Source organism: Xenopus laevis, chromosome 4L (genome assembly GCF_017654675.1).
Source record: "Xenopus laevis strain J_2021 chromosome 4L, Xenopus_laevis_v10.1, whole genome shotgun sequence".
Classification (NCBI taxonomy): Eukaryota; Metazoa; Chordata; class Amphibia; order Anura; family Pipidae; genus Xenopus; species Xenopus laevis.
In genome coordinates this window covers 123,342,397-123,414,485 of record NC_054377.1, presented here as the reverse complement: position 1 = coordinate 123,414,485, position 72,089 = coordinate 123,342,397, and the positions used below count along the sequence as shown (strand labels likewise).

General features: G+C 38.9%; 3 protein-coding genes and 1 gene segment (V, D, J or C); 1 reads left to right on the top strand and 3 right to left on the bottom strand.

Moving 5' to 3' along the window:
- Nucleotides 1-29,381: 29,381 nt before the first annotated feature.
- LOC108713678 lies at nt 29,382-35,634 on the top strand. Of its 2 annotated transcripts, none has more exons than XM_041589583.1 (5): nt 29,382-29,461; nt 30,167-30,283; nt 31,538-31,903; nt 33,481-33,591; nt 35,201-35,634. In XM_041589583.1, the coding sequence occupies exons 2-5, from the start codon at nt 30,241-30,243 to the stop codon at nt 35,314-35,316; spliced, it is 636 nt and encodes a 211-aa protein (XP_041445517.1). In that variant the 5' UTR covers nt 29,382-29,461; nt 30,167-30,240; the 3' UTR covers nt 35,317-35,634. The 2 variants fall into 2 exon arrangements, with proteins under 2 accessions (XP_041445517.1, XP_041445518.1); XM_041589584.1 differs by having other exon boundaries at nt 35,197-35,631.
- A 6,009-nt stretch (nt 35,635-41,643) lies between these two features.
- Nucleotides 41,644-47,986, bottom strand: LOC108713677 (natural cytotoxicity triggering receptor 3). Its single transcript, XM_018257192.2, has 3 exons — nt 47,626-47,986; nt 42,991-43,097; nt 41,644-41,775 (listed from the first exon to the last, which is right to left on the bottom strand). Exons 1-3 carry the CDS (start codon nt 47,984-47,986, stop codon nt 41,650-41,652), a joined length of 594 nt encoding a protein of 197 aa, XP_018112681.1. The 3' UTR covers nt 41,644-41,649.
- Nucleotides 47,987-49,095: 1,109 nt separating this feature from the next.
- LOC121402857 lies at nt 49,096-49,857 on the bottom strand. The segment is given in 2 exon segments: nt 49,096-49,488; nt 49,732-49,857. Coding segments are annotated over 2 exon segments (468 nt in total).
- Nucleotides 49,858-58,009: 8,152 nt separating this feature from the next.
- Nucleotides 58,010-67,482, bottom strand: LOC121403161. Its single transcript, XM_041591062.1, has 5 exons — nt 67,401-67,482; nt 66,632-66,979; nt 63,797-64,144; nt 59,892-59,998; nt 58,010-58,449 (listed from the first exon to the last, which is right to left on the bottom strand). Exons 1-5 carry the CDS (start codon nt 67,480-67,482, stop codon nt 58,324-58,326), a joined length of 1,011 nt encoding a protein of 336 aa, XP_041446996.1. The 3' UTR covers nt 58,010-58,323.
- Between the last annotated feature and the right edge of the window lie 4,607 nt (nt 67,483-72,089).

The following is a 72,089-nucleotide window of genomic DNA, read 5'->3' as shown; positions in this document are numbered from 1 at the left end:
ATTTGAATTTAAAAACATGTTTAATCATTCCAAAGGATCGTTATCACATTTTCAGTAGCAGTATGCACAAAATGTCTCTGTATATGGACTCTTGTATTTGTCTATATGTATTTTGTGGTCACAGCCTCATTGCATCCCCGCCTAATGGTTTTAAAAATTAGTGGCGAGCACAACTTTCCCTTGTTTGTTTTATATATAGAGAGAGAGAGAGAGAGAGAGAGAGAGAGAGAGAGAGAGAGAGAGAGAGAGAGAGAGAGAGAGAGATTAGGTGAACACCATAGACAGTTCCACCTGGGTGCTCGAGCTAAGAAACAGCACAAGCAATGCAGAAGAACAGCACTCACAGGACTTACTAAATCAATCTTTAAAAGGTTTATTTTGCTCAACGTTTGGGTCCGCCACAGGGACCTTTGTCAGGAGTCAAACAGTGCAACCTGTTTGTTGCACAGCACAGGGCACAGCAGGTAGGAGACCTGGCTATGCGAGGAACTCCCAGAGGAGCTGGGAGTGCCGCCTGCTACTGCACAAAGCAGAGGGAGACCGTGACAAGGTTGACACTCTGACAGAGTACTGCTAAGAGAGTGAGGAAGCCAGGAGGCTGAAAATTATCTGGGAGCAAGTCCTGTGAGGACAGGGTCTCACAATGTTGCTTTGTTTGCTGGTAGTCCACAAGGGGCCCAGTCTAGTAAGAGAACTCTTGAGCCCTGTGAAGTAGTGCCCAGTGGGCAAGGTTTTTATTTTGTGATTTATGTTTGTTTACTACAATGGTCACCCCTGTTTCTGTGTAAGAGATTGTTTATGTTTAAAAGTGGGAAAATAAACTGCTGTGTTTTCCTTGAAGAACAGGGTGTCACTGTCTTATTGCTCCTTTGACCTATGCTGCCTGCCTACCATTGACTAATTCACCCAAAAGTTACATGTGCTAGCTGACAGTTTGTCACTAAAATTGCTTTCATTGTAAATTTTCGTTTGCTGTTTTTGCATGCACATTTGACCTTCTTGTACATAAACGTTTCAGCTGACCCAGCTATCTTGACTGCCTTAAATGAGGGTGTTAAGCACTAGTGCTAAAGGTTTGGCATTTTTTGTGTAGCACATGTGTGGGGTTGTCATCCAGCCAGTAAAATTAATGTTAACATTATGTTATGAGTAGGAAAGAAATGTAAAATTATAGGCCTGTATTTTTTTCCAGAAAAGGGTTTCCTCCCATACTCCAAAAACATACATGAAGGTTAATTGGCTCCTGATAAAAACTGACTGACCCTTTTTTGATATGTTGAGACCTTAGATCGTAAGCTCCACTGGGCAAAGACTGATGTGATTGATATATAATCTCTGAAAAGTGCTACAGAAATGTCCTGGCACTATATAAATATCAATAAATAAATAAAGTAAACATGTTAATATGCAAATTAAGGATTCCGATTTGTTTCTGTATTTTGATTTAATTTGACCAAAAATTAGGGATTTGGTGCATCCCTATACATAAATATGTATGTCATTATCAGATGGACAAACCTGTGCCTAAAATTTTTTTAGAATGTGCACATGGGGTTAATTAATTACATTTTATAACGATGTTAGCTGAAATGCAGAAAAAGGGGAATACATTAAAGATATGTGGAAAAATGGATCTGTAATGGAACACAGGGGGATTGCAAGCATTTTACCACTATTGGTTTGTAGCTTGGCAGGCAGCAAAATGCTTGGAATAGTCTCTGCACTGAGCAGGAAGGGAAGCCCCAGAGCTGTAAGATATATATATATATAAGGGGCTGCATGACAAGGAATCCAAATGATCAGCAGCCAAATGATACTGGTCTAGGTTAGAGATGGGCAGAATCACATTTAGCTGTGTTTAGGTGAAAAGGAATGAAATGCAGGAGATGGCCGGGCCCAGGGGTGGAGTCCAAGAGGGATTTGATGTCAGGAGAAGAAACAGTTCAATTCCTTATTGTCTGAGTAGGTAGAAACGTCACACTGACCCTCCCCCATTTTGCATATTTCGCAAAATATCAGGAGTTCTTCTTTATCTTTTCCTATTATATATTAATAACAGAAAATGGAAGCTTTTCCGGAATTTGCTGTTACTTTGTGGTTTCTGTATCTTTATACAGTTTAATCGTGAGAGTCTGGATTGTATTAATTTATGTTAAATGAATGATGTCAAATGCTTGATCCAGGGAATATTTCCAATCGCCATTGAAGCATAATTGGCACTGGCATTGGGCTGGGTTTTTTGCCTTCCTCTGGATCAAATCAGTGCACATTTTATACTATATTTTAAGTTGTATTGCTCACAGCAGCGGTGGAACCTTACCAGAGTACTGCACAGGTAAGTTTAGAAGAGGGAGAAAGGAGGTTCTCTCCTGTGACTGCACAGTGTATTGATTGATACAGACGCTACTACTGCTTGTGCTAGGGGGCAGCCTGCTTGGATTTCCTATCATCAAGACACTGCAGATGCAGGTCCGGCAGCAGGGCTGCTGAACTTCTCTCATGTTGGCAGCAGAGCATAGGAGCGATCTCTTGTTAAATTCTGGCTTTAGAATATTGCCTCGGGTTATGCTGGCAAGGTCCTATTTATTTGATAAAATGTGAATTAATGCTCTGGCCATTTTACACCCATCTCTGTCTCCTGGTTTCATTAAGGTAAATAACAATGGGGTTTAGTGGGATAGCTTAAGGTGAAGGATCAAATTGAGGAAACCCATTGTCATGATAATCACTGCTATCCTGCCAGTGCACTTGCAGATCAAATTATAGCTCTGAATCATGGAAGTGGTCATGGGCGGTACAACACTTGCAATCACCCCTGTGCCAAAGTTCTTACTATATAAACCCTTAAACCCTAAACTATTCCATAAATTTATATCATTATAAAGGCAAGCAGGCAAGATCTCCATCAGGCCTTTATACTCCTGATCTCGTCAATGCTCATGCATGGTATCTATTGTGTTATGTAGCGATGGGCAAATTTCTACTGTTTCGCTTAGTCGAAAAATTCACGAATTTCCCACAAAATCCGCAAAACAGTGAACAGATGCCTGTTCCAGCTCTGTATGAGCCCCTGGGTGAGTCTGCCTGTGGGAGGGTAGAGAAAAGGACCGGGTCCATCATATTTCCTGTTGTGAGGCAGGCTTTGTGTGTGCCTGCCACGTGGGAGCAAATACCTTGTCCATCGGGAAAGGTATTTGGGCAGGTAGCGCTACCTGGGAACAATGGAGCTCTTGGGAGAAAAAGTGGCTGAGACTCTTTTGTCCACCAGGAGTGGGGACTTTATTTTGCAAGGAGGTGCCAGGAAGGAACTGCAGCTATTATACATTTGGATGTAAATGCATATTTACTTTGCCTTTAATCTTGCATAACGTTATATTGTTATACAGCACTGTGTGTGTTTTACTGTTTCCCTAATGGGGCCACCGCAGGAGTATTCCTGGATCCCATTAGGTGGAGGCACTGCAAAGAGAGGAACCTTCCAGTATCCTTTAACCGTGCAAAGGCAACTCAGTACCTGAATTGGTAAGACGGTACAACCTTGGCACCAGGGGGGTGGCCAAGAGGGTGTTACACGTATTTTAGCTACAGTTTCTGTACAGTCTGTCCATGGTACTCCTGACACTCCATGTACATGTGTAAATTCACTTACTGTAGATCCACTTACTGTAGATCCATGCCTGGTGAATAAATTCGCCCATCACTTATGACAAATACTGAATACCGTGTTGAAAAAGATACATTTTAACATTGTATTTCAGTTTACCAACAAGGATTCCGCTGACTGTTGTTCAGTGGAACCTAAAGAACCAGCTGGGGAGAAAATCGTATACAGCAATGTTATTTATTGTTAAAGGGCCCTTACACATGGCTGTGTTTTTTGTTTTTTTGGTGCGGTTAAAGTGCACCTGAGTGCAGGAGTTAATTGATTGAAGTGCAGGAGTTAATTGAATAATTGTGACTTGTGCTCTGATAAGTCACTCTGTACTGCTACACTGCAAGTTGGAGTGATATCACCCCTCCCCCCTCAACAGCAACAGCCTATCAACAGAACAATGGGCAGCTAACCAGATAGCAGCTACCTGAGACCTCTGCTGAAGGATTTGTTTGTATTGCTAAAACCCTGCTTGGGTGCTATTCTCATGTCTATCAATAGATGGGGCTAGGGAGCACAACTTAGGTAGTATTGAAGTACAATGAGAAAAGAAGAAACAATAGCTGTATCAATTCAGTTCCATCCTGACGTGCTGGTTCCATCTGAAAGCTCAGAATCAGTCACAATGCACTGAGATGTCATAGTTGCCTCCACACCAAGATAAAATACATTTGCTGGTTCAAAATAAACATTTTAAATGGTAGAGTGAATTATTTCCCTTATAAACAGTGTAATTTAGAAATAAAAAGTAAACCCTAAGAATCATGACAGAATCACTTTAAGTGAATAAGATGCATCCTGATCTACATAGGGATTCCCCATAGTGGCACATGCAGTTTTGAAGTATGTAAAAAAAAAAATGTATTATTATATTTTATATAACTATTAGGTGCACTCAGAATACCTGTAGTAAGCCTGGGTGCCGGGACATGAAAACACGATTATAAACAACAAAAAAAGTCCGCACTCTTGTGAAACAACAAAAAGTAGTTTTATTCAACGTTTCGGCTCCTAAACGCGAGCCGTCATCATCGCATTTAGGAGCTGAAACGTTGAATAAATGTACTTTGAATAAATGTTTCACAAGACCTTTGAGTGCGGACTTTTTTTGTTGTATATGTATATATATATATATATATATATATATAATACACAAAAGCCATGAATATCTTGTAAATTATATCCTTATAAACGTTGAGTTCTGATGTCATCAGTTATAAACGGTGAGTTCTGATGTAATTTCTGTCACATGACTCCCTAAAACATGTGTATTATAATAAATAAAGTACCCCCAGTTGCAAAATATGAGGATATTAGAAGTTACCTCGGAGTTCCATGACCTGTATAAAAACACTCGGCCTTCGGCCTCGTGTTTTTATATGGTCATGAAACTCCTCGGTAACTTATAATATCCTTAGATTTTACAAGAGGGGGTACTTTATTCACTATATATATATACAGTGATCATTGTAAACTAAAAGACTCATGTTGGCCAAAAGTAATTTATTCTAGTTAACAGATTGTCTGCAGACCTGCAGACTGAATTTTGGATTAAAAAAGATAATTTTTGAATAACAACTGCTATGAACACAGAGCATTAAAATGTGATATTGAGAATCTATTTTGTCTTTAGCACATTCACCTCCTAAATAGTCTGTTCTAGCGTAATGTCCAAAAATAATATATTCTGGCAACTGCTTTTGAAGCGGTTTAAATGCATTCATGAATTTTTTTGAAGAACCCTTTATTGTATCATCGTAACTGCTAAATATAGACTGTCTGAAGATATTTGATTTCCTATGGTGATATGTAATAAAGGTAATTAGAGAAAAGCCTATGTTTAGAAAGGGATATATGGTAACTTGTTGCCAAGTGCCAACATGCCAAACATTACAGTGTCAGACCAGGATGCCAGAAAACCTTAGCTCATTCTCCAAGCTATTTTTCTTTCACTCCTCGCTCAACCTCTTCATTTTTTCTTTATGTGATATACTCTACTCTTTGATCCCATACAGAGATATTGAATGAACATGTAATAGGCCAAATAATTAGAAGCAGAAGGGCCTACTGTCACCTGTGCCCACAGGTAGGAGTTTTCCTGTTATCCCCATGGGCCAGTCTGACACTGAAACAGTGTGTTGAAATACCAGAGTGCAGCCAGACATCAGGTGCAATTGCTTTAAGAATGAGGGCAGCAACTTCTAACATCAAAAAATAACTTTGTTTTTTTGGTTTTAAGTTCAATGTCCAAGAAATGTAAAAAGTGCTAAACGTTAGCGTGTCATCATTTATCTCACATATAAAATGCCTTGCCATCAGCTGACTTCCTCAGGAAACTGAGACCTGTTGAAGTAAATGTGCTGTATGTTCAAATTCATTTGGTCACAAGAAGAATGAGAGGTCTGGCACTGCTCTTACTGCTGGGAGCCCTGAAAGGTGAGAGTTGGGGTGAAGCTGTCATTAGGTGCCCAAATGGGTATGAGGGCATGATCAATTTAATTACATACAAGGTGAAATATTTCTCGTAGGGCTCTTACTGACGAGCGGTTGAAGCTGCGTTCCGTTTTTCTGCGTTCAGCCGCAGGGGAGCGCAGCAATAGACGCATTTAGCTTTTTTCAATGGGGCTGTACTCAGACAGGCGCGTGTAGGCGCCGAACGAAGGAAAAATGCAGCATGTTGCGTCTCAACCTGCGTTTGGCGCCTACATGCGCCTGTGTGAGTACAGCCCCATTGAAAAAAGCTAAATACGTCTATTCCTGCGAATAGACGTAGCTTCAACCGCTCTTCAGTAAGAGCCCTTAGGGTGAAGACACAGAGCTACTAGTAGCAGTTACTTGTCACAGGCTACAAAGTAAGTCTAGGGGGCAGATGGGGCTTTGCCACAGTACAACGCTGGCTTCTACTAGTAGTTCTGTATCTTCACCCTTATTGTTAAACCTTAGCTTGGAGCAGAGCATAGAGTATTAAAGGGGTTGGTCACCTTTAAATTAACTTTTAGTATGATGTAGAGAGTGATATTCTGAGACAATTTGCAATTGTTTTTCTTTTTGTTATTATTTGAGGGTTTTGAGCTATTGAGCTTTTTATTTAGAAGCTCGCAGGTTTTGCAATTTCAGCAATCTGGTTCCTAAGGTCCAAATTACCCTAGCATCCATGCATTGATACAGATAAGAGACTGGTATTTTTAATAGGAGATGGACTGGATAGAAAAATAAGTAATAAAAAGTAGCCATAGTAATAAATGTGTAGCCTTACAGAACATTTGTTTCTATTAGATGGCGTCAGTGACCCCCCATTTAAAAACTGAAAAGAGTCAGAAGAAGGAAAATTATAGCCAATTGAAAAGTTGCTTGGAATTGGTCATTTCTATAACAAATTAAATGTTAACCTAAAGGTGAATCACCCCTTTAAGTCTTTCATTAGCCTAATGTTTCTGTTGTTTTTTGTTTTTTTTTAATGATTTATTCTTTATTCTCTATGTGCTTCAGGGTGTCTGGTGCAGAATATGCAGGTGTCCCAGATCCCAGCAGTGAACAGCACAGAGGGCAGCACAGTCACCTTACACTGTCACTATACATTCAGCAGCACTGAGCATATGACCATCGGCTGGTACAAGTGGTACAGACATGTGTTGGGTGGGGCTGAGGTCTCTAATGATAATGGTAATTTCTCCAGAGCATCTCAGAGTGAATTTGTGGACAACAGATCAGCCAACATCCGGCTGCACAGAGTGCAAATCGCAGACACCGGATTGTACATCTGTGAAGTTACATTGGGGCTAAGTAAAAATCTACAAGGACATGGGAATGGGACGTTCCTTAATGTGACAGGTGAGAGTCTCACTGATTTCACTTATTCATTACAAAGTTTATATGAAAGATTCACATTACAAAACTGATGTTCTCTTATACAACTGAAAGCTTTTATTTTCTTGTGAATATTTCATTGGAATAAATGTACATTTAGAGCCAGAGTAATAGAAAAGTGGGGCCTCGGTATACACCTATAGGCTTGAAGCCCATGGGGGAAAATCAGGGATGTCCTTCTGATGAAGGGTGCCGCAGTATAACAGTTGCAATGTTGCAGGGTGGATATCTCTTATATAAATACTACAATTACGCAGTGCAATATGTCCTTTGTTCTTTTATCTGCATTCTCACCAATGGACCTTGCATATGAAGGGACCAAGGACAGCATTTCCTTTCTGCTTTACTGCTTTGCTGAGGTGGAGACAGTTTATGGAATCACCACTAAATAACAAGGGAATGCCATGGCCATCATAGAGTAAGAGGACACAGGTGTTTTGAAAACCCCAAAGTGACTTATAGCAACTTAGTAAGCAGTGCATTATATACACTATAAACATGCCTCCCGCCCCCTTTTGAATCATTTTTGGTTCAACAGAGGCTGCACTTGCTTCAAAGCCGAGTCCACATGTATTTATGAGCCAAAATGCAGTTTTTTTGCAGTTTACCCACTGTGTGGAATATATATATATATTTTATATATATATATATATTTATATATATATATATATATATATATATATATATATATATATATATATATATATATATATATATATATATATTCCATGGGGCTACCAGCACACAAAGTTAGTAAGCATGCCTGGGTGCAGAAACAACAACATTTCCACAATACTTCCAAAAGAATCCGCACTCTCAGGACTTATAGATGAATAAAATTGGTCTTTATTTACAGAACTTCAGTCTGAAGTTTTTTATAATAAAAGTTTTTACAATAAAAGCAATTAAATTCAATATACTGTAACTACAATGTGGACTGCACCCAGGCGCCAGTGGAAGCATTTTTGAGTGTGCTGGGACTCTCAGTATCATATATCTAGAGAGAGGGAGAGGGAGAGAGAGAGGGAGAGGGAGAGGGAGAGAGAGGGAGAGGGAGAGAGAGGGAGAGAGAGGGAGAGAGAGGGAGAGAGAGGGAGAGAGAGAGAGAGAGAGAGAGAGAGAGAGAGAGAGAGAGAGAGAGAGAGAGAGGAACACTCCCTAAACATATGCAGTAACTCATTGGGTGAAGCTCAAGCAAGTGAACTCCCAACAGGATCATGAAAACACAACTGTGTTCTTCCTCATGGAAAAAAAAAACATGCAGTGACCCAAGAATACTGTTATGTTTTGGGTAGCCGAGGATGAGTACAGTGCTTTATTAGCAGAGTTTTGCAGGCATTACACAACAGTAACTTTCACTTTTTTCTTTTTTTTGTAACTTATATTTTATTAGTTTTCAGCATGAGCATACAGAAAGGTGTGAAGACATAGGATCAATAAGTAGGTAATAAAAAAAAAACATAACAGAGAAAATCATACAGTAATAACGGTTCAGGTCTCTTTCCAGCAAGGGTATTCATCATAGACAATAGGTTCTACAGCAATAGTCTCTATGAATGGTAGTAACTTTCACTTTTAAGCTACCAGGAAGTATGCACAGTATAAGTATGAGCACAGTGACATCTACAGGCCATTTGCATGAACACCACATATTCCCCATATAGTAGGAAAGAATTTGGGCAAATGTAATAAACAACAACAATGCATCTTAAAGCAATAATATACATTATTCACATGACTTAGTCCTGGGTCCATGCAGGAAGTTTTCTGATTCTCTCAGTACGCCTTATAGGTTCACTTTCTTTAGGCCTATTGCAGTTGACATCAGGAGTAGGAAAATGTCCTTCATCAATTGGAGCTTCTCCAAAGTCATATCTAACAGGAGCAAGACGACTTGCATTCCATATGCGTCCATCAGACAGTTCATATGTGTATGGTCGTCACTGGCGTCTCACTTCAAGTGGTATACTAAATTTAGATTGTCCTTGTTTTAGTATTCCTGGTTTCTTAATTCTGACTAAAGATCCAAGCTGATTTGCATTTCTCTTGCACCACGTTTTCTGTCAGTATAAGCCTTGCATTTGGCTTGTTGATGTTTCACAATGTCAGCAGTAGATGATTTTGTAGGCACAGGATTTTGTGGAAGTTTGATGCCTGCGACATGTAACTTAGTGTGCATCTGTCTGCCATGTAATAATTCAGCTAGAGATGATTGGGTTGTTGCATGGCACGTTGCTCTGTAGTTATGTAGGATTTCTGTTGTAAATACTTTCCCAGTAAGATTTGCTGTCTGTAGTTCTTCTTTCAGACTTCTGTTGAATCGATCGATTTCTCCATTTGCTTGTGGGTAATACACTGAAGATTTCCTATGCAAAATAATCCTCTCTCTCAGAAAGGATTCAAACTCATATGAGACAAACTGCGGTCCGTTGTCTGATATTAACTCTTTTGGATTACCTTCTCTGCTCAAGACTATAGACAGAAATGTTATTACTGTAGCTGACGTTATATGAGAAACAAATGCAATTCCAGGCCATTTACTGTAATAGTCTATCAAGGTTATAGCAAATCTACAGTCTATAGGAGCATCTGTAAAAGGACTGACAATATCAATAGCAAGTTTTTCCCATGCTGAATCAGGGAATGGTACTGGTTTTACATCTGGTCTCAACTTAACTTTGTGTACAAATTTCTTTGCACAACCCAGTGAAGTGTTGCTTTGTGGTGAAATTTTAGACACTGGCTGTGTGGCAGGCACTGCGCTGTAGTAATGAGACCATCAACTAATTGTAGGTTTAATGCAACAAAGAGATCCCTTCCAAGTATAGCAGTACCCTTATTCACAATGTAAAAGTCACATTTTACAGTATTTGATTCAAATAGTACAGTCATTGGCAAGCAACCAAGCACAGGGATTGGATCCTTTAAGTAACTGACCAGTTTCAGGGCAGGTGCAGCAAGCAGATCTTTTGCAAAGTATTTCAAGAAAATATCCTTTGGTTGTATAGAAACAGCTGAACCTGTATCAAGCATTAGGTTAATGGAGTGTCCCTTATTAGCAGAAGCAGTTCTGACACTGACAGTGCATATAAACTTGTCTGGAATAAATGTAACAGCTTTATCCACACTTAATAATGTGACATTTGTAGTAGTGACTTCATGAACATCTTTGGCAGAACTACGGCAGATCTTAGCAAAATGTCTCTAGGAGCAGTCTCTCTTTAATGCGAGATGAGTTTGTTTTTTTCCACTATTTGGTCTCTTAGCATTTCATCTGTTAGATTCCCAAAACTCACAGGTAACAACCAGCTCTCTCAAAGCTGCTACAAATTGTTCTGTGGATTCGCCATTACGTTGTCCACGTTGGCGGAATTTATATCTTTCAGCAACCACATTTACTCTTGGCACAAAAAAGTTCTTTATAGCAGTAAGTGCAGTTTCATAAGTATCATCAGGTAATGGTAATGTATAGAATATACGCTGTCCCTCTGCTCCCAGGCAGTGAATAAGTAAAGCACACTTTCTAGCAGTAGAAATCTCCCCTTGGTCAGCAGCAATAATGTAATTTTCAAACATACGAATCCAAGCAGTATGCTAGGCTCACCAGGGTTTGGAAGAAAAGGTGCAGGCTGCTGCAGAGGTAGAAGAGCTATCCCTGTCGCCATTTGTTATATTTTGGGTAGCCGAGGATGAGTAGAGTATAACAGTGCTTTATTAGCAGAGTCGTGCAGGCATTACACAACAGTAACTTTCACTTTTAAGCTACCAGGAAGTATGCACAGTATAAGTATGAGCACAGTGACATCTACAGGCCATTTGCATGAACAACACAAATACCCTTAAAGAACATGTAAGTCCCTACAAAAAATGGAACACCCCTTCCCCAAGAATTGACTTTGGCTGTTGGCTACTGGGCATGCTCAGTTCAACCCAGATTACTAAACACGCCCTCCAGTCCAACAGCCAGTGAAGAGATGGTATTGTTGGTTTCCACAGAAATTCTGCTCTAGCTGTCAGTTCCTATTTTCTCTCCTAACCTCCTCTCTTGGGCTCAGCTTAACCATTACAGTGCTCAATACAAGCAGGACTCTTTATCATAGTAATTGCACCTGTGTGAGCCTGCATTCTGGATTGCATGAACTTTACAGGGCTCATGTGCTGTTTGCAGATGCAAATGTCACTGATGATGTGTCAGAGGGAAAATCACCACCGGGTGAAAGCTGCTGTTTGTTTTGGGAAACTAAGATGGTGCTGGCAAACCGAGGGGGTATATGCAGTACAAATGATGCCATCTGGGTGCGGAGATGTGCCCAATTTTTTATAAGTGGTAGAAAAATGTAGGGTTTATATTCTTTACAAACTGCATCATCAAAATCATGACAGTATCTCTTTAAAGGTGTACGCAGCTACTTCCATGTCCATCACCTTGTTGGAGCAATCATCCTTGGTACACTGATCTCATTTGCAGTTTATCTGAGCTGCAGAACATAAGGTAAGACTTTGTGATTACTTTGTGCATATAATGAAAAGTCAAATAGTGCAGCCCAACAATGCTATGGTCCCAGCTTCAATTCCAGCAAGTGCACTATCTGGAAGTTTGTACATTTTTCCTGTACTACTGTGTGTTTCCTTTGCGGTTTTATACCTCTTAACAATTTTTATGGTAACAACGAGACACATAAGGCTACAACCTTGATCTTCCCTGGACACACCCAGTTATGTTCATCCATGAAATGCCACTACTTTTGTGTAGGCACTTTTGGCTCTATGCTTCTTCAATGTCCCTCCAGAATAGGAAATGGCAGTAAGTTACAAGTAATTCATTTGTTTTTTAATATTCCATTGACTTGGGCCCATTTCTTTACTTTGGGCAAATTTGAATAGTTCAGACAGCTGTAGAAAGTACAAAGAAAGCAAACATTTTAAGGGTTGATATGTGTTAATGCTATAAAGGTGCCTATTGTTAGTAAATAAGCACACATGCTTGGCATGGTACACTATATCACAGTGCCAAGCATTGCAGAAAATAGACCCCACACTTATTCTTGCTGCCATTGGAAATGACCATTTCAAAATAGTTAGATATTGTAGTTAGACAAATGTGCGTCATCTGTTAAAGGAGAAGGAATGTCATTTTATACTTGGGTGTGCCAAAAGTTAGGCATCCAGAAGTGATTGTATTTACTTACCTGACACTCTGCGCTGGTGCTCCTATCAGCAGAAAATTGCACCAGGTCAGGGTTCTTCAGCGAGTACCACGGAGTGATCTTCTTACTGCTTCTTCGCTCATCAAATTTCCCAGGGCAGATGCATGCATAGAAGAACGTCTTTTTCCGTTATAGTTCAGCTTTTCACTTTACTGCATATGAGCAGCCGCAAGCTGAAAGAAGAAGCAGGTGGTACTAACTGGAAGAATCCCAGGTCAGTGCAGTTTTCTGCTGATAGGAGCACCGGCCCGGAGTGTCAGGTAAGTAAATACATTCACTTTGGGGTGCCTAACTTTTGGCACCCTCAAGTATAAAATGACTTTCCTTCTCCTTTAAGCAGATATCAGGCTAATGATCAGAACAGATCCTATGTGCAACACTGAAAGGGACAAGATACTCCCTTGTTTAACATGAGTGAAATGAGTAGGACTTGTGTTGAACATATGTCTTGTCTATTGTTTTAATTACACAAAAAAATCTATGTTTCTTGTTATTTATTGAGCTAAACAGGGCACACACAGAGATTCAAGTTACTCCATTTAAAAAAAAAAGATTACCATAGGGCAGATAGCTCCCCTGCATAATGGACTCCTGCTAATAAAGCACATAGGGAGTATGTGAGGGTTATATACTGGCAATCAAATGATCTACCAAACATGGAGTAGCTTCAATTCTCTCTGTTCATCCTGTTTAGATCAAGAAATAACAAAAACCATAGATGTATTTGTCATTTAAATAACAGTCAATGGATCAGTGCAATTTAGCAGTTTGTAGCTATGTTAAATTGTGCAACTATACAGCTAGTCAGCTATGTGAATAAGATGCATTTTAAAGATACCAATACCCCAAATATTACTGCTAGTGATGGGCGAATTTGGGGCGTTTCGCTTTGACGCAAAATTTGAGAAACGGCAAAAAATTTGCGAAATGGCGCCGGCATCTAGTGGGGTCTATGCCAGGTGAAAAGGAAAAACAATGGCACTGAAATATGGGTCAGTAATCATTTATTCTACAATTCTACAATAATTATATGTTCACCCATTAATATTTTCATTAAGCAATTATTTGGGTGATGTAAAATATACTGGCCTTGTACTACATTAATTGTTTTATTTACAACATACAGTTTTGTTTCTCTGTAAATTATATATTCATAAGCAAACTAAAAATGAAAATTACAGTGTCTGAATTTTTCTTTCTTTATTTCAAGCAAGAATCAAAGATGAACAGAAGAGAAACACGCACAGTGCGGCTGCATAGGAGAACTATACACGGAACAAACTGGACAATAAGAGCAAATGGTCAATGGTCACATGATTCTGCCTACTGACTATTACATTCCAGAATCATCTTGTCACAACTTCTACACTCAACAGGCAGGGAAGGGCACATAATAGGGGCACATAATAGTCTATTAAATAAATAATATTTGTAAAGGAAATAAATACTGAACAAAATATTACAAGTCAGTTGTAATGTCTTGTTTCATTCTGCTAATGCTGCATTAATGCTGGCAAAGCCAATTGTAACTGGAAATATTTCTATAGCAGGTGCAGGAAGTAACATTTTATCCCTTTTTGTAATTACTCCTAGCTAAACAATATAGTTACTGTAATCTATTTCCCATTTATTCCCTTTAAAACGTCAAGGTGTGAACACTTTTTCATAAAGCTGTCATTATTAATATTATTATGTCTTCGTTTCTTTCTAATATCTCTTAACATTATCTTGTGCTTTGTTACCCAATTGTTTTATATTAATACAGAATCTTATATGAATGATTCTTCTTTAAATGGGTTGTTCACCTTTGAGATAGTGGGGGATCATTTTTTTCCTAAAGAAAAGTTCAATGCCAAGTGGCTACCCTTGATAGGATCTACAGGTCTACAGAAAAGGCCCCAATCTTGATTGTCTTTCCTCATAGTTTAATTATTCCATTCTTTTTACTAGTCTAGTTGTATTCCTTAAGTTAATGACATTTTTTATGCAAGACAGCATAAGGCACGTGTACTGCCTAGAGTTAAATAACTTGTTATCCACAGATCCTTCTCAATGAATGATACTAGCATTAAGTGTATAACTAAAATTTATGTTACAATACAATACAAGTGCATAAACTTCCATTTATCCACACTGAACTTAATTTACTGGTTTGCTGTCCAGTTCTCAAATTCTCTTAAAATTGGGAATATGATCGCTCCTTCACATAAATATGGGGCTGATTCACTAACTTAGAGTGAAGGATTCGAAGTAAAAAAACTTCGAATTTCGAAGGTTTTTTTGGGCTACTTCGACCATCGAATGGGCTACTTCGACCTTCGATTACGACTACGAATCGAAGGATTCGAACCAAAAATCGTTCGACTATTCGACCATTCGATAGTCGAAGTACTGTCTCTTTAAAAAAAACTTCGACCCCCTAGTTCGGCAGATAAAAGCTACCGAAGTCAATGTTAGCCTATGGGGAAGGTCCCCATAGGCTTGCCTAAGTTTTTTTGATCAAAGGATATTCCTTCGATCGTTGGATTAAAATCCTTCGAATAGTTCGATTCGAAGGATTTAATCGTTCGATCGAAGGAATAATTCTTTGATCGTTCGATCGAATTTTCTGCGCTAAATCCTTGACTTCGATATTCGAAGTTGAAGGATTTCAATTCCTAGTCGAATATCGAGGGTTAATTAACCCTCGATATTCGACCCATAGTGAATCAGCCCCTTAATGTCTCAACATAAACCAATATTTCTGGCTAATATTGACTCCCCCCCCCCCAGAACACAGGACTTTCCACTGAGGGGGAACAATATAAATTACATACAATGTATTCTCTATAGTAACGGGCGAATTTCTCCCGTTTCGTTTTGCTGCAAAATTCGCAAATTTCCCGCAGAAAATCCCGAAAAATTTGTGTATAACAGGAAAGTTCACGGAAAAAACGTGAAATTCGAACGTTTTCACAAAAATGTTCAAGAAGAATTCAAGAAATTCGATATTTTCACTAAAAAAACAAGCAATTCGAACGTTTTCACGAAAAAATCTAGCTATTCGAACGTTTTCACTAAAATCAAGCAATTCGAATGTTTTCAATAAAAAATCGAGCAATTCAAGCGTTTTCACAAAAAATTCCAGCAATTCAAATGTTTTCACGAAAAAATCGAACATTTCCAACGATTTTACAAAAAAATCGAGCAATTCCAATGTTTTCACAAAAAAATCATGAAAATCGGAAATTGCAGCCGGAGATTCACAAATTTATTCGCCGGCAGCGAAACACATAAATTCGCCTTCAATTTAGTCGCCGATCACTAATTCTCTATTCTATATCTGATATTCTACTCACCTGGCAACAATTACAATAGATATATATATTCTACAACAGGAACTATTTAGATTTCAGGAAATAAGACATTATATATTTTCAAATTGGCAAGATAAAAACATTTCCTAAACGAAATCTGTTTACATTCATTTGCCTTCGGGTATTGCCCCAAAAAGGAGTCATATCAGCGATATATAACCATTTAGTTCATATATGTTGGGAAGTTTTCGGGTACTAAAACCACGAAAAGTTCCTAAATTCTTGTTTGGTTTCTTCATTCAAATACCTCAGCTTCCTGCCTATTGGGTTTTTTTTTTTACCCTGAGCGGGTTTTATAAAAAAAAAAAAAGAAAGCTCAGCACCTAAATCCTGCCAAGTATTCTTACATTGGCCCCTAACGCTCATGTTTTGAAGAAGATTTATTGATAGACATTATCAAAGACTCGGCAAGCTGCTCCAATAATGTATCAATGAAAGAAACCTCACAAAACGTTCTCCATCAATACTCTCTGGCCCAAGTAAAATTGGCAAAATGGTTTCCTTCCTCTTCATTCTTATGTTATAAGAACTGTGGTCAGCAAGGATCCTTTCTACATATATGGTGGGAGTGCCCTGAGGCAGTTTGATTCTGGATATATACCTTAAAGGACCAGTGACATAAAAAAAATTTTTTTAAAAATTAGTTTCTACTTAACGAAAAAAAACACCAAGACACTTTTAAATTTATTATGAAATAACTTACCGATTCTCCGCTTGCTCTCCTCAAAAATGGCGACAGGGTGACGATCCAACGTGCACCACTCGATTTCTCCTCCCTGCCTTCTACAGGAGATAGCCAGGGAGGAGAAATTGAGCGCCGCACAATGGATTGTCGCCCTGACGCCGTTTCTGAAGAGGAGCGCAAGCGGAAATTCGGTAAGTTATTTCTTAATAAAGGCTTTGCAAATTTAAAGTTAAAAGTGTCTTGGTGTTTTTTTTCAAATCGAATTTGGACTTCAGCCTGCATTAATTCCTCAACACAGCAGGCCGGCCTGCGGCTGCTTTATATCGAGTTGATAAGAGATACTTCTGGTTAATTTATCTTTTTGTTCCTAAAGCTGACCTTCACTCCACATGCTTTCCCTGACACTACAGAATTCAGAGGAGAGGAGATTGTTTTGAACTAAAGCAGCCACAAGCCGGCCCCCCGTGTTGAGGAATATTATAATGCAGGCTGAAGTCCAAATTCGATTTGAAGTTTTTCCCCAAAAAAACTTTGATTTTTCAAAATCCACCAAATGACACTGAATAGGTTCTAGGAGGTACATGATAACTTTTGATATTCGAATTTTTGAATTTTCTTCAAATTCAAATTGAAATTTGGACTATTCCCTAGTCAAAGTACACAAAAAAATAGATCGAAATTCGAATTTTTTTCATTCGAAAATTCACCTCAACCTTTGATAAATCTGCCCCTAAAATAAACTCAAAATTTGAATTTAAAAAATTCAAATTTTCAATTCGACCCTTGATAAATCTGCCCTATTAATGTATATGAAATACATTTCTCCATGTTGTTTTACAGCCAGTACTTCACAAAGATACTTCATTATCATTGTGTTGGAGCAGGGTTTACTCATGTCATTTGCACTTTATTTGAACTGGAAAGAACACAATCAGGTCAGTAATTATAACTGTCTGTCTGTGTAAAGAAACATCTCAACTCAGCTGCATTTGATTTGCCAGCTCATAGAATAAAATGATACATTCTAACATTGTATTTTAGTTTTCAGTTTTACTTCATACATATCTGTAGGGATCCATAGGGTTAAGTTCCTCTGTGGTGTTAAAAACCTACATGGTTGGAAATACCCTACTGTGGCCAGCTAAAGGTTGGACCTAAACTGAATAAGGGAGGGAGAGTGAGTCTACTTTTGCTGAGTGCATTTTGGCTATCAATGCATGGTCACATTACACAAATCCTAAACTCACTTTAAACATTGGAAAAACAAGTATTGAGGAGAAAAAGCAGAGCTCACCCACTCAGCGTCCTGGAAGCCCGTCTCCCCTCCAGCAGCATCCTGCGAGAACTCCACAGGCGCAAGCCATCCCAACTCCACACAGGACACGATGAGTTCAAACAGTGCGGGCGCTCAGCCGGATAAAGTAGGAGGCGTATATTGCTTCATCAATTATGGCTTTATTCCAGCAAACAATGTGACATACAGTGGCAATCAATAGGGCAGTTCAGCCTCCGCATTTCGTGCCCAGAGTTACCGGCACTTCATCAGAGCTAGATTCGTAACACGTGAACACCCCTTTAAATACTGTGATAAATACACCCACTACACAACTGTGTTCACTTAATGGAATATTGTTAAAATAGAATAAAATAAAATAAATAACGTCTTCTACTTTATCCGGCTGAGCACCCGCACTGTTTGAACTCATCGTGTCCTGTGTGGAGTTGGGATCACTTTAAACATGCCCATCTTAATCTGGCAAATAAAGGTTCATTAACAGTTGTTATTAAAATTTAACAGGTTTTTAATGGAGAAGAAATACTCTAGATACATTATTTGGAAAACCCAAGGTCCTGAGCATTCTGGATAACAGGTCCCATACCTGAAGTAAGAGAAAAGTCTATGTTTAGAAAGGGCTACATGGTAACCTGTCACCAGGAGCCAACATGGCCGTGTCTGATTGGAATGCCAGAAAACCTTAGCCCATTCTCCAAGATATTTTTCTTCCATTCCTCGCTCAACCTCGCTATTTTCTTAGCATTTTTTATTTACATGATATACTATACTCTTTGATTCTGTAACAAGTGGATGGGTCAGGGTCTTTCTAAACCTTCCCTTGGGTTGCTATCGATTGGTTTCGGTACCCGGGCAAGGGGTCCAACTCCCAGCAACTCCCGATAGGCACAATATAATTAGACTGTTTATCCTCAGGTGGGGCCCTCTCTTATGGTATGGAGGATGGGATTACCACACTGGTATAAGCACACACAGCATTCACTCTTGATCAAATAAACTTTCTGTTCTTTAAAACAGCAGAACATTTATTGAACTGGTGGTACACTTCATGAAGCAAGTAGTGGCAGCAGGTCATTTACACAAATGTATTACTCACAGATACTGTCTGATACTTTGTTAGTCAGCTTTGTGAATTGAGCCGCCTTTCATGCCTTTGGTGCACATTCCCCATTGAAGGTGACCTCACAGCTGGTTTTCCACTCCAAGGATCTCTCTATCCCTGAGCTTAACCACTTGAGTCCCTAACCTGGTGGCAATGTCACCGCAGGTGCTAACCCTTCACTAACTCCTCGTTGGAGCCTTAGCTGCTCACTAACTTTCCTGAAACTATCTGTCACTGTGACCTATTATAGTTTCTGACACTCAATAACTCCTATACTGAGGCCTAGTTCCACCTCAGGCCTAGCAGCACACCCTACTTCCAATGGGTGCACTGGACAGAGACAGAACCCATGGGAACATCCCTTTTTATAACCTCTGGGAAACTACTCCCCCTCCCCTATGGGAAAAAGGACCCAGCCTAGCTGGCTAACACTTTCACTGGGGTATGAAAATCCTTTACCCTTTTCTATAGTGACATCTACTGGCCAGTCACTGAACTGCCAACAGAATACTTTCACATAGGAAAAATGAAACCAAAGCACATAAAGGTTAGCAAAACCTTTACCCTCCTACATTTCCATACAGAAATATTGAATAAACATGGAATAGTCTGACACTGAAACAGTTTGCTAAAATATCAGCCAGACATGAGGCACAAGTGCTTTAAGAATGAACAATGTGGAGTTGATTTATCAATATTCTGATTTTATTTTTCACGGTGATTCATTTTTTTGCAATATGTGTTATTTATGAAGTGCAAAAAAGTCAAACTTTGGCATCTAAAAGTGTGCAGGGTCATGTAAAAGTTCATGGGTGCTGTCCTAGGGAGAATATATGCAGTTTATTTAATTAACGTTTTTTGATTGTTTAAAAATTTGTAAACCCATTGAAAATTTGAATTCTGATAAATGAGGTCCTAACAGACTTTTGCTTTTTAGGCATGTCCATCAAGTTCAAGCTATATATTATTTGTCTAACTGCTAGTCCAGAGGAAGGCAAAAAAAACCCATTTGAAGCCTCTCCAATTTGCCTCAGAGGGGGAAAAATTAATTTCTGACTCCAAGATGGCATTTGGGCCAGTCCCTGGATCAACTTGTACTATGAGCTATCTCTCATAACTCTGTATTGCCTCACTTGCTAAAAAGCTATCCAACCCCTTCTTAAAGCTATCTAATGTATCAGCCTGTACAACTGATTCAGGAAGAGAATTCCACATCTTCACAGCTCTCACTATAAAAAACCCCTTCTGAATATTTACCCGGTGTTGTGTATTTGCATAATCTGTGTTAAATTTTATAAAGTCAATTACCTTTGAAGGATGTTGCAGCCTGGGGAATAGTGGGACGAGACTGGGAAGCTAGTCTCTGTGTGTGTGTGAAATAAAGATGGTGAATAGGGATGGGCGAATTTTTTCACCTTGTTTTGCCGAAAAAATGAAGCCCATAGACTTGTATGGCGTTGTGCGTCAAAATAAAAAGCTGGTGTCAAAAAACATTTTGCAGCATTTTTTTGACGCCCATAGACTTTAATGGGTGTCGACAACATTTCGCTGGTGGTGAATTTTCAGCGAAACGAAACGGGTCAAATTTGCCCATCCTTAATGGTGAACTGATAACAGCTTGTCTGCATTACTGAGATATAACAATGGCGACAAGGACATCTGAACCCTCTGTGCATCCCCCTGAAGAGTTTCTGCAGCACCCAGGAGAGCCTGCAGTGTCTTGGGATCTCTGGTATGAACAGTTTTCTATCTATTTACTGGCATCTGGCCTGGATGAGACCTCCCCTGAGAGGAAAAGGGTCCTGTTACTTCCCTCCCTGGGCTCTGAAGCATACTGCATTTTCACAACTCTGGGAGCAGATTCCTCATACACTGCCACAGCACAGGCTCTGGAGAATTACTTTAAACCTGTCCCAAATGCTTTAGTGGCCAGAGTTCAGTGTTGCAGAGCTGAGGCGGCTAGCAATCCCCTGAAAATTTGGTCCCTTGCACGATGAAATTATTAGAGACCAACTTATTGCAAAAACTACAAATGCTAAACTTAGAGAGAGGTTGCTTATGGAACCAGATACACCTACTTTACAAAAAGCTGTGGAGCTGGGGTGCCAAATGGAAATGGCTTTGCTGGAGGCCAGGAATATGCTGCCCTCTTCAGGAGGGAGTGAGGTCCCTGTTCATGCCTAATTAGTTCAGAAGCACTATGGGTTGAAGAATAAGTGACCTTGTGCACTTACAGGAAGTGTCCATAGGAGGGAGCTCCGAGCAAATGAATTGTAGAATATTTTAGCATGGTCACACTGCTTCAAATGTGGAGGCAGCCGCCATAAAGGTGGCATGAAACTGTGCCCAGCACAAGGGAAGCGCTTTAGGCCCAGTAACAAATTGAACCATTTTGCTATATTCTGCCGCTCAGTACCAGACACAACAGTTCATAATCTAGAACAAAATGACTGTACACCTGATAATAGTGAGATTACTGCGGTGGGTAAGGATAATGAAAATTTCAAACTCTGCCACAGTGTTATTGCTAATGCATACCTCCCAACATTTTGGAAGTAAAAAGAGGGACAACATTTTTTTTTCTGCAAGTAGCGCAGCAATTTTTTTGACCACACCCCTTTATGTGGCCACACCCCCTAATTACCATGTTCGTTTTACAAAATTTGGCAGTTTATGAAAGTTTGAAAATATTTCTCCTTATCTAAACTGTGTTTTTGTGTCTCAAAATTGTTACAAAGTATTTTATTTGCACCTGTTAGCTGTTCTGGGCTCTCTGCTAAAAGCCAATTAAGTGAGAAAATTTGTTTCTTTTTCTGGCTGTTCAGTGCATAGAAAAGAGGGACTTCCCAGTACAAATGAGGGACTGCGGGTTGAGCTGTCAAAAGAGGGACTGTCCCTCAGAAAAAGGGACAGTTGGGAGGTATGCTAATGTCACAATTCCACTGCTTGTGGACACTGGAGCAAAGGCGTCTGCGTCCATTTTTTGGACACCAGTGTCCGTTTTTTGGAAGCCGGTGTCCATTTTTTGGACGCCGGCATCCGTTTCTTTGACGCCGCCGAATTTTCGCCAGCGAATTTTTGCGGGCATTTCTGCGAATTCGTCCATCACCAATTAGAAACTCTGCTACATACAATGCATATTTTTAGCATTACCCACTCCAACATACACTAATGTGCTTAACAGGTTACAGCAATACCCAATAAAGTTCTTGATCAGACAAATGCTGAAATACACATAGTAGACACTATCTGGAAAAATAAATATCCCTAGGTTTTTACTGGGCTGGGTCGCTTATGCAAATTTTCTCACAATCCAATGTTCAACACCCAGGTATCTCCAGTGATGCAGCCTCTGCACAGGCCCCCTCTAGCGATCAATGCTGCAGTAGAAACAGAGCTGAATAAGCTGTTGCAGGAGGATATTATAGAACCAATTGACTCTTCCCCATGGGTTTCCAACCTAGTAATTGCTAAAAAAAAAAAAAAGATGGGCAAATCCAGCTATGTGTGGACCTACGTAAACAAAGCAATAATACCTGACTGTTACCCTCTGCCCACTACAGAAGATCTTATTTCCCAATGCCATGGGTCAAAATTTTTCACAAAGCTGGACCTCCGTAAAGGCTATTTACAAATACCCCTCTCTTGGCAGGCCAGAAACCTGACAGCTTTCATTACACATCAGGGACCGTTTCAAACACAATGCCATTTGGGCTGTGTTCTGCTCCAAGCTGTTTCCAGAAAATCATGGTAACTGTTTTTGCAGGAATCCCTGGGGTAACCATTTATCTGGATGACATACTCATTCATGCATGTCTCTGGAGGAACACAATGCAATCCTTGATCAGGTATTTCACAGGCTGATGGACTATAACCTCACCTTGAATGAAACAAAATGTGTTTTCACACAAACTGAAGTTGACTTTGTGGGTCATCACTGGGAATTCAACCCTTGCAATCCAATGTTGAGCCATACATCAATCACCTAAGCCAAAAGACCGAGCAGAACTCGCTTCGTTTCTAGGATTCACAAACGATTATCTACGTTTTGTAGCTGACTACGCAGAAATCACAACACCATTACGTGCCTTACTTAAAAAAGATGTGCACTGGGAGTGGACACCAGCGTGTTCCCAAGCAGTCTCTACACTGAGACATCGCATTGCTTCAGCACCAACCCTTGTGCATTTTTCAACAAATGCACCTACATTTGCCTCTTGTGATGCTTCAGCTGTTGCCATAGGTGCAGTCTTATCACAGATTCAGCATGGAGTAGAGCACCCTGTTGCTTTGGCTTCTCGAGCTCTCTCTCCGGCTGAGCAGAAATACGCAGCAGGAGAGCGGGAGGCACTGGCCTGTATATGGGCTTATTAAAAGTGGCATCATTTCCTTTATGGCAGGAAGTTTACCCTGAGAACTGATCACCAAGCCCTAACTTCCTTGCTGTCTACATCAGGATCTGCCCATTGCCCTCTTTGTATTCACAGATTGTCAGACAGGTTATATCAATACAACTTTGAAGTTTGCTATAGACCAGGAAAATTTAATCAAGTAGCAGATTACCTGTCACGTATAATCCTCAAGTCTAAGGCGACAAAGACTGCACAGGAGGAAGAAGACACATTGATAATGTCCAATTCCTTAGTCTTCACAGTTACACCACAAGATTTGGTGATCTCATCTCAGAATGACCCAGTGATTCAAGAAATACTAAACTACTTATGTGGAGAATGGCCATCTGTTTCACCAGGACACTTTCAGTCATACTATCAAGTGAGAACAGAGTTGTCACCCTGGAAAGATGTTTGTTTAGTACGAGGGCACCGGGCAGTAATTCTAACTGCCCCAAGGCCAGCAGTCCTCAGGATGGCCCACGAAGGACATTTGGGTGTGGTAAGAACAAAACAGCTTTGCAGAGAAGCAGTATGGTGGCCTGGCATAGACAATCAAATTGAAACCTTGATTCGAAACTGTGAACCATGCTTACTTAGTGGGAAAAATTTGAAGAAAACGGCTGCTCCACTACAAGCTAGGCCTTTTTTCCAAGCCCCATGGGATACAATTCAGTTGGATATATGCAGAGAAATAATCATAGCACCACAACACCAGAGGTATTTGTTGGTTCCATATGATTTATACTGTAAATAGCCAGAGGTATATACATCAGGGGTCATTACCTCAAAAGTTGTCATCGCTACCTTAGAAGGATGGTTTTCACGGTGGGACTTCCAGTAGAAATCATTACAGACAATGGCCCACAGTTTGTGTCAAAAGAATTTCCTTCAATTGAAGGGCAAAAGGCATAATACCATCCACAGTCCAACTTTAAAGAATGGCATTAAGGTACACCTACATGAAGGCCTTCTATTCAGCAAGGCTTTAACTACAGTTGTACAGCACTACAGGTCTGCACCCCATAGCGCAACTGGGGAATCACCAGCAAAACTGATGAAAGGCAGTAATCTATGGCTGCCCCTAACACATTTACGTTCACAGATAAAAGTAACGGAACCCAGAGACTTGCGAGCAAGGGTAAACACCTACCATGATTCAAGAACAAAAGCCAAGACAATTACTCTTAAGGTTGGGCAATGGGTGAGAATAAGAAAACCCTCAACCAGGTCAAAATTTGATCCCATATTGTCTGACCCCATTCAGATCCACAGTCAGTTGGGACCAGTCACCTACAAATTGCAGGATGGATCTACTTGGCATGTGAGCAGTTTAGTACCTGTTTCTGAGCCTTCACAGGTGCGAGACACTGCCTCTAACTGGCATTTCTGGAATGATTCACCGAATGTGGTTGCACAGCCAAAAACACCAGAAAACCCATCAGGCAATACTCCACCCCCTGTTGAATGGGCCACTGAAATATGCCGAAGTTCAGCCCGCACAAGCAACTTACCTAGGCATCTGGATGACTATGTACTTTATAACGTTTCCAGGTTTTAAAGCATAATAGAGGGGGGGGGGAGATGTTGTGTATTTGCATAATCTGTGTTAAATTTTATAAAGTTAATTACCTTTGAAGGATGTTAGAATGTTGCAGCCTTGGGAATAGTGTGAGGAAACTGGAAAGCTAGTCTCTCTGTGTATGTGAAATAAATATGGTGAACTGATAACAGCCTGTCGTCATTACTGAGATATAACAGCCGGAACCTCCTTTCTTTTAATCAGAATAGGTGACCTGGTAAATAAAGCATTAGAGAGATTATTATATGATCCAATTATATATGTATACATAGTTATCATATCCCTATCCATAGCTCTCTTCTCCAGTGTGAACATCCCCAATTCTCTGTACCCTCTCTACTTCAATAATGTCCTGTTTGAGCACTGGAGACCAAAACTGTATGGCATATTCCAGATGGGGCCTTAGTGGTGCTCTGTACAGTGGAAGAATAACCCCCTGTGAATCTCTCTTTTAATGCAGCTAAAGACCTTATTTGCCCTTGATGCTGCTGACTGGCTTTGCTTGTTACAGCCAAGTTTATTATCTACAAGGACTCCAAGGTCCTTTTCCATTATGGATTTGCCTTGTGCAGTCCCATTAAGGGTATAAGTGGCTTGGATATTTTAACATCTCAAATTCATGACTTTACATTTATCAATATTGAATCTCATCTGCAATCAGCTGCCCAGATTGCCAGTTTGTCAAGATCCAGTTGCAAGGATGCCTGGATGGAATTCATCGGGCTGCATACATTACTTATAATACCCTCCCCTAAGTCATTAATGAAAAAGTTAAATAAAAATGGACACAATACCAAGCTCTGAGGAACTTCACTAAGAACCTTACTCCAGGCAGAGAATGTACCATTAACAACCACCCTCTGTACACGATCCTGTAGCCAGTTGTCTATCCATGTGCAAATGACTTAATTAAGCCCAACAGACCTTAGTTTAGAAAGCAGTCATTTGTGGAGCACTGTATCAAACACCTTGGCAAAATCCAAATAGATCACATCTTCTGCTCCCCCGCTGTCCAGTATCTTACTTACCTCATCATAAAAAGAAATCAGATTTGTCTGACATGACCTATCCTTCATAAAGCCATGCTGATTGCTGCTCATAATGTCATTCACTAGGACAAGATTTTGAATGTGATCCCTTAACATGCCTTCAAATAGTTTGCCCACCACAGATGTCAAACTTACTGGCCTTTAATTGCCAGGCTGAGATCGTAATTCCTTTTTAAATATTGGAATGACATCAGCTTTCCTTCAATCCATAAGTACCATTCCAGATGAACATGAATTTGACAAAATCAGAAATAAAGGCTGGTCTAAAACTGACCTAAGCTCTCTTAGAATCCAGGGGTGTATGCCATCTGGCCCTGGCACCTTGTTCACATTAATTTTTATTAAAGCATTATGAACCATAACCTGAGTCAGCCACTGACTAGATTGAGCTGAGCCAACGGTGCATTTATGAGGTGAGTCTGGGAATCCTGACTCCTCTATTGTATACACTGAAGAAAAGAACTGATTTAGCACATTTACCTTTTCTGTATCTGTTACAACCACATTATTTAAAGGAGTAACACAGTCAACCCACATTTTTTTACTCATAAAGTACTTAAAAACCTTTTTGGGTTAGTCTTAGCCTCTCCCACAATGTGCTCCTCATTTCCTATCTTTGCCTTCCAGATTGTGGCTTTGCAGCAATTTATAGTGTTTATATTCCTTAAATGCAGATACTGTCCCCACAGACTTGTAGTTTTTAAATGCCTTTCTTTCACATTAGCTTCTTTACTGCTATATTAAGCCACATAGGGTGATTCTTGGTGCTTCTACCTTAAAATATAATGCCTAAATCTGTGCTCTGAAGGATAGCCCTCAAGACATTAAAATTTGCTTTTCTGAAATTCAGGGTTTTTGTTGCCCCAGTGTATATTTGTTTTTTGCACCAGACATTTAACGATATCACATTATGGTCACTATTACCCAGGGGTTCAATTACTTGCACATTTGCTATACGTTCTGGGTCATTAAAGATCACTAGATCCAGAATAGCATTTTTTCTGGTTGGCTCTTAATCAACTTGTTGTTAAGGGCCCGACACTGGCGTCACAACGCTGCCCAACACTGGCGTCACAACGCTGCGTCCATTCTGACATGCTGGTGTTACAGCATGCTGCGTGGAATCCCTTTATAAACTTGTTCCCTTTAACTGACCTGGCAGTACTGTTGCTCGGTCAATATCTGGGTAATTAAAATCCCCAATTATCATTACTTTCCCCAAGCTAGCAGCCTTTTCTATTTGCATCAGGAGCTTAGCCTCCTTTTCTTCATTTACATTAGGGGGTCTATAGCATACTCCTACAATTAATTTGCTGGTCTCTTTACAATGAGTGAAGAGCTCCATCAATAAGACTTCAGTCCCCTCATTTTCTAACATAACCTCCTCTTTTATATTAATGGATACTGTCATGGGTAAAAAAAAAAATTCAAAACAAATCAATTAATAGTGCTGCTCCAGCTGAATTCTGCACTGAAATCCATTTCTCAAAAGAGCAAACAGATTTTTTTATATTCAATTTTGAAATCTGACATGGGGCTAGACATATTGTCAATTTCCCAGCTGCCCCAAGTCATGTGACTTGTGCTCTGATAAACTTCAATCACTCTTTACTGCTGTACTGCAAGTTGGAGTGATATCACCCCCTCCCTTTCCCCCCCAGCAGCCAAACAAAAGGACAATGGGAAGGTAACCAGATAGCAGCTCCCTAACACAAGATAACAGCTGCCTGGCGGATCTAAGAACAACACTCAATAGTAAAAACCCATGTCTCACTGAGACACATTCAGTTACATTGAGAAGGAAAAACAGCAGCCTGCCAGAAAGCATTTCTCTCCTAAAGTGCAGGCACAAGTTACATGACCAGTGGCAGCTGGGAAATTGACAAAATGTCTAGCCCCATATCAGATTTCAAAATTGAATATAAAAAAATCTGTTTGCTCTTTTGAGAAGTGGATTTCAGTGCAGAATTCTGCTGGAGTAGCACTATTAACTGATGTGAAAAAAACATGTTTTCCGATGACAGGATCCCTTTAACTTTTAAATCCTGCCTAACAAACAGACATATCCCTCCTCCTTTTCTATTGCCTCTGTCCGTCTGAAAAAAAGTATAGCCGCTGATATTAACTGCCCAGTCTTGTGACTCATTCAGCCATGTTTCGCCACATCTATAACATCATATTTCCCTTCCAGCACCTTCAGCTCTCCCATTTTACCAGTCAGACTCCTGGCATTTGCAAACATACTTAATACTTGATACTGGTACCATATTGAACATATGGCACATGGTCCTCCCTGTACCACCAACCAACTTTCCTCCTCCATTTTCCCTTCCTTTGCCATCTAACCTTTATTCCATGGAATCCTTTACTGAACCCTCCCCCCATGCCTAGTTTAAAATCTCTCCCAACCCTCTAGCCATCTTCTCTCCCAAAGCAGCTGCACCATCATCAATGAGGTGCAGCCCATCCTGGCAAAGAGCCTATAGCCGACTGAGAAATCAGCCCAGTTCTCCAAAACCCAAAGCCCTCCTCTGTTTCTGAGAAAATTACCGTTGAAACCATATCCCTCAACTTTACAACTAGTTTTAAAAAAAAAACCTGTCATTGGTACCTTTGTTTACTAAGACCGCTGGGTCTTCCCCAGCCCCTCCCAATAACCTGTCTACTCGTTCCACCACATGCTGAACCCTAGCACCAGGCAAGCAGCAGACGGTGGCAGGCAGTGTTCTTATGGCAGATTACCCTATCCACCTTTCTAATAATTGAATCCCCTATTACTAAGACTTTCCTTTCCCCTTTTTGCACTGCTCCCACCGCCCCTATTTGAGACACTGCCACCCAGGGTGCTCTGAGAGTCAGCCTGCTCCATACACGCCAGTTCATAGCTTTCCTCCCCAGTATCTTCAGCCAAAATGGTGAATCTGTTGCTTTGGATGAGCTGCGGCCCAGCCCCCCTACCCTTCCATCCCCCTCTTCCCCTGTTAAAGGAACAGTAATGCTAAAAAAAAATGTATTAAAAAATCCATTCTACCCACACTAATAATAGATCTACCCTGCATAAAGTGTATTAATAGCAATGCTTTATTAAAAAAAATACTGTTAGAAAACACTGCTTCCTGTCTACTGGAGAACGGCGATATGGTTACTCACTCTGCAGCTCTGCACTCCACATCTTCTCCCTAACCCGACTTCTGCCAAAACCGGAAGTTATGAGCGATGCAGCTGTGGCATGTCGGTTTCCCAGTTCCTAGAAGAATTTGTCTCGTTTAAAATCTGGTAATGGCCAATTTCTTGTTGTGATAGCATGCAGTAATGTCTCTTGTATTTTTTTAATAAAGCATTGCTATTAATAAACTTTATGCAGGGTAGATTATTAGTGTGGATTTTTTAATAAATTTTTTTTTAGTGTTACTGTTCCTTTAACTGTAACAAACCTGCCTCCATCATTAGCCTCCACTGCCACTTTTACACCCCCAGTACACTGACCCCTGCCAGTGGTTGCTACGTTTGCCGTAGCCCTCAGTGCTGCAATATCTACAGTTCAGATTCTGAGATGAAAACCCACCGACTTCTTTCACATGTAAATACTGCATGGAACTGCTGCTCGAACACGACATACATGTGACAAGAAACATGGAGTGATTCCAGCAAACCCACTTGCACTCATATTTACACTGGCTACTTACAGTCTCACAAGTGCAATTCCTCAAAAACGCGCTGATTATGTGCAATCATACATTGCATCCTGTACCACCCTAGCCAGCTCTGTAAGGGAGCTCTCAATAAGTTTTAATCATCTACTTCAAGGTTAGTTGGGGGTGTAAAGGATTTGGGTGAGGGCAGCAACTTCTAAATTCAAAAACTAACTGTTTTTTTTTTTAAATTCAATGTCCAGTAAATGTAAAGTTTCTTTTGTCAGAATTAAGTGCTAAACATTAGAGTGTCATCATTTATCTCACATTTAACACTTCTTGCCATCAGCTGACTTCCTCAGGAAACTGAGACCTGTTGAAGTAAATGTGTTGTTTGTTCAGATTCCTCTGGTCACAAGAAGAATGAGAGGTCTGGCACTGCTCTTACTGCTGGGAGCCCTGAAAGGTGAGAGTTGGGGGGAAGCTGTCATTAGGTGCCCAAATGGGTATGAGGGCATGATCAATTTAATTACATACAAGGTGAAGACACACCGAGCTACTAGTAGCAGCTATTTGCTACGTCTACAAAATAGACAATAGTGATAATTGGCTTTGTTAAGACACCATGTTTTTTAGCAGAGGCAATTCTCAGTAGTCTATGGCACTGTATTCTGTAGGTCCGGAGCTAATCGTAGCACTTGTTGTGGCTACAAAATGCCAAAAAATACCCTGCCTTAGGCAATACAGAGAAATGCCAATTATCACTGTCTATTTTGTAGCCTTGAGAAGTGGCTGTTATTAGTTGCTGCCACCAGGGTCAGACTGGGACAGTGGGACACTATGAGCCCAAACCCACACCCTGCTCGAAGCACTGCTGCTCTCTTGACCTACCTCCCTAACCCTGGCTGATGCCCCAACCTCCCTCCCTGGCCCTGATTGCTGCCAAATGAAATAAAAGGTACAAGAGGGGGGTTGCGGCTAGGATGGGAGGAGCAGGGGGGGTTGCAGTGGAGGGGGCAGAGGGGGCTTTGCCCCAGTTCGATGCTGGCTGCTACTAGTAGCTCTGTGTCTTCACCCTTATTGTTAGACCTTAACTTGGAGCAGTTGACTATTAAAGGGGTTGGTCACCTTTAAATGAATGTTTAGCATGATGTAGAGAGTTTTGATACAATAAATTTCACGTTTGTGCAAATCTATGGTGTGTTGCTGATAACTTCTTTGACTAGCATGATGTAGAGAGTGATATTTTGATGCAATTTGCAATTTTTGGTTTTTGAGTTATTGAGCTTTTATTTGAGTTATTGAGCTTTTTATTCACTAGCTCTCCAGTTTGCAATTTCAGCAATATGGTTGCTAGAGTCCAAATTACCCTAGCAACCATGCATTGATATGCATATGTAAAAAGAGATGGACTGGCTAGAAAGATGAGTAATAAAAAGTAGCAATAGCAATAAATGTGTAGCATTATGGAGCATTTGTTTTTGTAGATGGGGTCAGTGACCCCCATTTGAAAGCTGAAAAGGGTCAGAAGAAGAAGGCAAAGGATTCAAAAACTATAAAAATTTAAAAATGACGGGCAAATTGAAAAGTTGCTTAGAATTAGCCATTCTATAACAAAATAAAAGTTAGCTTAAAGGGGAACCACCCCTTTTAAGGCTTTCATTAGCCTAATGTTTCTGCCTTTTTGAATGATTTATTCTTTATTCTCCATGTGCTTCAGGGTGTCTCTTGCAGAATATGCAGGTGTCCCAGATCCCAGCAGTGAGCAGCACAGTGGGCAGCACAGTCACCTTACAGTGTCACTATACACTCAGCAGCACTGAGAATGTGATCATCGGCTGGTACAAGTGGTACAGACATGTGCCGGGGGGGCCTGAGGTCTCTAATGATAATGGTGATTATACAGGCAGAGTCTCCAGAGCATCTCAGAGTGAATTATTCAATAACAGATCAGCCAACATCCAGCTGCACAGAGTGCAATCCTCAGACACTGGAATGTATATCTGTGAAGTTACATTTGTGTTCAGTCAGACTCTACAAGGACATGGGAATGGGACGTTCCTTAATGTGACAGGTGATGTGACAGGTGAGATTGTCACAGATTTTACTTATGCATTTAAATAGGTCATGGAACTCCAAAGTGAACTATAACATCTTAGTAGTGATGGGCAAATCTGTCCCATTTTGCTTGCCGAATTCACGAAACTCCAAAAAAATTTGTGAAACTAAAAAATTAGGCGCACAACAAATTTTTACATGCGTGACTTTTTTGTCCAAATGCATTAAAGTCAATGGAGCAGAGCCAGATACGGGGAGCATCACATCTCTCTCACACTCTCACCTCCATGCTGCACGTAAGATCCGTCCCCCTCAGGGTCAAATCCATGAAGTTTAGAAAATACGGAGCACTCGGAGTGGTGTGTTAAAATCATTAAATTTTAATTATCCATGTTAAAAGAAAGTAACAGTGTGTCAGCATACAAAATATCAGATCATCCACTTTACGCGTTTCATGGCTTCTCCCCACTTCATCAGAAGCGTAAACGTACATGGATTATTAAAATTTAATGATTTTAACACACCACTCCGAGTGCTCCGTATTGGCTAAAAGTCAATGGAGCAAATTCACTAAACAGCAAAAATTGGCCAGTTCTATGCTCAATTTTATCTGATTCATTAAGAATTCTATTGCTTCATTATACATTTTACAAAAGGACTAAGTTTTACCTGCAACTTACTCGCTGCTTTCAAAGTAAAACTTTTGTATTTGTCTATATGTATTTTGTGGTCACAGCCTCATTGCCTAATGGTTTTAAAAATTAGTGGTGAGCACAACTTTCCCTTGTTTGTTATAGTTATACAAGAGCAGTGACCAGCTCCATGTTGTAGCTCCCACCCTTCCAGCTATAGTCAGGTGATCCCACTGGTGTCTAATAAAAGGGCAGCCAAGTTTGGGAGGTTTACTTTGAAAGCAGCTAGTAAGTTGCAGGTAAAACTTAGTCCCTTTGTAAAATGTATAATGAAACCATAGAATTCTTAATGAATCAGATGAAAATTGAGCGTAGGACTGGCCAGATATGGGATGACCTTGACGTAGTTGGCCAGCTTAAATATATTGCAATATATGGACAAACAATCCATGATTTGTTTAAAGGGTAAGGCATTTTTCAGTAGCAGTATGCACAAAATGTCTCTGTCTTAAATATATTGATAATGGGTTGAGTGCAGAGGAATCTTGTATTTGTCTATATGTATTTTGTGGTCACAGCCTCATTGCACCGCCGCCTAATGGTTTCAAAAATTAGTGGTGAGCACAACTTTCCCTTGTTTGTTATGTTTATCAAAGTAATTGCAAATGTGTGAGCCTGCATTCTTGATTGCATGAACTTTACAGGGCACATGTGCTGTTTGCAGATGCAAATGTCACTGATGATGTGTCAGAGGGAAAATGGCCACTGGGTGAAAGTTTGTTTTAGGAAAATGTGATGGCGCTGGTGAACGGAGGGGATATACGCAGTTCAAATGATACCGTCTGGGTGGGGGAGATTTGCCCAACTTATATATATATATATATATATAGTAGAAGAATGTAGGGTTTATATATCGTTTACAAACTGCATCATCAAAATCATGACAGTATCTCTTTAAACATTTTTTTTTAAGCCTACCCATCTGTTACTGTACACCGCTACTTCCATGTCCATCACCTTGTTGGAGCAATCATCCTTGGTACACTGATCTCATTTGCAGTTTATCTGAGCTGCAGAACACAAGGTAAGACTTTGTGATTACTTTGTGCATATAATGAAAACTCAAATAGTGCAGCCCAACAATACTATGGTCCCAGGTTCAATTCCGGCAAGGGCACTATCTGGAAGTTTAGATGCTTTTCCTGTGCTACTGTGTGTTTTTCCTCTGGGTTCCATACCTCTTAACATTCTTTATGGTAACAGGACACATTAGGCCACACCCCTGATCTTCCCTGGACACACCCAGTTATGTTCAAACATGAAATGCCACCACTTTTGCATAGGCAGTTTTGGCTCTATGCTTTAAGGTACCTTCTGAATTGAAACTGTCAGTAAGATACACGTAATTCATTTGGTTTTTTAATATTCCATTGACTTGAGCCCATTTCTTTACTTTTAGCAAATTTGCAACCAGGCAGTAACTCACAGCAAAAAGAGAATTTTTCAGACATCTGTAGAAAGTACAAAGAAAGCAAGAATGTGAAGGATTGCTGTGTGTTAATACTGCAAAGTTGCCCATTGTTAGTAAATAAGCACACATTCTTTGACATGGTACACTATACCACAGTCGTGGAAGACCCCCCCCTACCCTTAGTGCCAAGCATTGCAGAAAATGGATCCCACACCTATTCTTGCTGCCACTGGAATGTATCACTTTCCAGCTTTTGCTAAGCAAAAGGTGGAAAAGGAAAAAACAATGGCACTGAAATATGGGCCAGTAATCATTTATTCTACAATTCTACAATAATTATATGTTCACCATTTAATATTTTCATTAAGCAATTATTTGGGTAATGTAAAATATACTTGCCCTGTACAATATTAATAATTTTATTTACAACATACAGTTTTGTTTCTCTGTAAATTATATATTCATAAGCAAACTAAAAAAGAAAATTTTTGGGGCAAATTCACTAAGATTCGAAGTTGCGCCAGGCGAAACTTCGCCGCACTTCGCCGCACTTCGCCAGGCGTAGTTTCGCCAGCGCTCCGCAAATTCACTAAAATCTGAAATTGCGCACAGGGGTAGCGTAAGTTTGCGAATTTGCGCTAGCGTTGATTCGCCAAGCGAAGCGAAGTTTCGCTAGCGATGGTTCATTTGCATACGGCGCCAAATTCAAATTTCAATGGAGGAATACGTATCAGCACTACAAATGCCTAGAAAACCTTCAAAACATCAAATAAAAATTTTATTTTGCCCTACACATGTGCCCACTGTCTAGGTAAGAGTCATGGAGTATGAGTCAGGAAATGTAGGGGGGAAGGAGGGGAGCCCCAAAAATTTTTTCGATCTTTTTCAGCCTATCACCCATAATGTAGAAAACACGCCAGCGTTTTTTGGGACTTAGAAAAAATTACTTTTTTTGAAGAAAACCCCATCTACTCTATTGCGCTTCGCCTGGTCTGAGGTGATGAAGGAAGTCTAGCGTAAAAGGTAGCATTCAGTACACTGCGCGTGTTACGTCTGTAGCGAAAATTCGCCAGGCGTAAGCGTGCGAAGTAACACTAGCGAATCTATGCCAGCGTTCGTTAGTGAATTTGCGAAGTAACGAAAATGCCCAACGCTAGCGAATTGACGCTAACGTTCGGCGCCCCTATAGTGTCTGAATTTTTCTTTCTTTATTTCAAGCAAGAATCAAAGATGAGCAGAAGAGAAACACGCACAGTGCGGCTGCATAGGAGAACTATACACGGAACAAACTGGACAATAAGAGCAAATGGTCAATGGTCACATGATTCTGCCTACTGACTATTACATTCCAGAATCATCTTGTCACAACTTCTACACTCAACAGGCAGGGAAGGGCACGTTATAGCCTATTCAATAAATAATATTTGTAAAGGAAATAAATACTGAACAAAATATTACAAGTCAGTTGTTATGTCTTGTTTCATTCTGCTAATGCTGCATTAATGCTGGCAAAGCCAATTGTAACTGGAAATATTTCTATAGCAGGTGCAGGAAGTAACATTTTATCCCTTTTTGTAATTACTCCTAGCTAAACAATATAGTTACTGTAATCTATTTCCCATTTATTCCCTTTAAAACGTCAAGGTGTGAACACTTTTTCATAAAGCTGTCATTATTAATATTATTATGTCTTCATTTCTTTCTAATATCTCTTAACATTATCTTGTGCTTTATTTCACAAATTTTGTATATCAATACAGAATCTTATATGAATGATTCTTCTTTAAATGGGTTGTTCACCTTTGAGATAGTGGGGGATCATTTCCTTTTCCTAAAGAAAAGTTCAATGTCAAGTGGCTACCCTTGATAGGATCTACAGGTCTACAGAAAAGGCCCCAATCTTGATTGTCTTTCCTCATAGTTTAATTCTTCCATTCCTTTTACTAGTCTAGTTGTATTCCTTAAGTTAATGACATTTTTTATGCAAGACAGCATAAGGCACATATACTGCCTAGAGTTACATAACTTGTTATCCACAGATCCTTCTCAATGAATGATACTAGCATTAAGTGTATAACTAAAATTTATGTTACAATACAATACAAGTGTATAAACTTCCATTTATCCACACTGAACCTCATTTACCAGTTTACTGCCCAGTTCTCAAATTCTCTTAAAATTGGGAATATGATCGCTCCTTCACATAAATTAATGTCTCAACATAAACCAATATTTTTGGCTAATATTGACTCCCCCCCCAGAACACAGGACTTTCCACTGAGGAGGAACAATATCAATTACATATAATGTATTCTCTATGGTAAAGGGCGAATTTCTCCTGTTTCGCTTCGCTGCAAAAAAACAACGAAAAATTCGTGTATAATTGGAAAGTTCACGAAAAAAAGGTGAAATTCGAACGGTTTCACAAAAAAATTGAGCAATTTGAACATTTAAATCAAGCAATTCGAACGTGTTCATGAAAAAATCAAGCATTTCCCACGGTTTGGAAATTCGCCTTGAATTTAGTCGCCCATCACTAATTCTCTATTGAAATCTGATATTCTACTCACCTGGTAACAATTACAAGATATATATATATATATATATATATATATATATATATATATATATATATATATATATATATATATTCTACAAAAGGAACTATTTAGATTTCAGCAAATAAGACATATATTTTCAAATTGGCAAGATAAAAACATTTCCTAAACCAAATCTGTTTACATTCATTTGCCTCCAGGTATTGCCCCAGAAAGGAGTCATATCAGTGATATATATCCATTTAGTTCATTTAACCCCAATAAAGGAACTAAGATTCATTCAATGTTGGGAAGTCTTCGGGTACTAAAACCGTGAAAAGTTCCTAAATTCTTGTTTTGTTTCTTCATTCAAATACCTCAGCTTCCTGCCTATTGGGTTTTTTTTTCAACCCTGAGCGGGTTTTATAAAAAAAATAATAAGAAAGCTCAGCACCTAAATCCTGCCAAGTATTCTTACATTGGCACCCAACTCTAATGTATCAATGAAAGAAACCTCACAAAACGTTCTCCATCAATACTATCTGGCACAAGTAAAATTGGCAAAATGGTTTCCTTCCTCTTCATTCTTATGTTATAGGAACTGTGGTCAGCAAGGATCCTTTCTACATATTTGGTGGGAGTGCCCTAAGGCAGTTTGATTCTGGATATATACCTTAAAGGACCAGTAACATAAAAACATTTTTTTTTAAAATTAGTTTCTACTTAACGAAAAAAAAAACACCAAGACACTTTATTAAGAACTAACTTACCAATTCTCCGCTTGCGCTCCTACTCAGAAATGGCGACAGGGTGACGATCCATCATGCTCGATTTCTCCTCAGTTAAAGAGCATTGATGACCAAGTGCTTTCACTGAATGGGTATTTGGAAATAAATCTTATGAACCGCTCCGAACACTCACCATTAATCATGAGGAACATTTATTCCCTTGTTTTTTTTTTTCCTTTTTCCTAAATTTTATACAAAAAACTACAGCCCTCTTATACCTTTTTTGTTATACTGTTTTTATTTATGTTAGTTTTGATTGGTTCAGGATAATTTATATGCAGATATCACTGCTTTTATAATGTTGCGAGCTGGGAAATGTTCAGTCTCTACATTCCCTTAACGGTATATTCTTTATATAAAATAGAAATAGAAAAAAAACTGAGACAATAAAAAATGGCCTGCTAATAATTCTAAGCTGTCTGGCTAATGGGTTTCTGAATAAGGAATCCCATACCTGTTTAAAGTTGTTAAACTCCACATTTATTTTTATGTTATATTGCCTTTGTTATTGAGGGTTCAAACAAGTTAAAACAAAGGCTTTCCAGCATAGAATATAAATTATTATGGGAGTCACTGGCCAACAGGACTTACTATATCTTGAAACCAATGATGAGCTAATCTGTCCCACTTTGCTTTGGATAAAAATTAGAGAAACTGCTGAAAAATTCACAAAAAAAAATGCATTGAAGCCAATAGACAGGTTTTTTTTTTTTTGCACGTGACAGTTATTTAACCATGCAATTTTTCTTCTGACTCCAAATACATTAAAGTCAATGGGCGGTTTTTCTTGCTGTGACTTTTTTGTCTCTGCAACTTTTTTGTTGTGGTGAATTTTTTTTGCTGTGAATTTTTGCCACAGTATAGTGAAAACATTTGCAGATGCCAAAATGCAGAATTTCGCAGTGAATCCATGCCTGCCAAAAACATTCACTCATCTTTACTTCAAACCAATCACTCCTGGAAACTCCTATATCACTTAAAATGTTTGCAAGATATTTGTTTCAGGAATTTAAAACTCACAGGGCCCAGCAGAGTTCTGTCCTTACCACCTGTTCTCTGGTGCAGTGTGGCATTACCTGGTGAGTAAGTGTTTAATAGGTGAACACTAAGGGGAAATTCCTGCCTCAGTTTGCATGATGGCCACATTTTCATAAGCCTTACTGACTGAAGCCAACTATATGGGGCCAAGTTCCTAACAATCAAATTTCTACTTTTTCAATGAATCTCTAAAAGTTCGTTTTTCCCATTTTTTCAAAAAAGCTCTATAAATTCAAGATTTACAGTATTTAGAGGCATATTTATCAAAGGTTGAATTTTAGAGATGTGGGAATTTTTTTTTACTCTAATAAACTCGATTTTACTCGAATGGGAGCTTAGTTATGAAAAAACACAAATGTCTAAGAGGCCCATTTACTTAGCTCGAGTGAAGGAATAGAGGAAAAAAAAACTTTGAATTTCGAATGTTTTTTTTGGCTACTTCGACCATCAAATGGACCACTTCGACCTTCAACTACGACTTCAACTTCGAATCGAACGCTTCAAACTAAAAATCGTCTCTTTAAAAAAAAAAAACTTCGACCCCCTAGTTCACCACCTAAAAGCTACCGAAGTCAATGTTAGCCTATGGGGAAGGTCCACATAGGCTTTGCTAGCATTTTTAGCTCGAAGAAAAATTGTTCGATCGATGGATTAAAATCCTTCGAATCAAACGATTCGAAGGATTTAATCATTCGATCGAACGATTTTTCGTTCAATTGTTCGATCGAACGAATTGCGGTAAATCCTTTGATATTCGAAGTAGAAGGATTTCAATTCGGCAGTCGAATATCGAGGGTTAATTAACCCTTGATATTCCACCTTAAGTAAATTTGCCCCTAAAACTCGATCAAATGTTATCGACCCTCTGGGAAAAACTTGAATGTCAGCAACGCTATTAACAACTTCAAATGGGTCAATGGACCTCTGCCATTGACTTCTACATGAACTCAGCAGGTTTTAGAGGGCTACCTATTGAATTTGAGTCGTTTCCAGGATAGATAAATCTCGGATTCAAATTTTAGTTTGAGTTGGTGGTTTTAAAATTGAAATTTACCATTTGAACCTTAGTATGTCTACCCTAAGTATAAAAGCCACGAAAACCTCTAATACAAAATTTAAACTGTAAAATTTGTCAAGATTCTACAGAAGTCCAAGGTAAAAGGGTTGTTGGTGGTCTGTACAGCTCAAGAGGAATTGAATGTTCTGCTTCCAATTAAGTTGGTCTGTGCCAACAACTCCACTGTGCCAGTAAATCAAAATAAAGGAAGGAGAACTCCAGCAGGTCCTATAGAAGTCAGTGGGAGCTGCAATGATCCTATTGGACTCTTTTTAATCAATTAGGACTTTTAGAGGTTTTCAGAATTTTTTTGCTAGGAATTGACCAAAAAAACTTCCATTTGTACTTTTTTTATTTGGATCTTTTAATAAATTTCAACATCTGTGGTTTTAGAGAAAGTGAGTTTAGTGGTTTTAAAAAACCTCTAAACCACTAAAATGAAACTGCTGATAAATAGGCCTCCACATTTTTTTACTAACTATATTCTAAATTATAAATATGCAAGTGCAGTGTGCAATTTCAGACACAATTTACCATGATTTCCTTAAATGGCTGCAAAATCACAACCTCATCTTTTAATAGATACAGTACATACTTCGGGGCACATTTATCAAGGGTCAAATTTGAGTTAAAAAACTTCGAAATTCGGCCATCGAATTGGCCAAATTCGATAGTCGAACTATTGTTTTTGCATTTTTTTGGCCGTTTTCAGTCAAAGTAAATTCGTTTTATCGATCGTAGAAATCATTCGAATCGATCGATTCGAACGATTTAATCGATCAATCGACCAATTTTCAAATAAAAAACCTGCAACTTTTTAAAACTTTAAAATTTTGGCTATGGGTTCTAGGAGGTCCCCATAGGCTAACATAGCAATTAGGCAGGTTTAAGGTGGCGATATGTCGATGTTTTTTAAAGAAACAGTACTTTGATTTTCTAATGGTCGAATATTCTAAGTATTTTCAATTCGAGTCGAAGTCGAATTTGGCTTAATCGATGGTCAAAGTACCCAAAAATTACTTCAAAATTTGAAGTTTTTTAATTAGAAAATTCACTTCGACCTTTGATAAATCTGCCCCTTCATGTATGTAGTTTTACAAAAATGAAACAAGAATCCCATCATTTTTATTAAAATTTACCCATCAAATGTCTTCAGGTTCAGAATAAAAACATCTAAACAATTATTCGTGTTTTAATTCTTTTGAATATTTTGTGGGGCATTTGCTGAACTGGAAATGGCAGAGATAAAGCAGATAGGAGACAGGGACTGGGACCAGATGTCTCCCTGCTCTTTTTTATCAGCAGTGCAAGTTTTCTTGCTTTAAACAGAAAATTTAATAAACAAAAAATAAGTTTTTCCAGAGTTTCCAATTAAATATGAGATAGATCCTCACGCCGAAGAGGTTCCAAAACTTTACTCCACCCCAAACAATATATGGTACATTACCTTATAGGAAAACTATACCCCTCAAAAAATATATTGCATAAAACAGCTCATGTGTAAAACCCTGCTCCATGTAAATAAACCATTTTCATAATAAAATACTTTTTAGTAGTATGTGCCATTGGATAATCATAAATAGAAAATTGCCATTTTAAAAAAATAAGGGCCGCCTACTTTGAATCGTAGGATTCACTGTGCACACAAACAAACCATACATGTTAGGTCACATGAGCCAATTAACAGAGTTCTGACTTTTGTTTCCACTCTTCTTCCTGTTACAGTTAGAGCTGCAGTATTTCTGGTCAGGTGATCTCTGAGGCAGCACACAGACCATCACAAAATGGTGGTTTAAGACAAGAGATATAAAAGGCAATATTTACTTAAATAGATATTCCAGTTTGATAAGATTATTTAATATGCCACTTAATTTGATATAAACTATCTGTTGCTTAAATAATAATTTTGTGGGTATAGTATAATAAATTAAGCACCCTGGAAAACATAGTTTTAATGGTTAAAAGAAAGTCAATATAAACCATACAGTTTTATAATAAAAGGCTATAGAAATATTAAATTCTTGGAAGGTTGAGAGGGTTTACACAAAAAGAAAACATTAATCAAAGCATTATTTAACAACATAAAACAGTGCATAAAAATAATCTCTATGAAGATTTACAAGAGCTCATTTCTTAAACCCTATTTGCAGAAGTGCTTTTTGGTGGAAACATGAATGTTATTTCTTACAATTGTGTAATTGTCTTTAGAATTCTGCATATTCCCTCCTGCATGTTGTGTGTTTAAGGTTCCTTAACAATCATTAACAATGCTGAATACACTTTCCTCTCCATGTTGTTCTGTACAACAGTCAGTGGGATCCTTGTCTGTACATCTCTGCTTCTTGTAGGCACAATTTATTTCTTCTCCTTTAATTACCTGATAATAATGATAACAATACAGAATAAGAGGATTTAACCTTTATTTGTCAGATTAAGCTGTACAAGATTAAAGTTTAGCCAAATTTATGGTCTGTATTATATGATCAAACACGGATGGCCAAACTGCACCACAGTATCAGATTGTTATGCAGAAGTTTGGGCTGGAACAGTTACTGGTCAAATTAATAACCCTATGCAGACACTTATCATGGTTTTCCATTCTGGTCAATAAACTGTCACACAACCAAAGAAAATATATTTTGGTTGAAAACTGATGGACTTGTTAGGAATAAATCTTTTCTGTATGCTCTTTCTTATGTTTAAAAGGGTGGTTCACCTTTATGTTAAATTTTAATATGTTATAGATTGGCACATTCTAAAGGCATACTGTCATGGAAAAAAAAACAATTCAAATCAGTTAATAGTGCTACTCCAGCAGAATTCTGCACTGATATCCATTTCTCAAAAGAGCAAACAGATTTTTTATATTCAATTTTGAAATCTGACATGGGGCTAGACATATTGTCAATTTCCCCTCTGCCCCCAGTCATGTGAATTGTGCTCTGATAAACTTCAATCACTCTTTACTGCTGTACTGCAAGTTGGAGTGATATCACCCCCTCCCTCCCCCCCCCAGCAGCCTAACAACAGAACAATGGGAAGATTACCATATATCAGCTCCCTAACACAAGATAACAGCTGCCTGGTAGATCTAAGAACAGCACTCAATAGTAAAAACCCATGTCCCACTGAGACTCCTTCAGTTACATTGAGAAGAAAAAACAGCAGCCTGCCAGAAAGCATTTCTCTCCTAAAGTGCAGGCACAAGTCACATGACTAGGGGCAGCTGGGAAATTGAGAAAATGTCTAGCCCCATGTCAGATTTCAAAATTGAATATAAAAAAAATCTGTTTGCTCTTTTGAGAAATGGATTTCAGTGCAGAAGTCTGATGGAAACAGTGTTTTTTTCAAATTCTAATCGAATTTGGACTATTCCCTAGTACACAAAAAATAGCTCAAATTCGAATATTTTTCACTCGACTCAACTCGACCTTTGATAAATCTGCCCCTACATGTTATGCCAAAGTATTTATGATTTTATTACATTATTAAAGAGATTATCTCAACAAAAGGATCCTATACTAGGTCTAGGTCCTATACTACATCTAGGTGAGATGTTTCTTTACACAGACAGACAGTTGTAATTACTGACCTGATTATGTTGTTTGCAATTCAGATAAAGTGCAAATGACATGAGTAAACCCAGGGCGACTGCTCCAACACAATGATAAATGGTAAAGTATCTGCGTGAAGTACTGGCTGTAAAAGAGAGGGGGCGGAGTCAACATGGAAAACCGTATTCAAATACATTTAATTTCATATAAATTATGGAGAAGTGCAATTTCTTTATTATATCAACATAAAGGATACACCTGATGGCAGAACTTTACTTAAAGGGGTTGTTCATCTTTAAATTAACTTTTACAATGCTGTATTTTATACTATCTCAATACAGCGCCATCTATTGGCTACTTTGATAATAAAGAAACAGCTGAACTTCCTCAAGTTAATGAGAACACACAATGTTGCAAAAATACATCAAGGATTATATACTTCTTGAAACAAATCTTCCTACTCCATCATTGAATGCTTTTATGAGCCTTACATCAATCCCAATGACACAACTCTGTAAAATAAAACCAATAAAAAACAATTTGCTATAAAAACACATTATCGAAAGATTGTATGCAGCTCGTACTCCCTATTCAAATGTAAGGGTGCACAAAAACCGTATCCACATTGCCTCCTTTTAATCTATCACCCCGACGATGTGGTTTGGGGACCCAGTCTACTACTTGGTATTTCAATTGATGGATCCCATGTCGCTCCCCTACAAAGTGACAAGCTACTGCTGTTCTAATAGCAGAGTTGTGCTCACGTATGCGATCCTTGACCATGCGGGAAGTCTGATCTACATACTTTAGCCCGCATGGACACTTTATCACATAAATTACAAATGTAGAGGAGCAGGTAAAAAAACCTTTAATTTAAATTGGGGTACCTTTATGGGAGTGGTAAACGAATTCCCTTCTTTGACAATTCGAGCAACAATTGCACAACAGGCAAGGATAGGTACCATTTTTCACCGGTCGAAGCAATTGTTGTGTTTCTTTTGGGGTCCCTATGTCAGATCGGCAGAACCAACAGTTTTGTTCTTTTATAGGCCATCATAGGTAGGGACTGTAATTCCCGTATGGCAGGTATACCATCTCTAAGTAACCCCCAATGCTTATGAATAATTTTTGTAATATGTGGGCTCAATGGATTATATTTGGAGACAAACGTTAACCGTCCCCCATCGTTAGATCGCCCTGATGACTGGGTTTGATACCCTCTCTCCTGAAATTTGGCAGTCATCTCTTCCAATCTCCCATGCAGGGACTCTTGTTCGGATACAATACGTTTGACTCGTGTTTACTGTGATTTAGGTAGAGATCTCTTTAATGTAATAAAGTATTTTTGTCTGTAGGTTTGACGTAAAGATACGACCAGAGAACCCCATCCCTCAGGTGTATCATGGTGTCTAAGAACGGAATACACTCTGAGCTGGCATTCAAAGTAAATGTAATATGGGGTGATGCACAATTAATCTCACCATGAAATTTATCAAGGGTCCAACAGGGCCCCGTCCATAAAGCGAAAATATCATCTATGAAGCGTACCCAATTCCAACAGAATTTTTTGAACAATTCATTAGGTTATACAAAATGTTCTTCAAAATTATTCATATAAATATTCGCATAGGACGGGCCATGTTCGACCCCATTGCTATCCCCCTTATTTGCAAGAAGAAATCGTCCTGAAACAAAAAATAGTTGATTTGGAGAACCTTCTGTAATCAGTGAAGTATAAAGTTTTTTTGTGCTCCATATCGGGCCTGGTCTCTGGTCAATTCGATGCAGACAGCCTCCACACCCCCATCATGTGGGATGGAGGTGTAGAGGCTCTCCACATCAAAAGTGACCAGCCAAGTACCATCCAGCACTGTTCCCAGACATGAAAGCTTATTCAAAAAATCACCTGTATCCTTTAAAAAGGATCTGTGTTGCACCACATGCATTGATCAAACGGTCTACAAATATCGACAAGGGTGATAATACAGAATCTGTACAAGAAACAATTGGCCGGCCTGGTGGAGACTCCAGTCTCTTGTGAATCTTGGGTAGAACATAGAAGATTGGAGTCACCGGGTTTTGAGCATTCTTAACCCAGAGAAGCCAACAGCCCTCACATTTACAAATCATACAAGTCATATGAGGATAAAAAATACATTATTGCTGAGACTTAACACATAAGTCAACCCCTTAAAGTTACTACAATTTTTACCAAGAAAACTCATAAATAAAAGGTTTAAAAAATAAAGATAGCAGTAGATAGGAGTACAAATAGAAGTACAAAATAGGATACACTATATTTAATTTCCTACCCTTAGTACCAACTGAGATGCCTTATAAATAAATGGGAAATGTATGTTCTGAATTGTGTCAAGTGTTTTTATTTCTCCAAATTTAAAAACTGCAGTGTATCAAATGGCTTAAACATGCAAGTCAAAACAACATTTAGCAAATCGTGTGCAGTGTTTTGTGTAATAAAACAATATCACTTTTAATCCTAATATTTTGAGATTTCAGCCTTTAAAAAGACCACAATGACAATCACAGCTGAATAAATAGGAAAACTCAAGGCATCCACTACTAACAGATTGAGCTTGGAAAACCAAGGTGAGTAACTTCTGGGGCCCAGCCTGTCACAAAATTTTTCTCAGGTATTCCATACTAAACAAAATAGCAGGTGCCCCATGACCCACACCCTTGTTTTTCTTCTTCTTGCCAGGCCCCCTGCTCCTCCAGAAGATGCAGGATATGCACCCTACATGGTAATCTGTTTGGCAGTACACCTGGACTTTATGCAACCAAATTTGCACCAAAACCAGGAATTCAAAAATAAGCACCTGCTTTGAGGCCACTGGGAGCAACATCCAAGGAGTTGGTGACCACTGTTCTATAGGAGTTGGTGACCATTGTTCTATAGTTACAACACTGAGAAACCATTATTTATTTCTAAAAATATTTTAAAAAAATAGTATATAAAAACAATGTTTCTGCACCCCATTGGTCAGGCTCCTCTCCATTCTCCAGGCAAAATATATGCTCTTATGTTGAATGCAACATCAGACTTGGGTACCAGGGTCCCACCACAGAACCTCACACCAGGGGCCCACCAAACACATAAAGATCTGCCACCACAATGGAATGGAGAGTCATCTTTAACTTATTGGTTTCCTTCTAAAGGACATGAACAGCTTCAAGAAGTATGCACCAGGATTTTACTGATACCCCAGTGTGCCAGCTCAACCCTGATTCAATATCAATTATACAATATTGCTGGCGATTGGTGTAATGATGCCAGTAGGCATGCTATTGGTTGTTTTATGCTCTAGTCTCATTTCCTTCCTCCTTGGTCCTAGTTCCACTTTAAGTTCTGTTTTCTGTGTTTTCACCATTGCCAAGCTTAATTTTCCTTTGTCAGAACCTGATTGTGCCTGTTATTGGGTTACTACTTATGTCTGGTTATTAACCCTTGCCAGTCCTTGATTATGGTTCTTGTTGTCTGTTCTGACCTAGACTATGATTTTTGCCTCTATTTTACGCTGAGTTTTTGATGCTGCCACAGCAGAAAGTTCTGGGGCACCAAAGTGTATCAGTGAAGAATAGTGTGGCAGAAGTCTCCTGATATAAGGAAGGGTAAGACTACAGTTAGCTGCCCACTAAGATTCTATTTTCAGCTACAGTGTAAATCATCACAATTTTAATGGAGCCACCAACCCAGTGAATAACATGTAAACTATAAATAAACTTTATTAGCCAGATATACAAATCATAATAATGTTAAATGGTTTCCAGAAGGCTCTGCTTAAATAATCTAAGTAGCTCCCAATGTGACTCAATATAATCAATATACTCAAAATGGGTATAAGCAGTTCAAGCAGGGTTGAGGTTTCCATCCAAAAACAGTTTTTTTGCACTATGAAAAAAAATATAATTATTTTTAAATGTAATTCCTATTGAAGAGAGTAATTGTTAATTCTTTTCTGTTCCCTGAGTCTCTCAGGATAGAGACAGACACAGCTTTCAACAATTACATAAATGCAGAGTACACTTTCTTACATGGTCATGGAACTCCTTTGTGACAAAAAATATCCTTATATTTTACCAGAGAGGGTACATTATTCCATATATAATACACAAAAGCCATGAATATCTTGTAAATTATTTCCTTATAAACGGTGAGTAGTGATGTCATCAGTTATAAACGGTGAGTAGTGATGTAATTTCTGTCACATGACTCACTAAAATTTGTGTATTATAATTAATAAAGTACCCCCAGTTGAAAAATATGAGGATATTATAAGTTACCTCGGAGTTCCATGACTTGTATAAAAACACTCGGCCTTCGGCCTCGTGTTTTTATATGGTCATGAAACTCCTCGGTAACTTATAATATCCTTATATTTTACAAGAGGGGGTACTTTATTCACTATATATATCCTTATACTGTTATCCTCACTGGGGCAAGGACTGATGTGAATGATGTATTATCTATGTAAAGTGCTGCTGAATATGTTAGCACTATATAAATAAAGGATAATATAAAAAGTAAGAAATGCAACTCAGCTCAGTTTTGATAACTGATTATAAAGTAATTTATATTAAAAAATGAACGTTTACTTAAATACAATGGTGTTATAAATAATACATATGAATGAATATAAATATTATACCCTCACCTGTCACATTGAGGAAAGTTCCGTTACCGTGTCCTTTAATTTGCTTCTGGCCAGAAAACTCAACTTCACAGAAATACATTCCAGTGTCTGTGACTGTTACATTGTGCAGCTGTATGCTGGCTGATCTCTTGTTGAGGGAATCTTCTGTACTTTCATTAATAATTCTGTTTTTAAAATCATCACTGTCAAAGATATCAACCCCATGCAGTACATGTCTGTACCATCTGTACCCGCCAGTGGGTAGATCCAAGTTGCTCATGTTGTAGCTACACTCTAGGTTGGCTGTGCTGCCCTCTATGACATTCACTTCAGGGATCTGGGATACTTCTATGTTCTGTGAGAGAGAAGCTGAAGTGTACATACAATTCAGGCATTTATTTATATCAATCCTCAGTAGACCAAAATACTACAGACAAGCAAATCAGCATAGTAGCAATAGCTACAATACATAAAATACATAAAAACAGGGCAGATTAGCTTAATCAATTCAACTAAATCTAAGATAACTTTGAAACTGTTGTGATTATAAAATAAAAACAACTGAGATAATTCCCCTATACCCATATTATTGTGTTGCTTCTTCTGTCACTGCAACCACTTCAGGAAGAGAATTCCAGAACTCTCATTAAAAAAAATTTGATTATTAAGATGGAACCTTCCATATAACTGAGACTTTCCATACCCTTCATCAGTCTCTCTTTGAACACTCTAATTCAAGAGGATTCTCTGGAAAACAAAACTGCATTGCATATTGTAGATGGGGTCTTATAAGTGCTTTTAGCCATTTAGTTGCTTGAATATTTTTACATCCCAAGTGCATAAACTTATATCTATCATGTGGCTGCTCATTGGTAGTTCATCAAGATCCTGCTGAACTGATGCCACATCCTGCATAGAATTAATAGGCTTCCCATTATCTGTAAACAATGAAACATTTTTTACGTCCACCCTGAAGTGATTAATGAACAAAGAAAATTAGACCCAATACAAAGCCCTATGGACCCCAATAATAACCCTACTCATATTAGAAAATGTACTATTGACAACCACCCTCTGGATATTGTCCTTTAGTTAATTTCCTATTCATGTCCAGTAGTTTTTGTAAGGACTGCTGCTTACCCTAGTGGTCTAGTGGCCGGCGGGAACGCCAGCAGTGTCTCCGACGGGGCTCGAAATTCAACGTATTTAAAGGGGCTTTGAATGAAAACTCAAGATGGCATCAGAGCACTGATATACTTTTTATGATTAAGTATATATATTATTCAAAATATAATGAATTGGATGGTTGAATTGGATGAATATGCTTTAAATAAAATACTTATAAATGGTGTTTTATTATAATCAGTGAGAGGGTAACAAAGTACATTTAGTAAGTTAAAATAGTAGCTCAGTGAAACTTTGATAACTGTCCCCTACTGAGAAGTTATTATACAGTCATTTATATTAAAATATTAAAAAAAACAACAGACTGTTATAACTAATAGATATGAATGAATATAAATAAAACACCCTCACCTTCAACATCAAGAAAAGTTCCTTTACCGTGTCCTTTAATTTGCATCTGGTCAGAAAACTCCACTTCACAGAAATACATTCCGCTGTCTGAGACTGTTACTCTGTGCAGCTGTATGCTGGCTGATCTCTTGTTCAAGAAATTGTCTTCGCTTTCTTCAATAATTCTGTCCTTAAAATCATCATTTTCAAATATATCAATTCCATGCAGTATATGTCTGTACCATTTGTACCAGCCAGTGTATAGATCCAAGTTGCTCATGTTGTAGCTACACTCTAGGTTGGCTGTGCTGCCCTCTATGACATTCACTTCAGGGATCTGGGATACTTCTATGTTCTGTGAGAGAGAAGCTGAAGTGCACATACAATTCAGGCATTTATTTATATCAATCCTCAGTAGACCAAAATACTACAGACAAGCAAATCAGCATAGTAGCAATAGCTACAATACATAAAATACATAAAAACAGGGCAGATTAGCTTAATCAATTCAACTAAATCTAAGATAACTTTGAAACTGTTGTGATTATAAAATAAAAACAACTGAGATAATTCCCCTATACCCATATTATTGTGTTGCTTCTTCCCCCTCACCTTGCAGTGCTGCCAGTATCAGCAAGAGCTCCGACCATTTCATCTTCTCTTGTGAATTAACAACACAGAGTTTTCTGCTCATTCACGGCCCCAGGTATTAGCTTCCTGAGGAAATTACTGTAGGTCTCTTATATATATCTGAGATGAAACCAACTTGTGTGCAAGTGTTCCTGTTAAACATAGTGACATAGTAATATAGGTTGAAAAAAACACACGTCAACTGAGTTCAACCTTTTGGTCTAAAAGAAGTCAGCTTAACTGCTAGATGATCAAGAGAAAGGCAAAACATATCCAGGGCCGGATTTACCCTCCTTGCCCCCCTAGGCCCAGCTACTGTGCCGCCCCCCCCCCCCCCGCACGCATTTTCTGGATGTGAATCTTTTTCCAATCAGGACATTTATGCAAAAGTGGATCAGATGGATCAACTAGCAGTTAGGCTTGTTTGAGATATATCTATATATATTCTCTATATATAGACACCTTTTTATACATAGATGCAGAGAGAGATGTGTCCCTTGTTTTGATAAGTTTGTCAATTGTGCTACAGTGGGCAGCCGCAGCATCAGTTAAATATTTATTATAAAATAAAAAAGTCAAATCTTGGCAGCATCATAATCTTTGTAGTTCCTATTTCTCAGCAGACATTATCCCTTATAATACATGAGTGATACTCCGAGTTCCCTGTATAACTCAGCCTGCAGCCTTGTGCCTTTATATGGTCACAGAACAACCCCTCAGTGACTCCTAATATCCCTTTCATTTACAGTAGGGGGTACATTATCCCTTATAATACATGAGTGATACTCCGAGTTCCCTGTATAAATTAGCCTGCAGCCTTGTGCCTTTATATGGTTACTGGACCCCTCAGTGACTTCTAATATCCTTATCATTTACAGTAGGGGGTACATTATCCCTTATAATACATGATGATACTCCGAGTTCCCTGTATAACTCAGCCTGCAGCCTTGTGTCTTTATATGGTCACAGAACAACCCCGTCAGTAACTTCTAATATCCTTATCATTTACAGTAGGGGGTACATTATCCATTATAATACATAAGTGATACTCAGAGTTCCCTGTATAACTCAGCCTGCAGCCTTGTGCCTTTATATGGCCATAGAACCCCCTCAGTGACTTCTAATATCCTTATCATTTACAGTAGGGGGCTATGTTTTGTCAGATACAAGAACTGAAATGGTTTTCATTTTGTAGGAAGCAGGAAAGGAACATAAAAAAATCTGGAACAGGTTTAGAAGTTAGAACACTTGTGATTCTGCACCTCCAGCAAATCTGCAAGTTGACTATGACATATTTCTCTACATGGCCGATATACAGCAGATCTGCAGGGGAAATATTAAATGTACATACCAGGAACAGATCACCTTGCTGGGACACACGCAGCACAGCAGAGGCAGCAGCAGCACGAGCACAGAGAGGAGTGGGAGGGGGCGGAGCCACAGCGGGAGATAGGCTGGAGGAGCGGTCCTAAAGGCAGCCGGATCTATCAGGAGCAGCCGACTTACACAAGATGTTAGGGGGCGCCTTCTTGCCGCCCCTAACATCTTGCCGCCCTAGGCCCGGGCCTAGGGGGCCTTTCCCTAAATCCAGGCCTGAACATATCATCTGAAACCTAAAAAATCCTTCCTGACTCCAGCCCCTGGATCAACTTTGTGCTGAAAACTTATATAGGTAAACCTGTATTTCCTTACTTGATGAAAACATCTAATCGCCTTCTTGAATCTATCTAATGTATCTGTCACTGCAACCGCTTCAGGAAGAGAATTCCAGAACTCTCTTTAAAAAAAATTCCATACCCTTCATCAGTCTCTCTTTGAACACTCTAATTCAATAGGATTTTCTGGAAAACAAAACTGCATTGCATATTGTAGATGGGGGTCTTATTAGTGCTTTTAGCCATTTAGTTGCTTGAATATTTTTACATCCCAAGTGCATAAACTTATATCTATCATTTGGCTGCTCATTGGTAGTTCATCAAGATCCTGCTGAACTGATGCCACATCCTGCATAGAACTAATAGGCTTCCCATTATCTGTAAACAATGAAACATTTTTTACGTCCACCCTGAACTGATTAATGAACAAAGAAAATTAGACCCAATACAAAGCCCTATGAACCCCAATAATAACCCTACTCATATAAGAAAATGTACTATTGACAACCACCCTCTGGATATTGTCCTTTAGTTAATTTCCTATCCATGTCCAAGTAGTTTTTGTAAGGACTGCTGCTTACCCTAGTGGTCTAGTGGCCGGCGGGAACGCCAGCAGTGTCTCAGACGGGGCTCAAATTCAATGTATTTAAAGGGGCTTTGAATGAAAACTCATGGCGCGTTGTTAGGTTCTATTTGTTGGTTCCTGGGTGCTATTTCTATGTGAATCCTGTTGATCTTCTGGTTATTGATCCTTGCATTACCTGACTATTCTGAACTCTGTATCCTGACCCTTGCCTGGCTGTTTATTTTGAACTCTCTAATCTGACCATTGCCTGCCTATTTATTCTGACCTCTCCAAGCCGACCCTTGCCTATCTGACTATTCTACGCTCTCCAATTCTGATTCTGGTCTGCCTGACCATTCTTAACTCTGCTTGTGCTGGCCCAGCCTGCCCGTCCACGCTGCATTGTCTGGTCTGTCTTCCAAGCTGTGTTGTCTTCCATCTAGTAACCTTGGTGAAACGATTATGCCCCTTTGCTCATCCAGAACCTCTAGCTTTGCTCCTCTCTTAGTAAGACCTGGTGGCATCCAATTAGCTGAGGGCTCCTACCGAGGTGAAAGGCGGCTGTTAAAGGCAGAAGCAAGAGCCAAGACCAGGGAGTAGGGATGTAGCGAACGTCGGAAAAAAAGTTCGCGAACATATTCGCGAACTTGCGCAAAAATGCGAGCGGTTCGCGAACGGTTCGCGAACCCCATAGACTTCAATGGGAAGGCGAACTTTAACATCTAGAAAAGACATTTCTGGCCAGAAAAATGATTTTAAAGTTGTTTAAAGGGTGCAACGACCTGGACAGTGGCATGCCAGAGGGGGATCAAGGGCAAAAATGTATCTGAAAAATCTGCCTGTGTGTGCTTGGAAGAGATAGTGTAGGGGGAGAGCTGTTAGTGATTTCAGGGACAGATGATAGTAAGTTTGCTGGCTAGTAATCTGCTTGATACTGCTCTGTATTGGAGGGACAGAAGTCTGCAGGGATTTGAGGGACATTTTAGCTTAGGTAGCTTTGCTGGCTAGTAATCTACTGTTCTCTTTAAACAACTGCCATACGTTGACCTTGTAGGCATTGTTTGCCCAGTTTTTTTGGACGCAGCCACTGAAGCACAGTTGCCAGAAAAAATATGCCATATAAATGCTGAAAATAGTCATTTTTCGCCATACGTTGACCTTGTAGACATTGTTTGCCCAGTTTTTTTGGACGCAGCCACTGAAGCACAGTTGCCAGAAAAAATATGCCATATAAATGCTGAAAATAGTAATTTTTCGCCATACGTTGACCTTGTAGACATTGTTTGCCCAGTTTTTTTGGTTGCAGCCACTGAAGCACAGTTGCCAGAAAAAATATGCCACATAAATGCTGAAAATAGTCATTTTTTGCCATATACGTTGAGTCAACGTATGGCAAAAAATGACTATTTTCAGCATTTATATGGCATATTTTTTCTGGCCTCTGTGCTTCAGTGGCTGTGGCCAAAAAAACTGGGCAAATAATGCCTACAAGGCCAACGTATACACTACTACAGCGGTGGATACGGATTACGTAAAATATATTATGGCTGCTTGAAAAAAGTGACTCCGGTGTTTTTTCTGGAGACGGTAATATTATGGATATTTAGACAGAATGTGAACAAGGTCACACAGCTCGATGGCGGGTTGAAGAAAACAGTGTGCAAATAATGCCTACAAGGCCAACGTATACACTACTACAGCGGTGGATACGGATTACGTAAAATATATTATGGCTGCTTGAAAAAAGTGACTCCGGTGTTTTTTCTGGAGACGGTAATATTATGGATATTTAGACAGAATGTGAACAAGGTCACACAGCTCGATGGCGGGTTGAAGAAAACAGTGTGCAAATAATGCCTACAGGGCAAATAATGCCTAAAAGGTCAACTTATACACTACTACAGCGGTAGTAAAATAAAAAAAGTAAAATAAAAAAAAAAATGAATATTAAAAAAAAAAATTAAAGTTGGTGCTGCTGAACTACTAGGAGCAGCAGATTAGCACACCAGTCCCACTCCCCAACACTGCTAGACTAATAGCACTGGGCTCTTATAGTAGTAGTAGTAGTAGTAGTAGTAAAACAACAAAAAAATAAATAAAAGCAGTCCTTACAAGGACTACTGTTATTGCAGCAGTCAGCAGATGAGATCAGAAGCAGGACAGCTGCCCACTGCAGCTACATACAGAGCACTGCAGTAGAAGGTAGATTACTAGCCAGCAAAGCTACCTAAGCTTAAATGTCCCTCAAACCCCTGCAGACTTCTGTCCCTCCAATAACAGAGCAGTATCAAAACGATTACTAGCCAGCAAACTTTCAACTGTCCCTGAAATCACTAACAGGCAGCAGCTCTCTCCCTACACTATCTCTTCAGCACACACAGGCAGAGTGAAAAAACGCTGCAGGGCTTCGGTTTTTATAGGGAAGGGGAGTGGTCCAGGGGAGAGCTTCCTGATTGGCTGCCATGTACCTGCTGGTCTGGGGTGAGAGGGCAAAAAAAAGCGCCAACAATGGCGAACCCAAAATGGCGAACGTCGCGCGACGTTCGCGAACTTCCGGCGAGCGCGAACACCCGATGTTCGCGCGAACAAGTTCGCCGGCGAACAGTTCGCGACATCTCTACCAGGGAGCCTAGCATTGGTTCTGGAGTTAGGGTGCCGAACGTGACAGTCTTACCAAGACCAATAGACATTAGTTTAGAAAGCAGTTGTTTTGTGGAAACATATAAACCACACTTCCAAGTTGCTACATCACAAAAAGCATTTACTTTTGTTTGACATAATCCCTCCTTGACTAAATTAAAGTTTATTCTGAAAGGTGGTCATTATGTCATAGAGCTGACATTGCACAGATAACTATTCACTTCAACAAAACTGTCCATGGCCCCATTGATTACTGTTTACCTTTATATTTTTCTTGGCCAAGAAGATATCCTAGTGTGTTTTTTAAAGCAATTTCAGTTCCAGCTCACTAATATTTTTAAGGCCTGCATACATAATGCCTTACCAGTGATATACAGTACAATAAGGCAAAAACTTTTTTTCCACCTGTAGGGACCTATAGGATATCCTATCCCTATAGAGTTAATCCCCTAACTTTCTTATGTAGTTCTCTTATCCTTTGTTATTGGGCAAAGCCCTTGCAACAGTTTAAGTGTAACGACCTCAGCTATAGGCCAAAGAGTGTAATGACACTCCCCTGCCACACTGCTATAAAGTGTTGTGCAGGGAGTGGCCTCTTCCTCTTTGGCTCCTGGTGCTGCTGCTGCTAGGTGATTCCCATTGAGCCTGGGATCACCATAGGCCCCAGTAAGCTATTTACCCCCAAAGGGACCTGACAGCTTTGGTGCTGAAGTCGGGGACCAGGCAAACCCGTGAACGAGGAACAGCTAGCTTAGTCAGTACTTTGTAATAGACTCTCTAGGAGAGTGAGGCAGAGAGGTTTTAGCAGAAAGAACAGTTGTCGCTCCACCGAGGATTGGTAGAAGGAAGTAGCTTCCTACGAGGCTTCCCTTGTTGTTGCCTTTAGTGCAGGGAACTCAGTGATAGGGAATCTAGGCTAGCAGAGGACTGCCTGTACCCTACCTGATTGATCCCGGTCCCCACACTGGCAACATCTGACTTGTAAGAATTGATGTACACCTGCTGTGTATATCTGATATCTTAAGGAGTTTCATCTACCTGACTGTGATCATTACTCTGTCCACTGTGATTCCATCTGCTGTATCCTACAAGTACTTGTGAGTAAACCTGGGGATATTTGCTCTGCATAATAAACCTGTTCACTTATTTCACCATCCAAGAACCTCCTGGCATCCAATTTATCTACCTTTGCACTTATTAACCTGTGGGTTGTAGTTTTACAACATCTTAAAGGGGATGCTTCCATTTGGCGAAGGCTCTGCCCTGTTTGTAGATTCACATGTAACCCATGCTCACTCCACTAGCTGGACACCCTTAACTCCTCATTGGCAAGATAGCCCAAGAAAGCGTTACATTTTGGCGCCCAATGTGGGGCCCACTCCCGTAATACCAGGCTATGTTTTGTGCTTTTGTGCACTGTTTCTTTAAATTTTGGTGATAGGCGGTGGACCAATAGGCAAAAGGCCGCCTGCACGTCTTTTCTACGAATTGTTAGAATTTTTCATGGTATCTAAGGGCCGTGGGTTCGGGCTAGGAGGTTCGATTTCCCAAAGTCACTAGCCTGTGCCATAACTAAAGTGAGATTTCCCTTGCCTGGGAGGGTTGGGAGGAAGAAGAGGGCCAGACTGGACTCTTCTTTTCTCTGACGCTGATATAAAAGATGTAGACTTTGGCCTCAGATATATTTGGGCCGGGACATATGGAGAAAAGCTAAATGTCCATTTCAACCAGATAGTTGTTCCTTACTGTGGGCACTGCACCCGTGAACTATCTACTGAGACCTGTAATTTCCACTCCTCGTGCCCGTATTGTTTCCACGAGTGCTGGTTGGGTCCATACGTGCTGTATGCTGACCCCAAAAAGGGCATCAAGACCAGATCCATTGCCACCGATACTGATGGACTGTCTTCTGTGTCAAGAGACTCTGCTCCTGCACCCGCATACCCTTCTCACCTGTCCTCAGTGTTGCCACCCACCATCCAAAGCCTACCCATTCCACTGAAGGCTCTCTCTATTTCTCAGCCACCACAGGGGGTAAGCTCTAGTGAGGATGCAGCCATTCAGTGCAGGACCGTCGTGTTCTGCCAAGAGGGAGGGGAAGTGCTATGCGTAGGAACCAAAATACCATTCCTAGGCCTGCTACTCCTAGGCCAACCACTGTACCAAAAGATGAAGCTTCATCCACAGTGGTTCCAGCAGTGATGCCAGGTTCACAACAATGATGCCTGTTGCCTGCCTGTCTAAACTCTTGCTATCCCCAAAGGAACAAGGTTTCTGGGTTTCTCAGGGAAGGGCCGAACCTAAGAAGACACGTACAGTTTCTCGGGTGCAACGCATCATAAATGCCTGAGTCCGTGACCATTACTTTTTAGTAGTGTGTGCCATTGGATAATCATAAATAGAACCTGCCATTTTAAAAAATAAGGGCCGCCTACTTTGAATCGTAGGATTCACGGTGCATACAAACAAACCAAACAAACCATACTTGTTAGGTAACATGAGCCAATAAACAGAGAGAGTTTTATCTTTTCCCACACTTCTTCCAGTTACAGTTAGGGGCAGATTTATCAAGGGTCGAAGTGAATTCGAGGGAATTTTTGAAGTTAATAAATTTGAATTTCGAAGTAATTTTTTGGATACTTCGACCATCGAATAGAATACTACAACTTCGAATTTACTTTGACTTCGATTCAAAGTAAAAATCGTTCGACTATTCGACCATTCGATAATCAAAGTACTGTCTATTTAAAAAAAACTTTGACTTCAATACTTCGCCAACTTAAACCTTAAGCCTATGGGGACCTTCCAGGGCAATTTTCAACGTTTTTTATATTCGAAGGAAAATTGTACGATCGTACCATAAAATCGTTCGAATCGTGCGATTCGAAGTACGATCGTAGTATGATCATACAATCGTACTACGATCAGAATATGATCGTACGATGAATAAAATCCTCCGACTTCGAAAGTTGGAGGATTATATTCGATGGTCAAATTTCGAAGTATTCTTTTAATTCTTTTAATATGCCACTATCTGTTGCTTAAATATTCATTTTGGGGGTATTGTTTCCCTTTAATGGCTTTCAGTTCTGTGCTGTGCACACACAATGAAACCTAGTCTCAGAGAGAGCATAAAGAACGTGAAGGTCAATCATGAGGACTGTAGTGGACCATGGTGAAATGTTGCTGATTGCCACAACAAATTCAAGTTAAGACCCCAAAATATTGCTAAATTGACAAGATCCCTCAAAATAAAGTGAAACCAACTGCAGGGTCTACTTCCTCTGAAGTCATGTCCCTGGTAGTGGATCTAGGAATGAAAATGTCATCCCACCCAAAGCTCTACAATCTCCAGAGCCCTGAACATGAGAAGACATAGTTTAAAATAAATTAAGCACCCTGGAAAACATAGTTTTAATGGGTAAAAGAAAGTCAATATAAACCATACAGTTTTATAATAAAAGGCTATAGCAATATTCAATTCTTGGAAAGTTGAGAGGGTTTACACAAAAAAGAAAACATCAATCAAAGCATTATTTAACAACATAAAACAGTGCATAAAAATAATCTCTATGAAGATTTACAAGAGCTCATTTCTTAAACCCTATTTGCAGAAGCGCTTTTGGTGGAAACATGAATGTTATTTCTTACAATTGTGTAATTGTCTTTAGAAATCAGCATATTCCCTCCTGCATGTTGTGTTTTTAAGGTCCCTTAACAATTATTAACAATGCTGTATAGACTTTCCTCTCCATGTTGTTCTGTACAACAGTCAGTGGGATCCTTGTCTGTACATCTCTGCTTCTTGTAGGCACAATTTATTTCTTCTCCTTTAATAACCTGATAATAATGATAACAATACAGAATAAGAGGAATTAACCTTTATTTGTCAGATTAAGCTGTACAAGATTAAAGTTCAGCCAAATTTATGGTCTGTATTATATGATCAACAGAGCCGGGCCAACCCGGCCAGGCGCCCTAGGCAACCTGGCCGGCCACGGCGCCGGCTTAGTGTGGGCTCAATCGCGTATGCGCAAAACTACGCGCCACTGCGCATGCGCGAATCTACGCGCATGTGCGCAACCACATTTAAACGGAAATTAACAGTGGCAGCCAGGGAGACACAGGACCGGACATGGGGTAGGCGACAGAGCAGGTACGTGCCTGGCGCCCCCTCAGATTTGCACCCTAGGCACGTGCCTACTCTGCTTACCCCTAGTTCCGGTCCTGATGATCAAACACAGGTGGCCAAACTGCACCACAGTATCAGATTGTTATGCAGAAGTTTGTGCTGGAACAGTTACTGGTCAAATTGATAACCCTATGCAGACACTTATCATGGTTTTCCATTCTGGTCAATAAACTGTCACACAACCAAAGATAATATATTTCGGTTGAAAACTGATGGACTTAGGAATAAATCTTTTCTGTATGCTCTTTCTTATGTTTAAAAGGGTGGTTCACCTTTATGTTAAATTTTAATATGTTATAGATTGGCACATTCTAAGAAACTTTTCAAATTGGTCCTCATTATTTATTTTTTATAGTTTTTTTAATTATTTTTCTTTTGACTTTTTCCAGTTTTCAAATTGGGGTCACACATGGGGGTCACATCTCTTTTATTAATTCATGCATCACATGAAGGCCATGTAATCATGTACCTGGGGATGCAGGATAATACTGGAAGACTAGAATGTCAGAACATTACGGGGCATATTTATCAAGGGTCGAATTTGAAAAAACTTTGAAATCCGAATTCAAAAAGACCAACCGAAATTAAATCTACGTTTTTTTTGGGGTCGAATAGGGCAGTTTTTGATCAAATAGGTCTGTATTTTTTCCCCAAAAAAAACCCATTGATTTTTCAAAGTCCACCAATTGACTCCAAATAGGTTCTATGAGGTCCCCCATAGGCTAAAACAGCAATTTGGCAGGTTTTAAGGCGAATGGTCAAAGTCGAAGAGACAGTACATGATAAATTTCGATATTACAATTTTACATTTTTTTTCAAATTCAAATCGAATTTGGACTATTCCCTAGTCTAAGTACACAAAAAAAAGCTCAAATTCGAATATTTATCATTTTGAAAATTCAACTCGACCTTTGATAAATCTGCCCCTACATGTTATGCCACATTGTGTATTTATGATTTTATTACATTATTAAAGAGATTATCTCAACAAAAGGATCCTATACTTTTATTCTGTGAACTTGTAGATCAAAATCAAATCAAGCTGAGTTGAGATCTTTCTTTACACAGACAGACAGTTGTAATTACTGACCTGATTATGTTGTTTGCAGTTCAGATAAAGTGCAAATGACATGAGTAAACCCAGGGCGACTGCTCCAACACAATGATAAATGGTAAAGTATCTGCATGAAGTACTGGCTGTAAAAGAGAGGGGGCGGAGTCAACATGGAAAACTATTCAAATACGTTTAATTTCATATAAATTATGGAGAAGTGCAATTTCTTTATTATATTAACATAAAGGTAACACCTGATGGCAGAACTTTACTTAAAGGGGTTGTTCATCTTTAATTTAACTTTTACTATGCTGTAGAGATTGATATTCTGAGACAATTTGTAATTGGTTTTCATTTTTTACAATTTGTGGTTTCTGAGTTATTTAGATTCTTTTTCAGAGTTTTTTTTTTGTTTACTAGGGTCTTGTATCCTAGCAACCATGCATTGATTTGAATAAGAGACTAGAATAAGAAAAGGAGAGGCCTGATTAGAAAGATGAGTAATTAAAAGTAACAATAAAAATACATGTGTAGCCTTACAGAACATATCTTTTTAGGTGGCATTAGTGACCCCCATTTAATAGCTGGAAAGATGCAGAAAAAGAAGGCAAATAATTAATAAAACTATAAAAAAAAACTATAAAAAGGAAAAAATGAAGACCAATTGAAAAGTTGCTTGGAATTAGCCATTTGTTAACATACAAAAACATACCTCAAATTTGAACTACATATATATATATATTCTCAAGAAGATATACCGTACTAAACATAGAGAAGCTCAATCATGTCCTATTGCAATTTTTAACTTCTTTGAGGAATCCTTTTTAATTTTATCTCCGCCCCAGCAATTTATATCAATCAATTTCTAATTAATTCAATGGTCACTATATTTAAGTAATTGAATGATGTTTTACTCTAATTCATTTTAGAATTGATTTGGATCTGTAATCAACTTAAAAAATCCACATATAGCACTTTAGTAATTTATATCTATTTATTTATGAATTTATGAACTACAATTAATTGGGTTTTAATTAATTGTGTTTATGGTTATAAATAATTTATTCTAAGCAATTAAATTGAGTAGTATCGTTCTTTCTGGGTTGTGGACCCTAAGCACGTGCACTTTACACATTTGATTGAGGGTTGGTTTGGTGATAAGTGGAGAGTTAATTCCTCTATTAGAGGTTCTTTTAGACTGATTAAAATTGGACACTACACTATTTAGGTCAAACGGGGGACTTCTGTTTCTACCAATTATCACTGCTCTATAATTATAACACTGAGAAACCATTATTTATTTCTAACATATGTGAAAATATTACAGAAAAAAAATGTTTCTGTTAGGTACCCCATTGGTCAGGCTCTCCACTCTCCTGGCAAAATATATGCTCTTATGTTAAATGCAATATCAGACTTGGGTACCAGGGTCCCACCACAGAACCTCAAACCAGGGGCCCACCAAACACATAAGGGCACATCTGCCACCACAATGGAATGCAGAGTTAACTTTTTGGTTTCCTTCTAAAAGACATGAACAGCTTCAAGAAGTATGCACTGGGATTTTACTGATACTCCAGTGTGCCAGCTCAACCCCGATTCAACGACAACATCCCATGCAATTATACAATATTGCTAGCGCTACGTATGCCAGTAGGCATGCTATTGTTTTTTTTATACTGTAATCTCATTTCCTTCCTCCTTGGTCCTAGTTCCACTTTAATTTCTGTTTTCTGTGTTTTCTCCATTGCCAAGCTTAATGTTACTTTGTCAGAACCTGATTGTGCCTGTTATTGGGTTACTACTTTTTTCTGGTTATTGTGTTATTGCTGGTTATTAACCCTTGCCAGTCCTTGATTATGGTTCTTGCTGTCTCCTATTTTACGCTACATCTCATCTCTAAATAGGAGTGAATTTTTGATGCTGCCACAGCAGAAAGTTCTGGGGCACCAAAGTGTATCAGTGAAGAATAATGTGGCAGAAGTCTCCTGCTTTAAGGAAGGCTAAGACTACAGTTAGCTGCCCACTAAGATTATCTTTTGTTGGAAAGTAACAAATGCAATTCAGCTCGGTTTTGATATCTCTCCCCTACTGTGATTATAAAGTAATATATCTATATCTATCTATCTATCTATCTATCTATCTATCTATCTATATATATATATATATATATATATATATCTTCCAAATGAGTATCCGCACTCCAAAATCAATCTTGAAACAAGCTGGGGTGCACGGTAAGTCTTGTATACACCAATATTTCATAGACCAGCACTCCCTTTGATGTGAAACAGAAAATCATTTATTGCATCTTTTCTCCAGGAGAAAAGATGCAATAAATGATTTTCTGTTTCACATCAAAGGGAGTGCTGGTCTATGAAATATTGGTATATATATATCTATATATATATATATCTATATATATATATATATATATATATATATATATATATATATATATATATATATATATATATAGCTCCCACCCTTCCCAACTATAGTCAGGTGATCCCACTGGTGTCTAATAAAAGGGCAGCCAAGTTTGAGAGTTTGACTTTGAAAGCAGCAAGTAAGTTGCAGGTAAAACTTAGTCCCTTTGTAAAATGTATAATGAATAAAACACTATCACCGGTGGGAAGATGGGTGTTCCTATAAATACCTACACAGTACAATAATGACATATTACTAATGGGTTAATTTGTAGTATACTGACAAGGGGAGGGCCTGTGCACCATTAGTTAAGATATAGCACTGACATCTGAGTTGTTTGAGGGATCATGACCATCGACATGTTCTAGGCTTTATGTTTCCTGTTTTATGTTTTTCTATGTATCCTTATATATTGCATTTGTGGCATTTTGATATTCAGACCTTTCATCTACACTCGAATATTTTACTATGTAACCTTAACAATACAGCCAGGTTGACTGTGCGTTGTAAAACAAAAAGCTACAAATAATACTGTTACATAGTATGTTTTTATTTCCTTATTCAGTTGAATTGGGGTTTTAACATAAAAGTGTTTTGAATTTTAATGTGTTATATATGTGAATCTTAACAACTATAGTACTTGACGCATAGTGATGATGATGATGATGATGATGCTGTCAGCCAATTAGCCTTTCCCGCCATTTAGGGTACTTAAGGCCTTCATTGTATACCTGTCTGTACTTTGAGAAAGGCCTCGGAGAGGCCGAAACGTTAGTCTTTTTTAAAATAAACCATTTTTGATTTTTAAGACCTGAGAGTGCGGACCTTCTCTGTTGAATTGTAATTCTAAATATTTTGGACACTACACCCAGGCACGTTTATACCATGTTACGTGAGTGCTGACTTCCCCATGGATCGATACTATATATATATATATATATATATATATATATATATATATATATATATATATATATATAGCTCCCACCCTTCCCAACTATAGTCAGGTGATCCCACTGGTGGCTTATAAAAGGGCAGCCAAGTTTGAGAGTTTGACTTTGAAAGCAGCTAGTAAGTTGCAGGTAAAACTTAGTCCCTATGTAAAATGTATAATGAATAAAATTCTTAATGAATCAGATGAAAACTGAGCATAGGACTGGCCAGATATGGGATGACTTTGATGTAGTTGGCCAGCTTAAATATATTGCAATATATGGACAAACAATCCCTGTTTTGTTTAAAGGGTAAGGCATTTTTCAGTAGCAGTATGCACAAAATGTCTCTGTCTTAAATATATTGATAATGGGTTGAGTGCAGAGGACTCTTGTATTTGTGTGTGTGTATATATATTTATATATATATATATATATATATATATATATATATATATATATATATATATATATATATATATATATATATATATATATATATTAAAAAATGAACCTTTACTTAAATAAAATGCTGTTATAAATAATACATATGAATTAATATAAATAAAACACCCTCACCTGTCACACTGAGGAAAGTTCCTTTACCGTGTCCTTTAATTTGTTTCTGGCCAGAAAACTCCACTTCACATAAATACATTCCGCTGTCTGTGACTGTTACATTGTGCAGCTGTATGCTGGCTGATCTCTTGTTTAGAAATTCGTCTGAACTGACTTTTGTAATTCTGTCCATAAAATAATCAACTTCAAAGATATCAACCCCATGCAGATCATATTTGTACCATCTGTACCAGCCAATGGGTAGATCCAAGTTGCTCATGTTGTAGCTACACTCTAGGTTGGCTGTGCTGCCCTCTATGACATTCACTTCAGGGATCTGGGATACTTCTATGTTCTGTGAGAGAGAAGCTGAAGTGCACATACAAGTCAGGCATTCATTTACTATATATAAATATTCAGCAGGAAATAAGTCAGGATTGTATCCATAGAGAAACATAAAAAAACAAGGCAGAAATATTAGTTTAATCAACTCAAGATCCTCAAGAACATCCCCAAAAGCTTTTGGCAGGTTGTGCAACACAAAGGGGGATTTTTACTAAAACTCAAATGTATCTCATCTTTTATTAAACCAAACTCCCATCCATGATTTTACCTTATTTATCAATAAAATAACTAGAAAAAGTCAAGTTGGGAAAAGACTCTATAAAATTGACCGAAAATTCGAATCGTACAAATTTTTCAGATTTGAATCCGAATGGGAAATATTTTTTACTTCCTTGTTTTGTGACAAAGAGTCGCGCGATTTCCCTCCCCGCCCATAATTTGCATATGCAAATTAGGATTCGGATTCGGTTACGCATCAAACGTAACCTGCGTCTAGGACTATGTTCCCCGATCCTAATAATAGAAGACGCAGGTCTCGCGAGATCGCGATGACGTCACATGCGGAAGTGCTTTAAATCACAGATTCACAAAGCGACCGCCATACGCCTTGATAAAGCTGATATAGTGAAACGCGTTGGTGTTGTGGGAACTCTTTGATTTGAAATCGATTTTGGCACTAAACCTTTCTATTCCTATTGTAAAAACGCTTTGACTCTACTATAGATCTACTAATAGGTGGCAATTAGACGCTGCCTGCTCGGTTCTCTTTCTCTTCTCCATTGCAATCTAATTTCTATTCCATGGGGCCGTTGGTTTGTGGTTTTTTAGGTTTAGTTAGTTTTAAATGTAGGGCTAATGTAATATTGAGACCACAGCCACGGTTACCCTGCCTGCCTCCATCTTTGTGGTGTCCTAGGGATCTAGAAAATAATAGGCAGTAGCTTTTTGGGACAACTCCACCATTCTCCTATTTTCCAATTTTTTTCTCTTTTCCTGAACCAGAGCAAGTGGCCTTTTTTAACCCTTTCAATAATTTCTTTAATTCTGGAATCCAGATCAATCATGTCCTATTACAATTTTTAACTTCTTTGAGGAATCCTTTTTAATTTTATCTCCGCACCAGCACTTTATATCAATCAATTTCTAATTAATTCAATGGTCACTATATTTAAGTAATTGAATGATGTTTTACTCTAATTAATTTTGGAATTGTTTGGGATCTGTTATCAACTTAAAAAATCCACGTATAGCACTTTAGTAATTTATGTCTATTTATTTATGAATTTATGAACTACAATTGATTGGGTTTTAATTAATTGTGTTTATGGTTATAAATAATGTATTCTAAGCAATTAAATTGAGTAGTATCGTTCTTTCTGGGTTGTGGACCCTAAGCACGAGCACTTTACACATTTGATTGAGGGTTGGTTTTGTGATAAATGGAGATTGTTAATTCCTCTATTAGAGGTTCTTTTAGACTGATTAAAATTGGACACTACACTATTTAGGTCAAACAGGGGACTTCTGTTTCTACCAATTATCACTGCTCTATAATTATGAGCACTGAGAAACCATTATTTATTTCTAACATATGTGAAAATAGTATATAAAAACAATGTTTCTGTTAGGCACCCCATTGGTCAGGCTCCTCTCCACTCTCCAGGCAAAATATATGCTCTTATATTAAATGCAATATCAGACTTGGGTACCAGGGTCCCGCCACAGAACCTCACACCAGGGGCCCACCAAACACATAAGGGCACATCTGCCACCACAATGGAATGCAGAGTTAACTTTTTGGTTTCCTTCTAAAAGACATGAACAGCCTCAAGAAGTATGCACTGGGATTTTACTGATACTCCAGTGTGCCAGCTCAACCTTGATTCAACGTCAACATCACATGCAATTAAACAATATTGCTGGTGATACATTTGCCAGTAGACATGCTATTGGTTGTTTTATACTGTAATCTCATGTCCTTCCTCCTTGGTCCTAGTTCCACTTTAATTTCTGTTTTCTGTGTTTTCTCCATTGCCAAGCTTCATTTTCCTTTGTCAGAACCTGATTGTGACTGTTATTGGGTTACTACTTTTTTCTGGTTATTGTGTTATTGCTGGTTATTAACCCTTGCCAGTCCTTGATTATGGTTCTTGCTGTCTGTTCTGACCTAGACTATGATTTTTGCCTCCTATTTTACGCTACATCTCATCTCTAAATAGGAGTGAGTTTTTGATGCTGCCACAGCAGAAAGTTCTGGGGCACCAAAGTGTATCAGTGAAGAATAGTGTGGCAGAAGTCTCCTGATATAAGTAAGGCTAAGACTACAGTTAGCTGCCCAGTAAGATTCTATTTTGTTAAAAAGTAACAAATGCAACTCAGCTCTGTTTTGATAACTCTCCCCTACTATTATTATTACGTAATATATATATATATATTAAAAATGAACCTTTACTGAAATACAATGCTGTTATAAATAATACATATAAATTAATATAAATAAAACACCCTCACCTGTCACATTGAGGAAAGTTCCTTTACCGTGTCCTTTAATTTGTTTCTGGCCAGAAAACTCCACTTCACAGAAATATGTTCCGCTGTCTGTGACTGTTACATTGTGCAGCTGTATGCTGGCTGATGTCTTGTTTAGGAATTCGTCTGAACTGACTTTTGTAATTCTGTCCATAAAATAATCAACTTTAAAGATATCAATCCCACGCAGTCCATGTCTGTACCATTTGTACCCGCCAGTGGGTAGATCCAAGTTGCTCATGTTGTAGCTACACTCTAGGTTGGCTGTGCTGCCCTCTATGACATTCACTTCAGGGATCTGGGATACTTCTATGTTCTGTGAGAGAGACGCTGAAGTGCACATATAAGTCAGGCATTTATTTATATCAATCCTCAGCAGTGATGGGCGAATTTGCGCCGTTCGTGAAACGGCAAAAAATTAGCAAAACGGCGCCGGCGTCTCGTTTTTTGACGCCGGCATCCGTTTTTCCAATTTTTTTTTTGACCCCGGGTGAATTTTTGCGGGCGTTTCGCAATTTTTTTCGGCCATTTTTTTGCCCATCACTAATCCTCAGTAGACCAAAATACTACAGACAAGCAAATCAGTATTGTAGCCATAGCTACAATACATAAAATACATAAAAACAGGGCAGATTAGTTTAATCATTTCAACTAAATCTAAGATAACTTTGAAACTGTTGTGATTATGAAATAAAAACAACTGAGATAATTCCCCTATATCCATATTATTGTGTTGCTTCTTCCCCCTCACCTTGCAGTGCTGCCAGTATCAGCAAGAGCTCCGACCATTTCATCTTCTTTTGTGAAATAACAACACAGAGTTTCCGGCTCATTCACATCCCCAGGTCTTAGCTTCCTGAGGAAATTACAGTAGGTCTCTTATATATCTGAGATGAAACCAACTGGTGTGCAAGTGTTCCTGTTAAACATAGTAACATAGTAATATAGGTTGAAAAAAACTCACGTCAACTGCGTGCAACCTTTTGGTCAAAAGAAATCGGCTTAACTGCTAGATGATCAAGAGAAAGGCAAAATATATCATCTGAAACCTAAAAAATCCTTCCTGACTCCAGCCCCTGGATCAACTTTTTGCTAAAAACTTACATAGGTAAACCTGTATTTCCTTACTTGATGAAAACATCTAATCCCTTCTTGAATCTATCTAATGTATCTGTCACTGCAACCACTTCAGGAAAAGAATTCCATAACTCTCATTAAAAAAAATTTGATTATTATGATGGAACCTTTCCATACCCTTCATCAGTCTCTCTTTGAAAACTCTAATTCAATAGGATTCTCTGGAAAACAAAACTGCATTGCATATTGTAGATGGGGCCTTATTAGTGCTTTTAGCCATTTAGTTGCTTGTATATTTTTACATCCCAAGTGCATAAACTTATATCTATCATTTGGCTGCTCATTGGTAGTTCATCAAGATCCTGCTGAACTGATGCCACATCCTGCATAGAATTAATAGGCTTCCCATTATCTGTAAACAATGAAACATTTTTTACGCCCACCCTAAAGTGATTAATGAACAAAGAAAATTAGACCCAATACAAAGCCCTATGGACCCCAATAATAACCCTACTCATATTAGAAAATGTACTATTGACAACCACCCTCTGGATATTGTCCTTTAGTTAATTTCCTATCCATGTCCAAGTAGACTTTGTAAGGACTGCTGCTTACCCTGGTGGTCTAGTGGCCGACTGGAACGCCAGCAGTGTCTCCGGCAGGGCTCGAAATTCAATGTCTTTAAAGGGGCTTTGAATGAAAACTCATGGAAGTTGTTAAGTTCTATTTGTTGGTTCCTGGGAGCTATTTCTATGTGAATACTGTTGATCTTCTGGTTATTGACCCTTGCCTTACCTGAATATTCTGAACACTGTATCCTGACCCTTGCCTGGCTGTTTATTTTGAACTCTCCAATCTGACCATTGCCTGCCTCTTTATTCTGACCTCTCCAAGCTGACCCTTGCCTATTCTACACTATTCTGATTCCAGCCTGTCTGACCATTCTTAACTGTGCTTGTGCTGGCCCAGCCTGCCCGTCCACGCTGCATTGTCTGGTCTGTCTTCCAAGCTGTATTGTCTTCCATCCAGTATCCTTGGTGAAACAATTGTGCCCCTTTGCTCATCCAGAACCTTTAGCTTTGCTCCTCTCTTAGTAAGACCTGGTGGCATCCAATTAGCTGAGGGCTCCTCCCAAGGTGAAAGGCGGCTGTTAAAGGCAGAAGCAAGAGCCGAAACCAGGGAGCCTAGCATTGGTTCTGGAGTTAGGGTGCCAAACATGACACCAAGACCAATAGACATTAGTTTAGAAAGTAGTTGTTTTGTGGCAACGTATCAACCACACTTCCCAAGTTGCTACATCACAAAAAGCATTTACTTTTGTTTGACATAATCCCTCCTTGACTAAATTAAAGTTTATTCTGAAAGGTGATCATTATGTCATAAGAGATGACATTGCACAGACAACTATTCACTTACATCAACAAAACTGTCCATGGCCCCGTAGATTACTGTTGACCTTTATATTTTTCCGGGCCAAGAGGATATCCTAATGTGTCTTAAAGCAATTTCATTTCCAGCTCACTAATATTTTTAAGGCCTGCATACATGATGCCTTACCAGTGATATACAGTACAATAAGGCAAAAGGTTTTTTTTCCATCTGTAGGGACCTATAGGATATCCTATCCCTATAGAGTTAATCCCCTACCTTTCTTATGTAGTTCTCTTATCCTTTGTTATTGGGCAAAGCCCTTGCAACAGTTTAAGTGTAACAACCTCAGCTATAGGCCAAAGAGTGTAATACCACTTCCTGTCACACTGCTATCTAGTGTTTTGCAGGGAGTGGCCTCTTCCTCTTTGGCTCCTGGTGCTGCTGCTGCTAGATGATTCCCATTGAGCCTGGGATCACCATAGGCCCCAGTAAGCTATTTACCCTAAAGGGACCAGACACCTTTGATGCTGAAGTCGGGGACCAGGCAACCCCGTCAACGAGAAACAGCTAGTTTAGTCAGTACTTTGTAATAGACTCTCTAGGAGAGTGAGGCAGAGAGGTTTTAGCAGAAAGAGCAGTTGTCGCTCCACCGAGGATTGGTAGAAGGAAGTAGCTTCCTACAAGGCTTCCCTTGTTGTTGTCTTTAGTGCAGGGAACTCAGTGATAGGGAATCTAGGCTAGCAGAGGACTGCCTGTACTCTACCCTATCTCAATGATGAATATTCACAAGAAGCCAAAAAAATTTTCTTTCTTTGTTGAATATTGTTCTAAGAGAGAACTATTTATTATTTTAGGATAATTTCTTTTTACAGTTACAAGGTACCGCTATGGGGAGCAATGTTGCTCCCACATATGCAAATTTATATATGGATTATTTTGAACGCACATATGTGTTTACAAATTCTGGTTTCTTACAGTATTGTCAATTGTATTGTAGATATATCGATGATATCTTCATGTTATGGACAGGCACAGTTGAGAGCCTGATGGCCTTTTGTGAGCATCTAAATTCAGTGGTACCCACCATAAAATTCACTGTTACACATGATCAGATGAGGATTAATTTCTAAGATGTATGGATCATGATAAATAATTCTTGTCTCCAAACTGATCTATATAAGAAAGAGACAGATCGTAACAGTTTGTTACACTATACTAGTTTTCATCCCCCTACATTGAAAAATAATGTATAGTTTCAGATATGGAAAATGAACGAGAGAGAACAGAGGAGACGAGACAGAGATTCTTACAGAGGGGATATCCAAAAATGCTCCTAAATTCCTGTGTACAGGACGTTAGGGAGTTTGAAAAGAACGAACAGACGAAACAAAAAGGTGTAAATAGACTTGCCTTTGTGAGTAAATTCTCTGTAGCCAGCAACAATTTACGTAAGATTATTCAAAAACACTGGCACATTTTACAAACATGTGCTCCACATATACCAGCCCTTGTAGAAGTTCCTATGATGGCGTATCAGCGAGGTAAGAACCTTAGAGACATATTAATAAAAGCAGAATAAAAGCAGACCTACAGCAAAGGGCACACAAAGATTTTTGGGACCCCCCCAAAATGGGGACTTTCCTTTGTCTCAATTGTGGCAATTGTAATAATATTACAAAAGGGCAATCGTTTACACATCCACATACTGGACAGAGAATTAACATCACAAATTATTACACTTGTAATTTCACTTTTGTTATCTATTTAATAAAATGTCCATGTGTATTAGCATATGTTGGTGAGACAACACAGAAAGTGAAGGACCGGATTACATAAATCCAACATATGGTGTAATTATGATCATTTACCTATTCCGTCACATTTTGCAGAAGCAAGACACAAAGTGAGTCAATTGAGATATCAAGTAATTGATGGTGTAGGCCCTTTAAGACTTGGAGGCGACAGAATATATTTATTAAAAAATTGGAGATGCAATGGATATTGAGATTAGGTACGTTGAGTCATGGGGGACTAAACCGAGAGTATACCCCTGAAATGTTTATTTAGAATGGTAATTCCTATAGTTCGTGCTTTATGTGTAATAAATTACTGTTTCAATTTAGTACAACGCAGTATACCCAGTGATACTGATCTAATGTGAAATATGCTATATATTTTTGTCTTGTAGAATTTTACTGCTCCTATCCTTGGATTTGCTGGTGTCTTGACAACTGTAGGTACTCCTGATGTTGAGCATTAGAGATGTCGCGAACTGTTCGCCGGCGAACTTGTTCGCGCGAACATCGGGTGTTCGCGCTCGCCGGAAGTTCGCGAACGTCGCGCGACGTTCGCCATTTTGGGTTCGCCATTGTTGGCGCTTTTTTTTGCCCTCTCACCCCAGACCAGCAGGTACATGGCAGCCAATCAGGAAGCTCTCCCCTGGACCACTCCCCTTCCCTATAAAAACCGAAGCCCTGCAGCGTTTTTTCACTCTGCCTGTGTGTGCTGAAGAGATAGTGTAGGGAGAGAGCTGCTGCCTGTTAGTGATTTCAGGGACAGTTGAAAGTTTGCTGGCTAGTAATCGTTTTGATACTGCTCTGTTATTGGAGGGACAGAAGTCTGCAGGGGTTTGAGGGACATTTAAGCTTAGGTAGCTTTGCTGGCTAGTAATCTACCTTCTACTGCAGTGCTCTGTATGTAGCTGCAGTGGGCAGCTGTCCTGCTTCTGATCTCATCTGCTGACTGCTGCAATAACAGTAGTCCTTGTAAGGACTGCTTTTATTTATTTTTTTGTTGTTTTACTACTACTACTACTACTACTACTATAAGAGCCCAGTGCTATTAGTCTAGCAGTGTTGGGGAGTGGGACTGGTGTGCTAATCTGCTGCTCCTAGTAGTTCAGCAGCACCAACTTTAATTTTTTTTTTTTAATATTCATTTTTTTTTTATTTTACTTTTTTTTATTTTACTACCGCTGTAGTAGTGTATAAGT

Excerpts from the sequence above, each read along its gene's own strand:
- LOC108713677 (XM_018257192.2), bottom strand. The coding sequence starts at position 47,986 with ATGTACACTTCAGCTTCTCTCTCACAGAACATAGAAGTATCCCAGATC. Across the intron at positions 43,098-47,625 it reads AACTTTCCTCAATGTGACAG|CCAGTACTTCACGCAGATAC; the intron begins GTGAGGGTATAA and ends TCTCTTTTACAG. Across the intron at positions 41,776-42,990 it reads ATTGCAAACAACATAATCAG|GTAATTAAAGGAGAAGAAAT; the intron begins GTCAGTAATTAC and ends CATTATTATCAG.
- LOC121403161 (XM_041591062.1), bottom strand. The coding sequence starts at position 67,482 with ATGAGCCGGAAACTCTGTGTTGTTATTTCACAAAAGAAGATGAAATGG. Across the intron at positions 66,980-67,400 it reads GATACTGGCAGCACTGCAAG|CGTCTCTCTCACAGAACATA; the intron begins GTGAGGGGGAAG and ends TGTGCACTTCAG. Across the intron at positions 64,145-66,631 it reads AACTTTCCTCAATGTGACAG|CTTCTCTCTCACAGAACATA; the intron begins GTGAGGGTGTTT and ends TGTGCACTTCAG.
- LOC108713678 (XM_041589583.1), top strand. The coding sequence starts at position 30,241 with ATGAGAGGTCTGGCACTGCTCTTACTGCTGGGAGCCCTGAAAG. Across the intron at positions 30,284-31,537 it reads ACTGCTGGGAGCCCTGAAAG|GGTGTCTCTTGCAGAATATG; the intron begins GTGAGAGTTGGG and ends CATGTGCTTCAG. Across the intron at positions 33,592-35,200 it reads TCTGAGCTGCAGAACACAAG|AATCAAAGATGAGCAGAAGA; the intron begins GTAAGACTTTGT and ends ATTTCAAGCAAG.